The sequence below is a fragment of the Capricornis sumatraensis genome, chromosome 20, assembly GCF_032405125.1.
Source record: "Capricornis sumatraensis isolate serow.1 chromosome 20, serow.2, whole genome shotgun sequence".
NCBI lineage: Eukaryota > Metazoa > Chordata > Mammalia > Artiodactyla > Bovidae > Capricornis > Capricornis sumatraensis.
In genome coordinates, this window is record NC_091088.1 from 67249232 (window position 1) to 67310179 (window position 60948).

At 59.2% G+C, this 60948-nt stretch overlaps 5 protein-coding genes across 11 annotated transcripts; all 5 read right to left on the reverse strand.

The window, feature by feature from the left end:
• Window positions 1-10735: 10735 nt before the first annotated feature.
• Window positions 10736-21320, reverse strand: EPN1 (epsin 1). Of its 2 annotated transcripts, XM_068991776.1 has the most exons (11): window positions 21207-21320; window positions 18425-18744; window positions 15298-15547; window positions 14597-14721; window positions 14202-14276; window positions 13698-13781; window positions 12734-13037; window positions 12437-12547; window positions 12260-12346; window positions 11380-11637; window positions 10736-11304 (listed from the first exon to the last, which is right to left on the reverse strand). In XM_068991776.1, exons 2-11 carry the CDS (start codon window positions 18650-18652, stop codon window positions 11096-11098), a joined length of 1731 nt encoding a protein of 576 aa, XP_068847877.1. In that variant the 5' UTR covers window positions 18653-18744; window positions 21207-21320; the 3' UTR covers window positions 10736-11095. The 2 variants fall into 2 exon arrangements, with proteins under 2 accessions (XP_068847877.1, XP_068847878.1); XM_068991777.1 differs by lacking the exon at window positions 14202-14276.
• A 729-nt stretch (window positions 21321-22049) lies between these two features.
• U2AF2 (U2 small nuclear RNA auxiliary factor 2) lies at window positions 22050-35076 on the reverse strand. Of its 4 annotated transcripts, none has more exons than XM_068991881.1 (12): window positions 34907-35076; window positions 31281-31416; window positions 30741-30785; window positions 30388-30491; window positions 30139-30290; window positions 28935-29051; window positions 28662-28800; window positions 25819-25898; window positions 25594-25716; window positions 25346-25432; window positions 24971-25219; window positions 22050-22748 (listed from the first exon to the last, which is right to left on the reverse strand). In XM_068991881.1, exons 1-12 carry the CDS (start codon window positions 34953-34955, stop codon window positions 22614-22616), a joined length of 1416 nt encoding a protein of 471 aa, XP_068847982.1. In that variant the 5' UTR covers window positions 34956-35076; the 3' UTR covers window positions 22050-22613. The 4 variants fall into 4 exon arrangements, with proteins under 4 accessions (XP_068847982.1, XP_068847981.1, XP_068847980.1 ...); XM_068991880.1 differs by having other exon boundaries at window positions 25334-25432; XM_068991879.1 differs by lacking the exon at window positions 34907-35076 and adding an exon at window positions 34523-34621.
• A 1545-nt stretch (window positions 35077-36621) lies between these two features.
• CCDC106 (coiled-coil domain containing 106) lies at window positions 36622-40244 on the reverse strand. 3 transcript variants are annotated; one of them, XM_068992834.1, is made up of 6 exons: window positions 40154-40244; window positions 39421-39561; window positions 39198-39305; window positions 38933-39109; window positions 37732-37944; window positions 36622-37374 (listed from the first exon to the last, which is right to left on the reverse strand). In XM_068992834.1, the coding sequence occupies exons 2-6, from the start codon at window positions 39440-39442 to the stop codon at window positions 37058-37060; spliced, it is 837 nt and encodes a 278-aa protein (XP_068848935.1). In that variant the 5' UTR covers window positions 39443-39561; window positions 40154-40244; the 3' UTR covers window positions 36622-37057. The 3 variants fall into 3 exon arrangements, with proteins under 3 accessions (XP_068848935.1, XP_068848934.1, XP_068848936.1); XM_068992833.1 differs by having other exon boundaries at window positions 40049-40230; XM_068992835.1 differs by lacking the exon at window positions 40154-40244 and having other exon boundaries at window positions 39421-39602.
• A 1141-nt stretch (window positions 40245-41385) lies between these two features.
• On the reverse strand, window positions 41386-43426 carry ZNF581 (zinc finger protein 581; the record flags this gene model as incomplete). The annotated part of the gene is made up of 2 exons (XM_068993172.1): window positions 41386-42699; window positions 43297-43426. Coding segments are annotated over 2 exons (753 nt in total), but the record flags the coding sequence as incomplete, so codon positions are not given.
• Window positions 43427-43784: 358 nt separating this feature from the next.
• Window positions 43785-45678, reverse strand: ZNF580 (zinc finger protein 580). The gene is made up of 2 exons (XM_068993386.1): window positions 45615-45678; window positions 43785-44315 (listed from the first exon to the last, which is right to left on the reverse strand). Exon 2 carries the CDS (start codon window positions 44301-44303, stop codon window positions 43785-43787), a length of 519 nt encoding a protein of 172 aa, XP_068849487.1. The 5' UTR covers window positions 44304-44315; window positions 45615-45678.
• Window positions 45679-60948: the final 15270 nt, after the last annotated feature.

Here is a 60948-nt window from a genome sequence, read left to right on the forward strand (position 1 = left end):
TGTGGGATCATTGTAAGGCGTCCCTGAATTCCAGTAACTTATTTAATAATCAACCAGCATTCATGTACAGTGTTTGTTTTTCTCTTTCTGACTCACTTCACTCTGTATGACAGACTCTAGGTCTGTCCACGTCTCTACAAATGACCCAATGTTTTCCTTTCTTATGGCTGAGTATCAGCAGCACTAAGCGTGGGTGGCCGCGACTCGGCGCACTAAGCGCGGCCGAGAGGAGTTACCCCACGTCCGAGGCCAAGGGTGGCGGCCAGGAGGAGCCACCCCACGCTGGAGGCCAGGGGCGGTGCCCGAGGCCAGGGCCAGCGGCCAGGAGGAGCAACCCAAGGAGCGGTGGCTGCTCAGGCGCCGGAGGACGTAGAGGAGCTATCCCACGTTGAAGGTCAGGAAGGGCAGTGGTAAGGAGATACCCCTTGTCCAAGGTAAGGTGTAGCGGCTGTGCTTTGCTGGAGCAGCCGTGAAGAGATATCCCACGCCTAGGGTAAGAGAAACCCAAGTAAGATGGTAGGTGTTGCAAGAGGGCATCAGAGAGCAGACACACTGAAACCATACTCACAGAAAACTAGTCAATCTAATCACACTAGGACCACAGCCTTGTCTAACTCAATGAAACCAAGCCATGCCCGCAGGGCAACCCAAGATGGACAGGTCATGGTAAAGAGGTCTGACAGAATGTGGTCCACTGGAGAAGGGAATGGCAAACCACTTCAGTATTCTTGCCTTGAGAACCCCATGAACAGTAGGAAAAGGCAAAGTGATAGGATACTGAAAGAGGAACTCCCCCGGTCAGTAGGTGCCCAATATGATACTGGAGATCAGTGGAGAAATAACTCCAGAAAGAATGAAGGGATGAAGCCAAAGCAAAAACAATACCCAGCTGTGGATGTGACTGGTGATAGAAGCAAGGTCCGATGCTGTAAAGAGCAGTATTGCATAGGAACCTGGAATGTCAGGTCCATGAATCAAGGCAAATTGGAAGTGGTCAAACAAGAGATGGCGAGAGTGAACGTCGACATTCTAGGAATCAGCGAACTAAAATGGACTGGAATGGGTGAATTTAACTCAGATGACCATTATATCTACTACTGCAGGCGGGAATCCCTCAGAAGAAATGGAGTAGCCATCATGGTCAACAAAAGAGTCCGAAATGTAGTACTTGGATGCAATCTCAAAAACGACAGAATGATCTCTGTTCATCTCCAAGGCAAACCATTCAATATCACAGTTATCCAAGTCTATGCCCCAACCAGTAACGCTGAAGAAGCTGAAGTTGAATGGTTTTATGAAGACCTACAAGACCTTTTAGAACTAATGCCCAAAAAAGATGTCCTTTTCATTATAGGGGCTGGAATGCAAAAGTAGGAAGTCAAGAAACACCTGGAATAACAGGCAAATTTGGCCTTGCAATGCGGAATGAAGCAGGGCAAAGACTAATAGTTTTGCCAAGAAAATGCACTGGTCATAGCAAACACCCTCTTCCAACAACACAAGAGAAGACTCTACACATGGACATCACCAGATGGTCAACACCGAAATCAGATTGATTATATTCTTTCCAGCCAACGATGGAGAAGCTCTATACAGTCAACAAAAACAAGACCAGGAGCTGACTGTGGCTCAGATCATGAACTCCTTATTACCAAATTCAGACTCGAATTGAAAGTAAGGAAAACCGCTAGACCATTCAGGTATGATCTAAATCAAATCCCTTATGATTATACAGTGGAAGTGAGAAATAGATTTAAGGGCCTAGATCTGATAAATAGAGTGCCTGATGAACTATGGAATGAGGTTCATGACATTGTACAGGAGACAGGGATCAAGACCATCCCCATGGAAAAGAAATGCAAAAAAGCAAAATGGCTGTCTGGGGAGGCCTTACAAATAGCTGTGAAAAGAAGAGAAGCAAAAAACAAAGGAGAAAAGGAAAGATATAAGCATCTGCATGCAGAGTTCCAAAGAACAGCAAGAAGAGATAAGAAAGCCTTCCTTAGCGATCAATGCAAAGAAATAGAGGAAAACAACAGAATGGGAAACACTAGAGATCTCTTCAAGAAAATTAGAGATACCAAGGGAACATTTCATGCAAAGATGGGCTCGATAAAGGACAGAAATGGTCTGGACCTAACAGGAGCAGAAGATATTAAGAAGAGGTGGCAAGAATACACAGAAGAACTGTACAAAAAAGATCTTCATGACCCAGATAATCATGATGGTGTGATCACTCACCTAGAGCCAGACATCCTGGAATGTGAAGTCAAGTGGGCCTTGGAAAGCATCGCTACCAACAAAGGTAGTGGTGGTGATGGAATTCCAGTTGAGCTGTTTCAAATCCTGAAAGATGATGCTGTGAAAGTGCTGCACTCAATATGCCAGCAAATTTGGAAAACTCAGCAGTGGCCGGACTGGAAAAGGTCAGTTTTCATTCCAATTCCAAAGAAAGGCAATGCCAAAGAATGCTCAAACTATCGCACAATTGCCCTCATCTCATATGCTAGTAAAGTCATGCTCAAAATTCTGCAAGCCAGGCTTCAGCAATACATGAACCGTGAACTTCCTGATGTTCAAGCTGGATTTAGAAAAGGCAGAGGAACCAGAGATCAAAAAGCAAGAGAGTCCCAGAAAAACATCTATTTCTGCATTATTGACTATGCCAAAGCCTTTGACTGTGTGGATCACAATCAACTGTGGAAAATTCTGAAAGAGATGGGAATACCAGACCACCTAACCTGCCTCTTGAGAAATCTGTATGCAGGTCAGGAAGCAGCAGTTAGAACTGGACATGGAACAACACACTGGTTCCAAATAGGAAAAGGAGGACGTCAAGGCTGTATATTGTCACCCTGCTTATTTAATTCTATGCAGAGTACATCATGAGAAACGCTGGACTGGAAGAAACACAAGCTGGAATAAGATTGCTGGGAGAAATATCAATAACCTTAGATATGCAGAGGACACCACCCTTATGGCAGAAAGTGAAGAGGAGCTAAAGAGCCTCTTGATGAAAGTAAAAGTGGAGAGTGAAAAAAGTTGGCCTAAAGCTCAACATTCAGAAAACGAAGATCATGGCATCCTGTCCCATCACTTCATGGAAAATAGATGGGGAAACAGTGGAAACAGTGTCAGACTTTATTTTGGGGGGCTCCAAAATCACTGCAGATGGTGACTGCAGCCATGTAATTAAAAGACGCTTACGCCTTAGAAGAAAAGTTATGACCAACCTAGATAGTATATTCAAAAGCAGAGACATTACTTTGCCAACTAAGGTCTGTCTAGTCAAGGCTATGGTTTTTCCTGTGGTCATGTATGGATGTGAGAGTTGGACTGTGAAGAAGGCTGAGTGCCGAAGAATTGATGCTTTTGAAGTGTGGTGTTGGAGAAGACTCTTGAGAGTCCCTTGGACTGCAAGGAGATCCAACCAGTCCATTCTGAAGGAGATCAGCCCTGGGATTTCTTTGGAAGGAATAATGCTAAAGCTGATGCTCCAGTACTTTGGCCACCTCATGCAAAGAATTGACTCATTGGCAAAGACTCTGATGCTGGGAGGGATTGGGGGCAGGAGGAGAAGGGGATGACAGAGGATGAGATGGCTGGATGGCATCACTGACTCGATAGACACGAGTCTGAGTGAACTCCGGGAGTTGGTGATGGACAGGGAGGCCTGGCATGCTGCGATTCATGGGGTCGCAAAGAGTCGGACACGACTGAGCGACTGAACTAATATTCCATTATATGTGCACCACCTCGCTTTCATCCACTCATCTGTCGATTGACATTTAGGTTGCTTTGTTATTACAAATGGTGCTGCTATGAACACTGGGGTACATGTATTAAAATAATACTTTGTGTTGTTTAAAGTGATGAAAGGAGGCATTTTAGGTGATAAACTTTAACATGTCATGAAATAGCGCCACCCACCCCCCATTCAAAACACTGCAAAATACAGCTGAAGGAAAAGGAGACTTTTATAGGATAAAGAAGCAGCCTGTAGGATGAAAAACATTTGATGGTCTGGGACCACATGGTGGAACTTGTTTGGTGTGAGGAGAAACCAGGAAATGCGTACAGTGCTCAGGGGTTGGCTGACTGGACACACTGCATTTCTGGTCCAGGGAAACACAAGGATGAGATTTATCTAAGTTTTGCTTTGCTAACATGTCACCCTGGGTAGGAGAAGCGCCATCATAGACCTGGACAATTATTTCAACATTAACAAAAATAAAACTGCTGCCAGGATAAATTGTTCACCTTTCCTTGTGGTAAACGCCCTATGTCCTCACTAAAATCTCACTTATTCCAGAAAAAAATTCTGATGGGATTCAGGAGGAGAGGTGGGATGTAAGGAGGGAGGAGGGACCATCTCCCATAAAAGCCCCCCCAGGGGTCTCACTCCATAGCTGAGCAGTCAGTGGAGGCCACAGGAGAACCTAGTGGCCTGGAAGTGGGTCCAGTTTATGGAATGTCTTCTTCACATCTCAAATTTCTCCAGAAGGCAGATTTGACGGAGCAGGGTCCACAGCATGGAGGCATTTGTTAATTCAGCAAGTGTCGCGTGAGGTCAGCCTGGTGCCCGGCAGTGCGTGTGCACTTAGGGACATATGTGCCCCAGAGCAGAGGGATGAGTTTGAGTCTCTACACAGGCAGCACAGCGGTGTCTCCACTTTCTTCAGTCACCAGAGCTTGACCGGCTGCATTGCTGCTCAGTCGCTCAGTCGTGTCTGACTCTGTGACCCACTCTTTGTGAGCCCACCAGCTCCTCTTTTCATGGGATTCTCCAGGCAAGAATACTGCGTATTTGAACATATGTTATTTTGAATATGACATGCCTGCATATATGGTTTGGGGAGAAGGCATTTATCCTCTTTGGGGTGATCTGGGCTTCCTGGATCGGTGGTTTGGTGTTGACATTGTTTTGGGGGGAAATTCTCAGTCGTCATTGCTTCGAATATTTCTTTTCTCTCTCTCTCTCGCCTCCTGATAGTCCCATGGTGCATGTGTCCACTCTTGGCACTTCTCCCACAGCCCTTGGACACTCCATTTTGTGTTAAGTCTCTGTCCTGGCCTTGCAGTTTCCAGATTTATATTGATAGATCCTCAAGCTCAGACACTCTTTCCACATCTACTAACATTTCCTCCAACCTACTAACAAGCCCATCAAAGGCATCCTTCATTTCTAAGACAGTGCTTTGGTCTCCGGCATTTCTTCCTAGTTCTTCCTTAGAATTCACCTCCTGCTCTCATTGCCCAGCTGTTGCCGCACGTCTGCTTTATCCACTAGAGCCCTCTGCACAGTGATCATAGTAGATTCACCTTCCAGGTCTGACCATCCCAACCTTCCTGCCGTGTCTGCGTCTGATGCTTGCTCTGTGTCTTCAAACTGTTCTTTGCCTTGTAGTATGCCTAGGAATGTTTTCTTGACATCTGGACATAGTGTACTGGGTTAAAGGAACTGTTAAACCTTTAGCGATGTGGTGGTGAGGTGTGGGGAGAGGGTACCGTCCACCTCCTACGGTGAGGTCTGTCAGTCCGTGAGCCTGAATGTGTTACAGGACACTGTGAACCTGTTTCTCCATGTTTTTCTCCCCCTTGGATGGGACAGCATGGCTAGAGTGGCTGGATGCTCGGGATTTCCCTTCCCAGCTCAGTCAGGCTCTGAGAAGACCCCAGCTGCTTAGGCTCCCGTTAAGTCTCCCCTGAAGGCAGACCCTATAAGAAGAACCGCACACTCTGGCAAGTTTGAAAATGGTTTCCTCCTCCATTCCCCACGGGAAGCACAAAGGCAGTTCCCCCGTCGGTTGTGTTGCGGCATTTCTCCTCCTGGCAGCCCTTGTTCGCAAGGCGTCTCCATTACGAGCCTCTGCTCCAGAACCTTGAGCCCCGCTAGCCACTGTCTGACTCTCCGGTCATGGAGGCAGTGGCGCCCGTTTTCTCTCCTCTCTTCTCGATGCAAGAATTGTCTTCCTCTTCAGTCTTGTTAGGATGGAGTGATGACTTGAATGAGCTCCTTGAGTGAGGACCTAGAAAGCTGAAGTCCTTGAAGTCCTGAAGACTCATTTTTAAAAGTTATTTAGTGTCCAGTAAGTCTGGTGAAATAGGAGCTTGCTATAACTCACTTGCACACTGTTAAAATTAGACCGTCTTATTAGCTCAACAATATTTTTCCATTTTCTCTTTCATTGCCTTAAGTTAGTAAGTCCTTATCACAGGTAGGAAGACCATGAACTCTAAGGGGTGTGGAGTACATCCTTGCATCTGGGTCCTGTAACACATTCATATACTCAGTACATGTTATTTAACACCTATTATTGGTCAGCCGTGTTACTGAACAGGATAGACCTGGTTCCTAAGTGCCTGGGCCTTACCTGAAGGTGAAGGATCAGGATATACAAGTGAATAGAAATAAATACAAAACAGTGAAAAGTGTAAGTGGCGCCATGTATATATTCTCCAGGTTGAGCTCCTCCTGTGGAGTATGACAGTCTCTCCCTTCTCAGGAGAGGAAAAGGTCAATTCCTGTCCAGTGTTGGTTCTAGGTGAAGACTGCTGATGTCAGCACCAGCTCAGCCCCTTTCCGCTCCAGGCCACTCTGACGTCCCCTCCATGTTTTCACAGAGATGCCCTGAGAACACTAGGGGAGGCGGCTGTGAAAGCCATCTTTCTGTTCCAGGTGGTGGTTGAGGCTCTGGGTAATGCCTTCCTCTTCTTCCACCGCATCCCTCTAGTCTTGCGTGACCGGAAAAGGAGGCACAGATGCGATTCTCACACACACGACCCTGGCCAACCTCCCGGTTCTCTCCCCTGGCATTCCTCACACTGCCATTGCAGCTCTTGTGTCATGGAAGCCCATCGGGTCTCGGGTGTGAGTTTGTGTATTACATACAGAGGGTGGCTCGCAGCACCGCCCTGTGCTCCACCTGCATCCTGAGCACCTATCAGTCCTTCACTCTCACCCCCTGGAGAGCAGAGTGGGTGATGCTCAGAGGAAGGGCCCCCAGGGTCACTGGCCCTTCCTGGTGGGTCTGCTGGATGCTCAGTCCCTTAATGAGTATCTCTGTTCCTGTGACAGTCGCTGGTCCACAGGACACAGGAAGTGATGCCCACAATCAAAGGAAGTGGTTCTGTTCATCAAGTCCCAGTGCAGCCACTGTCCTCCTGTGGTCCGTCTCTGATGCCGTTTCTTACCCTCATGGTCTGGTCCAGCGGCTCCACGGTGCTTCTCCTGCTCAGACACTGCCAGAGGGTGCAGTATAGCCACACCCCCGCCGGGCACCACAGACGCCCCCCGGAGACCAGAGCCACGCACACCACCGATGCTAGTGGTCACCTTCGTCGACTTTTACATATTGAATTCCATGTTCAATTTTTACACCACTGTCCTTCTGGAGTCTTGTCTGTGGTTGATGCAGCCGCTCTTATTCTGGCTTTGTTTCCCCACTTTCGGCGCCTTCCTCTTGACCCTTAGGGACTCTTAATCTCCTCAGTTCTGCTCATGAGTTGCTGAAATCACTGTTGAAAGGTTTGTTGCTGTGGTGACTGGCTCTTTAAGACCCCATGGGCTGCAGCATGCCAGCTTCCCTTGTCCTTCACTGTCTCCCAGAGTTTGCTCAAACTGATGTCCATTGAGTCGGTGACACCATCCAACCACCTCATCCTGTCGTCCCCTTCTCCTCTTGCCCTCATTCTTTCCCAGCATCGGGGTCTTTTCTAATGAGTCAGGTCTTCACATCACATGGCCAAAATATTAGAGCTTCAGCATCAGTCCTTTCAGTGAATATTCAGGACTGATCTCCTTTAGGACTGACTGGTTTGATCTCCTTGCTGTCGAAGATTAAACGTATATAAGTCAGTTTCTGTACCATCCACGATTGCTGTATTTAGTCATCTACCACTTACCCAGTTTTATATTCGTTACTAAACAAACCTAACATCACACTTATGACTTTAACCATCCTCAAGTGTACAATGCAGTGGCAATCAACACACTTGCAACGCGGGCAGCCGCCACCACTACCTAGACGCTTGGCATCATTAGGACAATCACTGGCTCTTCTCTCTACTCAGCCCAGACTGTCCTCCGTTCTGCTCTCTCCGGACTTGCCTGTTCAGGGCCCTTCATATACACGGTTACAGTGCTGTTCGTCCTGCACGTGCCTTGTCCCCCTAAGCACAATGTTCTCAAGGTCATGCCACCTTGTGGCAGATACCGAGCTTCCACATTTTATGGCTGAAACCTAGTCCACTCTACACACACACGTTTCGTCGAACTCCTCAGTCACTGATGGACACCTGTGCTGTCTTGTCTGTGAATCGTGAACATGGGTGCGCAGGTGTCTGTCGCATCCCTGGTTTCAGCTTAGTTTCATGTGCACCTGGGAAACACGGCTGGTCCTGGCTGTGTGTGTAACCTTTGGAGAAACCGCCAAACGCTTCCACAGCCACTGCTGGAATTCCTAGTCCCACCAGCAGTGCACAAGCGTCGTTTCTCCACATCTCCTCCAGTATTTGCCATTGCCCATTTCTTGACTGTATCCACCCTAGCAGCTGTGAGGTGCCATCTGTGGTTTTCATCAGCTCTTCCCCAAGAGCTAACGATGCCGAGCACCTTTTCAAGTATTTGCTGGCTATTTGTATGTCTTTGGAGGAATGTCATCTTTCCAGTCCTTGCACATTTTTGTATGGGGTTGGTTTTGTTGTCCATCTGGGGAGTATCTCATGCATTCTGAGTGTTGAACCCTTCCCAGTGTCAGATTGGCAAGTGTCTAACGGTCTGCAGTGTCAGGTTGCTGCTCTCCATGGGGGGACAGCTCCTTAGAGCCCCGCAAGTTGGTCTGCGGCTGCAGGCGGGGCTCTGTGTGGCATGCTACAGGTAAAGGGGGTCTGACTGGAGTTCCAACTACATCCATCCGTTTCTAGCACCTAGCTTAATTCACATTTTTAAACAACCATTTTTTCATCTTTATAATGACTGAACTTGTGTGTGCTCAGTCGTGTCCAACCCTCTGTGACTCTCTGGACCGTAGCCCACCAGGCTCCTGTGTCCATGGGCTTCTCCAGACAAGAACACTGGAGTGAGTTGCCATTCCCTTCTCCAGGGGATCCTCCCCACCCAGGGATCAGACCCTGGGCCGCTGCATCACAGGCAGATTCTTTGCCTGAGCTACAGGGCCCTCTGTAGGGTCCCGCCACCATACAAACTAACACTAACCGTTCCTAGCCGGAGTGCTATCTCCAAAATTCCCCAGGGGAGGGGCTGCGGAGAAACTGGATCTCTGGGGGAGGCTGGACAAAGGCTGAGCAAGACAGGAGTGGGGCGGGCGGGGGGCGGGGACAGGGCATCCTCTCTACAGTTTCCTGAGCTGGCAAGCGTCCGTTAAAACTGTATTTTAAGGAACACATTAAGCAGTACTCACAGAAACTCTTAAGTGATCAAACAGAAGTAAAATCAAGTGAAGGAAAGAATTAGCCCAGGGAGCCTCTGGTGCAGCAGTAAAGAATCTGCCCACGAATGCAGGCGACACAAGAAATGCAGGTTCGATCCCTGTGTCAGGAAGATACCCTGGAGGAAGGCATGGCAACCCACTCCAGTATCCTTGCCTGGATAAGAATCCCATGGACAGACAAGCCTGGTGGGCTACAGCCTGTGGGGTCGCAAAGCGTCAGACGTGACTGGACAACTGAGCAGAGGAGAATAAAGCAAGAAGACACGCTCAGTGGGGAACCTAAGACGGCAAAAGAAACGGTGAAAAGCCTCTGAATACCTACCTTCATCCTACCATCGGGGTTTGGGGGGCCAAGGGGCTCCGTGCGTGGGGTCCAGGGCCTGTATAGGGGGGTGGCTAGGGACCATAGGGGGTGCAGGCGAGGGCAGATGAGTATGGTAGATGCTGAGGATGTAGGGGCCTTGGGGACAGGAAGCGCGTCCTGCCAGTCCACACTCGCCAGAACCCCTCCCCACTCCCTGCAGAACACCTCTGGCCAACCTCAACCGGCTGGAGCAAGTTCCCTGGGTCTCCACCCTCTCTGGGAGAGCGGGGTGGCCCCTATTCCATCCATCCTGACACCGGGCGTGCAGAGACAGCTCTGGGTCGAGGACCCGCCAGTCCCCTAGACGTCAGAGGGGGATCCAGTGAGGCAGCCTGGGCGTCCATGCAGGCCACCTTGCACCCTGGAGGTCTGCCCTGCCCTCACCCGGAGCGGGGGAACCTCCTGGGAAAGTACGTGGGCCAGCTGATCTCAGGCCACCTGGCCCATGGGTCCCCCAAGGGCCCCGAGCCAGAGCCAGTTGAGAGAATAGCTGCAGGAGCACCCCACAGTGGGACCTGGCCCCTTGAGTGTGGCGAGATCCCCACGAAGCCCGGCCACCCAGGCGCTCTTTCTGGGGACCCCGGGGGCCTGCAAATCCCCCAGCCCAGGGCCCTGCGCCCCAGGCAGCGGGTGTGCGCATCCCAAGTCCTCACCAACAACCCACAAGCCCAGCCCCTCTCTCGACACCGTCCACGCCCCACCTGTCGGCTCTCCAGACGGCCAGGGGGCCGCAGCCCCACCAGCCACAGAGCCCCCTCCCACCCCCGACACACAATCCCCCACAGCACCCGGGGTCAGTGAAATCGAGGCTCCCTCTGCCCCCAAGAGGCAGACGGACTGCAAGCCCCAGGCCCGCGGGGGAAGGGGCCACAGGACCCATGAGTGGGACCGGGGGAGCTCCATGCCCATGAGAATTGCCATTTATTCCCGAAGTTGCCAAAATCATCACCGAGGATTCACCGAGGGGTGCGTGAGGGGAGGCGGCGGCTCAAACACTGATTGAGGGACAGTCAGGAGCTGGGGGAGGGGAACTGGCGGGAGGCCCCCGCTGCCCCTCCCCCTTCTAATGCCGTAGGAAGGGTCCTCCTCCGGCCAGCACCCTCCCCAGCCGCGTCCAGTTTCTCTCAGGGAGGCGGGCGGGGGACACAGGAAGAGGCTGTAGTGTGAGTGGGCCCCAGGAGGGGGAAGGGCGCTGGGGGGGCAGGGTCCCCCGATTCACATGCACTCACAACACTGGTCTCCCAGGAAGCAGAATGGGGGAGGCCCCTCCCGCCCTGGATTATAGGAGGAAGGGGTTAGTGTTGGGGGCCGGGGGTCCCGGGGGCATCATAGGGGGCAGGCCAGGGCCCCCGCCGAGGGGAGAGATGTACGTGGGCGGCGCTCCCGCGACCGGGGGCACAGGGCTGATCCGGAGCTGGTTCAGGGTGAGCGTCGCGGGGGGCGCAGGCTGGAAGGGGTTGGTGATGGAAGGGCCGGTGGCCGGTGCTCCTGCAGGGAGGAGGGCGCGGCCGTCAGGGGTCTGCCCGAGCACCCGCGCCCACCCGCCCCCGCAGCCACACTCACCACTTGGCAAGAAAGGGTTGGAAGCCTTGGCCCCGGGCGCCGCGGGGCCCGGCCGGCTCACCAGCGAGTCCAGGTCCACCAGCGCGGCGTTGGGGCCCAGAAAAGACTCGGGTGTCTTGCGCGTGGGCGGCGTGGGGGTCGGGGCGGCCACGGGCGGGGGGCTCCCCACAGCCTCAGCCAGAGAGCCCCCGACCCCGCTCATGTCGAAGGCGCCAGGGCTGCGGGCGGGCACCTCTCCAGCGAGCAGCTCCAGCTCCCCTGAAGGGGCCGCAAAGGGGCTCAGGGGAGACCCCGAGACGCAGGGCCCAGGAGAAGGGCCCCGAGCCCCGGCGGACAGGGTCCAGGCACCAGGCTTCCACCTCAGGGGCATGGAGGGGGCAGGCCCAGCAGCGGGGACAACTTCCAGGAGGCTGGGACCGCTGGGGTGGGGGCAGGTGGAGCGAGTACCCTTCGTAGGGCCTGGTTTTGCTTTTTTAAAGATATCAGAACCCAGCTATGTTGGGAAAAAGGCACAGAAGCAGCTGCAGAGAGGCTGGAGGACGAGACCCCGGCCTGCTGCCTCCAAGAAGTGAGCGTTGCTTAGACATGGACAGAGCACACGGGACTCCCAGCAGTGGGGTGCATAGGCCAGGCCAGCGGCAGCATGCCCACCCTGCGCGGGAACCCCAGCAGGCAGGTGAGGACGGGGGCGCAGCCTGCAGAAGGGCCCTGGGGACATGGGACGCCCTGCCACGGTCACAGGCCCAGCAGCACCCAGGGAGCTGCAGAGGGGACGCCCCGCACCACCTTTGCAGCTCTTCCCTCCAAACCTGCCATCACGGCAAAGGACACCGGCGGGTGAGTGCCACGGGCGCCCAGCGCAGGCGGGGTGGGGGCTCACCTGTGCTGCTCCCAGAGGCCGGCAGGGCCGTGCGCAGGCGGTCGAAGTCAGAGAACTCGTCAGCCTCCGTGTCAAAACCCCCAGCCACTGTGCGGGGGTCAAGATGGCACTCAGCTTCCCCAGGACCCAGGAGACTGGGCCCCCCAGGGGTCTGCCCCCCCGGCCCCCCTCCAGTACCTGCAGTGCCATTGGTGCTGGGCTTGGCAGGGGACCCCCCCCAGGGGTCTGAGAAGGCCGGAGTTGGGGCCCACGGGTCAGAGGCCAGGGGTCCGCTAACTGGGGCCCCACCTGGGGCAGGAAGGAGGCATGTGAAGTGCTGGCACTCCCCTCTACCCCTTAAGCCCGGCGTCCCTGCAGCCACAGGCCTGGCCCCTCCCACCTAGCCCCCATTCCCCAATCCCAGAGACCACCTCCAGCCCCACAACTACCAGTCCCCCACCCCCAGGGCTGCACACTGGGGGCAGGGATTCTCACCATCGGAGCCCCCCCACGGGTCGGGTGCTGGTCCTTCTCCAGCCGCAGGGGCCTGGGTTCCCCCCCAAGGGTCAGCTGGGGGCCCTGCAGGGGCAGCAGGCCTCCAGGGGTCCCCAGAGGCCGGGGTAGGGGCTGGACCCCCCCAAGGATCAGCGGCCTGAGGGACAGGCGGTCCCCCCCAAGGGTCCGAAGCAGGGGCGGCCGTGGGGAGGGCAGCAGCCATGGGCACAGGCGCCCCCCAGGGATCCGTGGCAGGAGCAGCCGCCGGGGCCGTGAAGACGCCAGCAAGATCCATGAGTGATGACTGCAGTAAAAAAGAGAGGGAGGGGCGAGGGGACCTCAGACCAAGAGGGCACCCGGGGGGAGGGCAGAAAAAAGTACCCAGGAGGAGGAGGGGACCCCAGACTTCGAGAGGGGACCTTGGGGATAGAGAGGGGATCCAGGGGTAGAGATAAGTGCCCAGAACAGGAAGAGGGGTGGAGACGACCCCAGACCAGACCCAAAGAGAAAGGACACCCCCAGAACGGGGCGGGGGGGGGGGGGAGGGAGGCGGCCCACCAGGAGGCTGAGCTTCCGCGGACTGACCGCCGCCGCCGCCGCCTGCTGCTCTGACAGGCTCTGCTCTGCCTGCCGCCTCCCCGCCCCACAAGGCCCCACCATCGCTCTCCTCACAGCCGTCAGCAGGCCCCACACGGACACACCGTTCCCCACCAACCCAGACCGCCAACCAGCCCTGCAGGACTGAGAACCAAGGCCAAAGCCACCCCAGGCCCCCTTGCCCCGCGCCAGTTCATGGGCTCCGGGCAGCACAGCAGTGCACACACCGATCCCAGGCTATCCCTGGGCTGAGCCAGGTCCCCCTGGATGCAGAGGGGCCCCTAGCCATGCCCCCCACACCCAGGAGCAGGGAGCTGTGTGCACACTGAGGTCACCTTTGGCCAAGGCTGGCCCGGGGCCACCTCACCTCCTCCTGGCCCGCGGTCTCCCTCTTGCTCTCCTCTATGGCCATCTGCAGCCGCAGGTCGTCCCCACGGCGGATCCGCTCCTCCTGATCCAGCCGGAGCAGCAGGCGGGAGGGGTCAGACTCTGGGTGACTGGACTTTCACGGCGCCCCCTCCCCCAAATGCATGGCCCCAGAACCCCCCGCCCACCCAGACAAGGCGACTGAAAATTACAATGGGATGTGGACAAAGGTGAGATGTGAAGGCACATGGGGGCGGGGCGGGGTCGGAGTGAGGGTGCTGTACGGGGACAGCCGCGGGCAGGCGCGTGAGGCGGGGGTCTCCTCCCGTGGGGTGGGGGTGCTGGCGGCAGCGAGCAGTGCGCCCTCAGCCCCGAGCAGCTACACACGGGGCGGGGGGGAGGGCACGGTCTGACACGGGTCCCATAGGAGCTGGAGTGGGAGTGTGGGGGAGGGGACCTAGGGAGGGTCTTAGGGGAGCCTGGTGGTCGGGGAAGCTGCTCTGACCTTATCGTGCTCCTCGCGGCTCAAACTAAGGGCCAGCTGGAGCTGGGCGTCATCCTCGGGGCCGCAGGACGGGGGCTGGGGGAGAGAGAGCGTGAGGGGGCAGGGCCGGGGAGGGAGAGAGAGGGGGCGGAGCCGGGGAAGGCGTGTGAAGGGCGGAGCCAGGTGGTGGGCGGGGCCGGGGAGGCGGGGAGAGACCGTGATCACGCGCACACACACAAGGAGGGAGACAGTCAGGGCCCGACCTGGTGAAGAACGGCAGACAAGCTGGGGTGGGGCCGATCCTCCAGAGGAGGGGGGCAGAGAGGGAGAGCTGGAGGGGCGGAGGCGAGGCGTGGAGATGGAAACAGAGCGGACTCAGACCCGCGGCCTGCGACCCCACCGAGCCGTGCCGGTACCTGGTCGGCCTCCTCCTTGCTCATGGCCAGCGCCAGCTGCAGCTGCAGCTCCTCCTCCCCGCTGCTCTGCGGCCAGGCCTGCTCCGCCTCGGGCGGGGGCCCGGAGCCCACGGCTGCGGAGGAAGCTGCGAGAACACAGCCGCTGAGACCCCGAGAAGATGGGACCCAACAGGGGGCCGAGTCTGAGACGCCCCCGTGCCCCAGTGGGATGCAGGCTCCGTGGCTGAGGAAGAGAGGCAGCCCCACCTGGGGGAACGACCCGGGCACAGAGGGACGGCCCTAAAGGCCTGGGCAGAAGTCAGCTGGTGAGGGCCAGGGCCCCGTGGACCTCTGAGCCAGAGGCCTAAGCTCCTGCTCTTGGTTGAGGGGTGAATGGCCTCCTCCCCCGTCTCCAGGGCTGGAAAGCTCCCCATGGCTCCCACTGGGGAGCCAGGGATCTCGGTCTCCAGGGCTGGGCCTGGGGCTGGATGCTAGGAGGGGACAGCCTGCACAGCTGGCCCCTACCCCGCTCTAGGCACCAGGGGTGAGTGAGCAAAGGCTGGAGAGAAAACGAGGACGAAGACCAGAGGGAGCAGCAGCCTTCCCCTGCAGCGCCCGCCCCCAACACTGCACCGCTCCACCCTGACCACGGTCAGCAGAGAAGCCCCTGCCCACCTGCTGGCGTACTGCCGTGACCCCAGCCCGCAGTGACCCCCGCTCACCCGTGGCAGTCTGCGCCAGCTTCTCCTTGGTTTTGAGCGCGTGGGCACGCTCCTCCCGCAGCCGGTCCTCGTCGCGCAACAGGGCCACCAGCTGCCTGGCCTTCTCACGCACGTTCACGCCCTGGTCCTTGCCATCGCGGTCCACGTACTGGAAGTCCTTCAGGGTCTGCACGGCGTACATGTTCTCCTTGCACTGCTGTGACACGCGCTCCGAGCCCGTCTTGATGAGGTACTCCATCAGCGTCATGGCCTGCGGGGGCATTGTTTCGTCACCCAGGGCCCAGCAGCACCAGAAGAGCCCCCCGGGCATCAGGAGCCCAGCCCCAAGAACAGTGTGCCAGCTCGCTCACAGAAGCATCGAAGCAGGCAAACCCAGAGCCCGGACTTGGGGGACAAAGATGCTCTGAACAAGGTGGGTGATGACGCATGACACGGAGCCCCAGGGGAACAAGGACAAACTACGGGGCGCGCAACCTCCGTGTGTCTCAAGGCACAGCGGGGGGAGAGGCAGGCCTGGCCCACAGCCCACGCAGGTGTCCCTGAGCAGCACAGACCTGCTGTTTCAAAAAAACGAAGACAAAGGCCATGCTGCTGGACCTGGAAGGTCACACTCGGGTGCCCAGCGCACACCAGGAGCATAGCAAGTGTCGTCTGAGGCAGGGACTCCACACCCGCCCGGCACGACTGGAGGATCACGGCCTCAGATGGAGGGAGAAACAGCCTTTGGGATCTTCTCATTTTATGACATTGGGACACACTTCCTTCCCAACAAGTCAGATGGGAATACCCCGCAGCCCACAGCCTGGGCGAGGCCTCTGAGAGCGAACGAGGGCTGGGCCCGTCCAGGCCCTGCGGGAGGCCTGGGCACAGTCCTCAGGCACAGGGCACACGCAGTCTGCAGGTGACGCTTGGGCCTCCCAGACCCACTGCACCGCCCTGGGCTGCCACGTCAGCAGAGGGGCCACCCCGGGGCCATGCTGGAATTCAACCGGGTCACATCTCCACTGCCTTCCCAGGAGCCCAGCTAAGGTCTGGCACGGCTCCCGGAGGTGTGTCGATATGGTTACCAGGTTGCTGGAGATTAGTCTTTAACTGACCCAGAGGTGTTTACACCTCACCCAGCATGGGGACCACAGGCTCCTGACCCCCCGGGGTTCAGCGGCTTCCCGGGGTCACACCCACACGTGACAGCAGTCCCCGAGGGAAAGAGGGATGCCAACACCACGCTCCAGGGGCCCGCACACCAGGCCAACCACCGCAGCCCCGTCCAGAAGCAGCCCTGGCACCAGCCTCAGGACGCTCATCTCAGGGCTCCGAGCACTCTGGAACTGCAGTGTGCGAGCAGAGGGACACCCTAACCCCTAGGGGAGCGACACGTGTGAGCGCCGTGCGGCCGCCACACCTCACCCTCCCCACAGGAAGTGGGCATCGGTGACCACAGCCCCGGGAGTCCCCGTCACCACCTCAGGCGCCGTGTCCCTGGGAGACGAGCTACCTGTCCCCGCCCCGGGCACACAGAGGAGCCAGCAGACTGCCTCAGGGGTCCCAGCTATGGGTATGTGACAACAGGGCTCAGCAGGTTGCCGCGCGGGGGCCAGGATCCCATCCTGAGCGCAGCCCCGCGCAGGCCACACGCCCACAGCGCTTCCCTCACACCAGGCGCAGCCGGAGCCCCAGCTCGTGGGCTCTGCTGCAAACCTGCGTGCCTCCGCCGGGCACGGGGGTAGCCCTGGAGCAAGTGCCTCCACCACCCTCACCCGCAGCCTGGTCACCTGGCCCCGTCCCTCCCCAACAAGTGACTCAGGCGATCAGTGACCTAAGTGGGGCGTGGCAGGGAGCCAGCAGCCCTGCAGCCTCCCCAGGCCTGGCGGCCGGTGCGGGCTCTGGGCCACGAGACCAGAGCCTCCCCGTCCTGCCCACCCCACACAGAGCAGACCCTTGACCGCCCAAGTTCACGGACGGGACTCCTCAACGCTCCTGGGCCCAGGAGTCCACTCTCCAGAGGTAGGCCCCAGCCCAGCCCTGGCCACTCCTGGACCCGCCTTGGGACACCAGGCCCCAGGCCCCAGAGAAGCAGTGAAACGGGAGAGGGCTGTGTGCAACCGAGTTCCCTTCCCCCAAAGCCTGGGGTCTGTCCGTCTCTCTGTGCACTGGATAGGGGTGCACGTGCACAGCACGGGGTCGGGGCACGAGCATGGACCCAGAAATCCCGGTTCTGGAAAACAGCAAGCTTCCGCTCATCACTGCACAGCGATCCCCGCCTTGTGTGTAAGAGCAGATGGTGCAAGCCACTCAAAAGGCACCGTCAGGTAGCCAGTTATGTCCCATCATCAGCCCAAACTTAAACACTTCGGAATGTGGGGCTTTTTTAAGTAACAAACCTTTGTTCTTTTAATGGGGAATGATCCCTAAAACCCAGACTTGTTTTCCTTTTTAAAAGCAGAGAATGACTCACAGTAAAGCTCTCTCTCTCAAGCAGCTCTGAGTTCTGGAAATCAGACGTGGCTGTACGAGCGCCACTGCAGCAAAGATACGGAGCCGTCCCACGGCCCCTACTCTCCCTGGGGCTACTACCCACCGCCTGGAGCCCCCTGCACAGGGGACCCCGGGGACGGCAGGAAGTGCAGAGGGGGCTGGGCTTGCGGCACCCGAGGGTGGACGCGGAGCATCCACATAGGCCTTGAGGGCGGACCGGCCTAGAATCTGCCCCTTCTTCAAAGTCCACAAGGCTTGGGGCTCTCCTGATGGCACAGGGGATAAGAATCCAGCTGCCAACGCAGGAGACACGTTCCACCCCTGGCCCAGGAGGCATGAGGTCCAAACCACAAGCCGCCGAGCAACTAAGCCCGCGCGCCACAAGCAGGAGCCTAATGTCCCAGAGCCTGTGCTCCGCGACAAAAGCAGCCGCTGCGGCAACCGCAGCCCAGCACTGCCGTAACAATGGCCCTGACTCCACAAGGAGAGAAAACCACAAGGGTGAAAATTCTTAAACTCGTTACGTTTGTTGCCTTCACTGAGAAGACATAGAATTCCAGCTCCTCCCGGAAACCAGGAAAAGTGGGCCTGCTCCGGGTGTCCCCCCAGTCAGTCGCCCCGCTTGCCCGGCAGGCCCCACGCACACACCAACCTTGTAGACGTGCCGCCAGTTCTTGCCGTGGTCATTGAGCCGCTTCCAGATCATGCTCATGATCTCGGAGAAGGCAACCACGTTGTAGGTGAGGTCGGCGATCTCAGACATGAGCGAGCTGGACGGGCCCCAGGGGTCGTTGCTCGTGGCCTCCCGCACCTTGATCTCGGCCTCCGAGTAGTTGTGGACGATGTTCTTCACCTGGCGCCGCAGTGAGGAGGTCGACATGGCGGCAGGAGGTGGGGGTGGGCCCCGGGGCGAGCAGAGCCGGGCAACGGGACGGGGGAGGCGGCGTGGCAGTGACGGGTGGGTCACCGCATCTGGAGGGTGGAGAGAGGACCTTCAGAACCAGGCGTGGGGCCTGCAGCCGCCTGGCCCTCGAGGTGCAGGACGGGGTTCCTGCCGCAGCCGGCGAGGCGCCGCCTGAGTCACCCCACTGTCTCTCAGTTCCTCAAACATGCCCAGCACCTTCCTGCTCCGGTGGCAGAGCGTGCAGGGGGCCACGGGCCCTTGGGGCACACCCCAGCCAACACTTCCTAGCCCGCACCTCCAGAACCTCAGTTTCCTGCTCTGTAAGATGGGTCCTCGATCCAGAGTCTAGACACGGGAAGGGAAGCCAGGGGTTGGGATGCGTGCACTGTCCCCGCGGGTGGGTCCTGAGACAGCCACCCCGCTCCTCCTCCCGTCCTCCGCTGGGCTCCACAGCAACCTCCAACCCAACCCACCCCCACACCAGGGCTTGTCCTCGTGATTTCCTAAGCGTGTCTGACTTGCGCTGAGGCCGCCCCCAGAGCCCGTGGGGGCAGCAACCACGTAGCTCTGGACGGCCGAGGCTTTTCCCGGCAGAAGAGCTAGCCCGGAAGAGCCACTCAGTAAATGGAGCAGGAAGGAAGGGAAGCGGGGGTTGGGGGAAGGGGGCAGTGGGCAGGAGAGACCTCCAGAGCAGGTGGGGGCAGAAACGAGGGCACACAGGGAGGAGGCTGAGAAAGGGAGATGGCCGGGAGGGGGTCCGCCGGGGGGAGATAAGGAAGAGTGCAGCCCCCTGGCTGGGCCCCGGCGGCGTGCCTGACACTCGGGGAGCACGGGACACACATGATCTCATCTAACACCGACACCGGGTTCTAACAGGAGGAGACGGGTCACAGAGCTAAAGCACCCAGCCAAGGTCACACTAGGCAGGCGGCGCAGGCTCCGTCCCAGGCCACCTCAGGCTCCAAAACAGGTCCTTTAACTTAACCTGTGCTGAGGGGAGGGCGACAGAGAAGAAACAGAAGAGGGGGACAGGGATCTGCGAAGCCCTCTGCAGCCTCGCCCAGGGCCACGCCTGCGCCTCTGCTCCGCTGCACACTCGCTGACGCCTCACAGGGAGGAAGCCAGGCCCGGGCCTCCCCCGGGGCAGCCGGGTTCCAGAGCAGGCTCTGACCATCGCCCACAGCCTCTCCTTTGGAGGCCTCCTACCACCTGAGTCCCTGCCCCGAACGCAGGGGAGCCAGGCACTCGGAGACGGCTGTGAATGGCTGGAGAGGTGGCCAGGGCTAGAGACAGGCCCAGCCAGACACACGAACACACGATGCTTGTGTGCAACACAGAGCAGGGGCCTTTGAGAGGAAGGGAGAGAAAGAGGAGAGAGGCACAGAGAAACCTGGGCAGAGACACAGTGACAGATAAAGAAACGAGACCAGAGTGAGGCAGGGAGGCAAAGAGAGAAGACAGAGGCCCAGAGACAAACAGAGGCTAAGCTGAGGCTGAGAAATCAGACAAGGAAACGGGAAAGAACAACGAAACTTGTGTCCAAATTCCGGCCTCCCTGGGATTCAGTTTGCTCAACTGTGAAATAAAGCAAAGGATTTCCAGCTGCCAGGTTTGTTGATTAAATACAATGGGAACATAAAGTACTCGACTCCCCGACCCACAGATAATAAGAGCTCAATAACACTGGCTAATTTTCATTATCAGAAAAAAAACATTTTCGAAAGAAGATGGGCTATCTTAACACAGTGTGTTTATATTAAAGGACGTTAGAAGAAAAACAACACAGCAAAGCTAAGACTTCATGGGTACGGCTAAGAAGGAAAAGGTTTTTCACAATTGGCTGACCCAAACAAAATTACTAGACCAAATAAAACACAAATGATACGACAAAATTCTCCAAGAGTTACTCAGATATCAAACGATATCAAACCTTAACCGTGTGGGAAAGAAAATCTACAGGTACTAATGGGAACCAGAGCTCCCAGCAGCTTAGGTTAGGCTAGAGGCGAGAGGCAGCGTCACCTCCGTTATTAGGCACGGCTGCCCTACTATTTTAAAGACTAGGGAACTGTCTGGTCAGCTTATAAATATTACAGGCTGGCACAAAGTGGGCCTCTGACTGCAGAGTCGGGCTCTTCACCCCTCACTCATGAACCCGGGAGGACGACAGACCCGCCGAGAGGGACTCGGGGCTGGAGGACACGAGCACCAGGACAAACATGACACGGGAGGACGGCGGGGAGAGAGGCACAGACCGGAGACACTGGCATTAGTTTTGACCCTCCGACGCCCACACGTGACAGAAAAGCACAAGACCGGGAAAGACACACGGGGACGAGCGCTCTGTGGAAACGCCGAGACACACACGGACACGAGCACCGGCGAGGCCCGGGGGGCCCGCGGGAGGCAGACGCGGGAGAGGCGGAGAGCCGCGGGCGGTCCAGGCCGGTGGGCGCAGACACACGAAGGCCCCGGAGCTGCCAGAGCGCGCCTGCCCGCCCCCCGCTCCCCGCCCCACGCCCGCGCTCACCTCGGGCCGCTCACGCCGCGCTCCGGGGGCTCATGGCAGGCAGCCCCCTGCCCCCGCTCGGCCTCGGTGTCACGGGGAGCGTGCCGGGCCTCGGGCGGCGGACGCGGAGCCGCGCTCGGGCACACGCGCGGACGCACGGAGGGCCGCACGTCGACGGTCCCCGCCGCCCCGCCGCCCGGGAGGGGCGCGGAGAGCCGGGCGGGGGAGGGGAGCCGCCGAGCGGACGGGAAGCAACCGAAGAAGGCGACGGACCGGAAGCGGAAGTGACCCCGCGACCCACCCGGCCGTCGTCTGCGCAATCGCCACTTCCTAGCCCCCGCCCTCCCACGTGTCGTCATTTCCGGCGCGCGGGACCCGTGGCCTTTTGCCTCATTTCCGCTCGCCGCCGCGAGCCGACAGAGGATGGGTACGCAGGAAGAGTCTGGTCGGGAGCGCATCGTCTCTAGACCACCCCCGCGCGCAAGCTCCGGGCCCCCGGGCCACGCGCCACCGCCGGCGGTGCCTTGGGCGACCTGAGCTCTTGGGCCCACCAGGCCAGCCGGCTGCCCGCCCACCGCCCTCCCCGCTGTCTACTAGGCCAGTTCACTGCCCCCTGCTCCCCGGGGCCACGCCCCGGCCCGTCCCAGCGCGGCAGGCCACGCAGGCGAATGTCACCTCGGCTGCGCCAAGGGCAGGGGCACCCAAGCCGGGGATGACAGCCTGTCGACCTCCCAGAGCCAAGCCTCAGCCTGGGGCCCAAAGAACCCGAGACCTGGAGAGCAAAGGGTTCACACACACGGGACACGTTAACAGCTCCATAAAGTAAAATACAACAAAATGTTTAATGAGCAAATTCGTCTTAGCAAATATGAAACTGCCACAGAGAGGAGGAGAGGGACAGGGGCCACGGGGTGGGGGGCAAGTCTGGGAGACTAGAGAGAATCGACTACGTAAGAAACCAGGACGACACCGGGGCGAGGACCAGAGGCCAGGAGGACGGGAGCTGTGGTCCTGAGAGGGAAGGGGCAGGGTACCGGGCCGGACAACAAAATTCAAAAGAGTTTGGCCATAAAATATAAACACACTGTTTCTACGGTGGGGAAGGGTAAGAGAAAGGGGGTATCCGGGAGAAGACTGCTTCAGGGAGGGGCTGTCGGGGTCCAACCCCTCCCTGCGGTCACCCCCCTCCCCGCCCTTCCCTCTGTGTCTGTGGGTGCGTGTGTCTGTGTGGGTCTGTGTGCGCACTTCCCCAGTCCCCGCCCCGCCCCAACCCCAGCCCACCCCCACCCTTAATTGCTGCCATTCCAGTTGCTGCCGGCTGTCATTCGGCTGTCACTCCTCTGCCCATCGTCTTCAGAGGGGGAAAACGGGGGAGCAGGAGGGGGAGAAGCCCCCAGCCAGCTCCACCCCTGCCCTCCCCCGCCGCCTCTACCAGAAGTCCCGGCGGTGGTAAGAGTCGGGGTCACAGTATTTTGTGACGACCACTCTGTTGGCGAACTTGCGACCCGTCAGGCCCTGCATGGCTTTCTGGCAGTCAAACACAGAGGTAAACTCCACGAAGATCTGTAGGAACAAGACACGGCTTGTGAAGAAAGACCCAGGCCTCTTAGCTTCCTTCTCAGCAACCAGCAGCACCCACCCAAACCCAGAACTCCACGGGAGGAAGAGGGCTGGAGAGCGGCCTCACTGCAGGTGCAGGGATTCACCCAACACCTTCCAGCGCCCCAGGATCAAAGAAACACAGAACGCAAGGGCATGGAGAGCGGAGGCAAGCTCGAGTGAAGAGCCCAAAGGGCAGGCCACGGGCAGGCTCAAGGAGAGCAGTCTACCTGCACCAGGCTCCCCTGGGTGCTCCCCAGTCCCCCGCGGCCATGGGGTCTCCCCGAGACCAAGGATGAAATAAGGACGCCTCAGCAATTAGTATTCACACCCAGGCTGATTCCAAAGAAAAAACTTGAACCTTGATCTACTCGAGATTATCATCTTGCTTGAACCAGCAGCTGACAGAAGTGGAGGGCGGGGTGGACATAACCAGCCTAATTCAGAACAAGGGGAAACAGAGAATTCTAGAAAATACACCCTAATGCTTCGACCAGCAAAAACGGCTTACTGAAAAAAGAGAAGTCTGAAAGCAACCTGCAGGATTCTTATTTTGATCAAACCAACTTAAAAAAGACATCTTTGAGACAGTAAGGGAACTCAAGCATGCCTAGGTGGACAGATACGAAGGGTAGTTTTGCTAGTGTACGAATGGTATCATGTAGGTTTTTAAAAATAAAGACGTTTTAGTCCTCTGTTTATAGTAGTTCTCAGCTAAGCTGGATGTGTCCCCGGGGGGCACCGGGCAGTCCCGAGGTGCTCTTCACCGTCACGCCGGGTACGGGACACAATCAGCTCCTGGTTGTTGGAGGCAGGATGGGGCCCAGGTGGCAGCACAGACCCCAGACCCGAGACAGCAGTGGCTCAGACGGACAGGAAGCGCTCCAGCGACACGAGACACACTTTGTTTCAGCAAAGAAACACAAAGGAGGAGATGGGAAGCCGAGGGCGGAAATTAAGACTGACAGCACCCTGGCATCCTGACACTGGCCAACGGGGCGCTCTGACCCAACTTAAGTATTATTCCATACGGTCACTATCACCCTGACGGTTTCCCTACTCCTACGTATGTTTGAAAAGAATGATAATACAGTCTGGACACAAATCTCACAGGCAGATCCCAGAGACCAGGCAAGGTCTTTGCATCCATTTCCCCACCATCACCTCATGGAGGCCCCTCCCGGGTGGGCCGCCCCTCTGCCCTGGGGCCAGTACATCTAGCGACCCCAGACCCCACACTTGGAAAGCAAGTCCATCCAGCCCCCTGTGCCCACAGCACCTCGCTGGGACCCCAGCCCCCAGCATTGCCCCTTCCCCTCTGACCTGCTCATCTCCCTGCTTCTCAGCTTCCATTCATTCTCCCCTGTCATCCCAAGTCTGATCACGTGACGACCCCCGCCCCCAACATGCGCAGAGCAGACACAAGGTCCAGGTGCTGACACACCTTCTCCCTGTCCTCCTGCCAGACAACGGTAGACAGTTCGTCTGCAGAGCCCCGAAGACCACCCTGCTGTCACCCTGACTGCGGAACGTCCCAGCTCCGCAGAGCTGCACGGCCACCCTCACCTCCAACCAAGACCTCACCGAGGTCTCCTGTGCCCACTCCGGCTAACCCCACGCCCTCAGTGCCGCCCGCCCAGGACCCTCTGTGGGCCTCACGCCCTGCCAACCTTTCTGCTAAAACGGAGGGCCCTGCCCTACCCCCAGCCCACCTCAGGTCTAACGGTGTCCCGTGGACGCGCAAGTGAGTGGCTGGGGGGGTCACGAGGCACACACGCTCCCCAGGGTGCGGTGAGGTGCAGACACCCGGAACGGGGGCAGGGCCAGCACACCTCGGCGGGCCAAAAATCAGAGCCTGGAAACCAGGGAGCGAACCGGAAGGAAGAGCTGGGGGTGGCCAGGCGAGCGCAGCAGAGCCGGCCTGGGGACGGGGGCTGCAGCTGGGGGGCGGCTTTTAGCACTGCCGCCCCCAGGAGAGCCGACCACGTGCACAGCGGCACACAGGAGCAGGCTTTGTGGCAAAGTTGCTTCACTGCAGAAACAAGTGCTCAGCCACAGCACTGCATCGCTGCCTCACACAATGCCAGGGTCAGAGCAGCACGTGTGGGGGAGGCGGGGTCGGCGTGTGTGTATGTCTGTGTGTGCGGACGCGCGAGCGCACGTGGGTTATACGCGCAGGGACGCACCTTCCCGCAGCCGGGCACCTCCACGCCATCCACGGGCCGTGGGATCTCGATGGACTTGACGAGCCCATACTTGCCGCACTCATCTCGCACATCCTCCACGATCTCCTCATACTCCTCGTCGTCCAGCAGCTCCTCAGGCAGCACCATGTTCATCAGGCACAGCACCTCTGTCGGGTGCCCGCCCATCTGCACCTGCGAGCTCATCAGGCCGGGCACTTGCAAGGTCACAGGGGTCTGGTTGATGGTGCTCTGTGGAGGGGTGGAGGCGGGGGTCACGGGGTGCCCAACCCTGGTGTGGGGGGACCCGCCAGCACCCAGCCCCTCCCCGCCCCCAGTGCCCCGAGCCAATGGAAGATGACGTGCCAGGGGGCTCACCAGCGTGGCATTCTTGGCGCCCACACTCGCCCTCTGGACCAGCAGCTTCTTATCTCCCAGCTGCATCCCATTCAGCCCCGCGATGGCCTGTGGTGGGGCGGGGGAGGGGCCGGGGCAGGGAGAGGTGGTCGGGGTCAGAGCAGGCTGCGTGGCAGACAGGGCGCGGCAAAGGGGGAAGAGCTGCGAGCCCCGCGCCCCACCCTGAGGGGAGACCCCAGCAGGGCCGGGCGCGCTGGGGCCGGGCTCACCTGATCCGTGACGTTGATGTCCACGTACTCACAGAAGGCGTAGCCCTTGGAGAGTCCGGTGGCGCTGTCCTTGACCAGGTTGAAGGCCTTGAGCGGCCCAAACGACGTCAGCAGCTCTTTCACCTGTGTGGGCCGGGGCACAGTCAGGTTTCAGGGTGGGGCAGGGGGTGGGGGCCGGGGGTCGGGCCAGGGTGCCATCAGTTTTCGGGGCGGCCAGGGGCCTACCTGGTCGTCATTCAGGTAGTTGGGTAAGCCCCCGATGAACAGCTTGTGCGCAGAGTCCGGGACCACGGTGGACACGACTCCTGGGGGGAGGGGAGTGGAGCAGACAGGTTGCGATTCCTGGCACGGTCATGACGGGGACCTGGGGGCTGTCTCCAGGGGGGCCCGCCTGGCTGCCAGCCCCCTCCTCACGACACCCGACACCAGCGGGCACAGCCGCACGATGGGCCAGGTCAGCAACCACACTCGCCCCAAGCTTGGGGAGCTCTCAGACCCCAGGGAGGGTCGCAAGCCATGGCCTCCCCTCCCCCTCTGGCCCCAGCTCAGAGCTCCTGCCCCCCACCCCCTAACCAGGGCTCCCCAGGGGCCCAGACTCCCCGGGCCTGCCCACCCCCGTGCCTCTGGGCCAGGTCCCGTGGGACCTCGGGCCCAGCGTTCTGTGTACGTGCGGCTGGGCTGTGCCCACCCCTCAGCACTGAGCTACGTCCGGTGGGGGCCCCTCAGCAGAGCAGGCCTCAGGACTGCCAGGCACCCACTGGCCACACCCCCTGCTGAGCGCCCCCGCCCCCCAGCCCCCCGGGCTCCACAGCGCTGTCCTCCACCCCCCGGACCCCACACCGTGGCCTGCTCCTGACTGCTCTCAGGGCCCACTGCAGCCGGCCACCTGGCCTGGCCCACCTCTTCGACCCAGCGCTGGGCAGCCCGGAGGACCAGAGGGGCAGCGTTCCGCCCGGAGCGAGGCTCTTGGTGGGGGAAGCAGGGGCGAATTAGAACAGGAGGCCGCCGAACTCCAGGCGGCCCAGCACCGGGGAGGGCAGGCTGCGTCCCAGCCACCACCACCCTGCCGTGCTGAGGCTGCCAGGAGGGCCCACGCCAGATCGAGCGATGCAGACAGAGGCTCTGGGCTGGTGTGGGTGCCCAGAGCCCCCATGGGCTCTGAAGCCTCCCTAGGCCCCGCGGCATCGCCGCCGCCTCAGCAGGAGCCCTAGCTGCCCAGCCACTGGCCTGGCCTGCAGATGCCTCCGGACCACACAGGTGCACGGCCTCAGGCCGCGCGCCCCTTCCATCCAGGGTCCTGAACTGTTTCTTCTCCAACCAAAAGCATCTGTTGAATTTTATTAAATGCGTCTCCCTGGGGCTTTCCAGGTGGCTCAGTGGTCAAGAATCTACTTGCAATGCAGGAGACCTGGGTTTGATCCCTGGGTCATGAATATCCTCTGAAGAAGTGAATGGCAACTCACACCAGTATTCTTGCCTGGAGAATCCCATAGACGAAGAAGCCTGGTGGGCTACAGTCCACAGGGTCGCAGAGAGTCAGACATGACTAAGGGACTATCACTCTCACCCCTTCAATAATCTGTGGACTCGACTTCTTCATTGGAGTAGAAAGGAAAATCAAAATATTGTGTTTACGATTTGCCTGGTGGTCCAGTAGATAAGAATCCACCCACCAACTCAGGAGACAAGGGTTCCATCCCTGGCCCGGGGAAGATCCCACTTGCCTCGGGGCAACTAAGCCCACAGAACACAACTGAAGCCCAAGCGCCCTCAAGCCCCACACGAGAAGCCACTGCCACAAGAAGCGTCGCAACTAAGGAGAGTCCTCAAGCAGCAACAAAGACTCGCACGGCGAAAATTAAGTTAAAAAAAAAACCTCGTCATTACAGAGAAACTTCTCTGGTTTGAGAATGCTTCACCCACATGCAGAATCTGGCTTCCTACCCTCTCGACAGCCCAGGAAGCACACTCCCCAGTCACTGTGGCTGGAGCCCCAGCCCCTCCATGGAGGCTGGAGATAAATACTAGGAGAGGAGACCGGCCACAGTGAGAGCCAGGCTCCCACAAGGGAAGGATGACAGGCAGGCCTGCGTGCAGGGGTGAGGCACCAGCTCTAACCCTGTACTACAAGACAGTCACGACACCACCGCACCCACAGGGAACCCCCGGATGGCGCCTGGCACGGCAGGCTTGGGCCAGCCTGCATCAACAGGATGGTTAGGACGCATTTGGGTCACCAGGAGGCACGGAAGCACATCCTGTGGCCTGATCCCCCAGACACACGTGCACAGAAAACACGGCAAATCAGCAGTAGGTCAGGGCCTCCCACAAGCTCCAGAGACTGCTGGCCTCCCCCACACTCTCAGCAGGGACCAGAGAGGAGCCAGGTGGTCCCCAAGGGCTGCCCTCGTTGGGCCCCACACCCCTGGCTTCACAAGCACAAGGACTGCTTCCAAAACGCGCCCTTCGGTGTGAACCTCAGCTAGGACAGCCCGTGTTTTCAACCCCTGGGGGCGGTGATGCCCCCAACACAGGCCCACCCCTCGGCACAGCCTGCAGGTCCGGTGCAGCCATGTGCTGCTCCTGCCCGGCCTGAGGGCTTTCCAGAAGGGCCTTTTACACCAGGAGTGTGACAGGGCCCCCGACGCCAGCATCTGTGAGCATTCGGGCCAGAGTGACAGAGGAGCTTCACCAGAGACAATGTGGCTGCAAAGCACAGCAACTCTCCGGCCCATCAGAGAGCAGCCTCTGGCCACCCAGGTCTGCTTCGCTGTCCGCCTACCCAGACGGCACTGACCACGGCGGGGAGACCTGCTTCAAGCCAGGGGTCAGCGGAAGCCCCAAGACAGGAGAGAAGGGGACAGCCACCCATCAGGCCCGTGGAGGAGCTCAATGGACACGTGGGCATCCACATGGGCATCCACATGGGCTCTGGCACGCTCGCACTGGCCTGGAGGCCCAGAGCATCCCACTTCTCCCAAGACCCTAGGGCTGCCCCAGCCCCCGACAGGCTGAGAGGCCCCGGACTGGCCCTGTGCACCCCTCAGTCCCCTCCAGAGCCCACTCACCAGGCACGTAGACAGAGGGATTCTCCGACATGCCCGGCAGGGGCTGGTAGTCATGAGGCCTGCGGATCTTCAGCGACTGGCCCTGGAAGATGATGCCGTCGAAGGCCATGGCCTGGGTGGTCTCGTCCACTGAGCGGAACTAAAGAAAGGACAGGAAAGAAGGTGGTAAGGGGCAAGGCGAGTGGCTGGTCAGAGCCCACCCAAGGGTGCCAAGACCGCAGCTGGGTGGCGAGCAGACTGCAGGGGGCCTGGTGGGAAACAAGGCCTGCTCACCTCTAAGAAGGCAAAGTTCTTGTCCTGGTTAATCTGCACGGCCAAGACAGGGTTGCCAGGGGCCTGCGTCAGCCCCCCCAGGCGCATCTGAGCGTTGAAGAAATCCATCATGGCCTCCTGCAGAGGAGAGAGGAGACAGGGGGGGGCGGGGAGGGGAGGTGGAGAGAGGAGGGGAAGGGTGAGAGAGGGAGACACAGAGGGGTGGGGGGGGGGGGGGGACAGTGGAGTCCGGGTGGGGCAGAGATCAGTAGTTGGGACAAACGCAGGAGAAAGATGAAAGAAACAAGGGCGGGGGGCAGCACAGGAGACAGCCAGGGGCCCCAACCGGGGAAGAAGGGAGGTCGTCAGAAAGAAGCGGGAAACGAGGGAGAGGCGAGAAAACAGACGGAAAGTGTAGAAGAAACATCCAGTGGCGACAGCAGGAGAGAAATGGCATGAAGTGGAGCATCAACAGGCAGAACACACGGAGGGTTGGAGAGAGGAGGCGGGGAGGGGGCGCGGGGCGGGGAGGGGGGAGAGAAGAGTGATGTGGAGGGATCTGGTCCTGGAGTCGGGGGCTGGTTTATCAAATGCAGCAAAGTGCAGGTTGAGAAAGTCAGAATGGACCTTACTTGCCTTCGCCGATGGTAGCAAACTTTTTGTTGCTACGAGGGATCTCAGCCCCACAATATTTCACTTTAAAGAGAAATGGAAACAACTCTTTGATCTCGGGATTCTCGGGGGCGCCACGGGAAGGGGTAGGGAGAGGGGAGGGGACAGGAGCGGTGGGGAAGGCGGGGAGGTCAGGGCGATCAAAATCAGAGCAGCGACCATGGAGGGGTTGGGGAGAGGACGGGGAGGCGGCAGAGAACAAGAGGCGTGTCAGAGAGGCTGGGGGCGTGCGTCTGCGTGTGTGTGCGTGTGCATGTCTCCCTCTCTCTCTCCACACGGACTCGGACCACAGACTCGTGGGTACGTTATGTGTGTGCTTGATCCCTGGGCAGCTGGAGGAGGCTGGGGAGGGGAGACGGGAGAGGGAAGAGGAGGGAGGAGAGGGCCACCCAGCCCGGCCCCTGGCTGGCTCAACTCCATCGTCCGTCGGGGAGGGGGCCGGGGGGCCTTGCAGGCGCAGAGTCTGACCCGTGCAGGCTGGGGGAGGGAACGGAGGGAGGGAGGAACAGCGGGCACAGGAAGGCGGGGCAGCGGGGGCAGGGGAGGGCAGTACCTCAGTGATGCCAAAGGGGATGTTGCCCACGTAGAGGCGCCGGGCCTGTCTGGTCATCTGGCTCCCGACCACGGGCACCGGCGTTGGGGTCACAGCCAGACCGTCAGGGGTCATGGTGGGGAGGAGGGCAGTGGCTGGAATCTGACCCGCAGCTTCAAGAGGAACAGAAGGGGTCAGAGGACGCAGTGTCGGAGCAGGGTCTGCTGAAGGCCTCGCCCACCCCGCCCCCAGCCCAGGCGTGGAGCCCACCTTGCATGGCCTTGTACTGCATGGGGGTGATGTGCTCAAAGCCCGGCGGCGGCACGTCCCAGTATTTGCGGACCTTCTTCTTCTTCTCGTGGCGGGGGGAGCGACTGGGGGAGGCGGGAGGGGAGAGCGGGGCAGGGCGACCTCAGTCTGACCAAAGGCGGGCCTGCGGCCCCCCCCGCCCCGGCTCCCCTCGGCCCCCGGCTCGGCTCTCAAGGAGAGAGAGGACGCGATCAGGGCCGACCCGTTCTGGGCAGAGGACTCTTCCCGGTGCTCCAGCGAGCGGATGAGGACAGGGCGGGGTGCGCGGGGGAGGCGGGGGAGGGCGTGGGGGAAGGGGCAGAAGAGAAGCTCACATCAATCCACCGTGCTCCTCTTTAGCGCCTCTGGTCAAAGGTTTGCTGGGGGTGGGAGGGAAAGGTGTGGGGAGGGGTGACTGGGGACCCTCGTCTCCCCCGCACACCGCACCCCCCCGAGGGCACTGAGCCCCAGGGCTGGGGCAGGGCATCGCCCCCTAGCCCCCCCAGCCACGAGGAAGGGAAGAAGGGCCAGACAGACAAGCTTCCAGCTAGAGAGGCTGAGGTGGGAGGAGGCGGGGCGCCACCCACCCGCCCTTCCACTGGGGCAGAGAGAACAGGGGGCAGCCTGGGAAGGGAAGAGGCGTCCGAGCAGAGAGCAGAGAGCTGTCCCGCGAGACGCCGCCCCGCCCCAGGGAGGCAGAGCGCAGCCCGGGAAGCCGACAGAGAACCCAGACCAGACGGGGGAAGGGGGGCCCTGACCCCAGACTCGCCCCCGGAAGCCCCCACAGAGAGAAGGCGGCCAGACAGGACAGCAGAGCCCCCAGCCCCGAGTGGAGAGGGGCCGGCGGCCCAGACGCAGCCCCGCCGCCCTGGTACCTGCGGCGCCGCCTGTCCCGGGAGGCGCTGCGCTGGTCCCGGTTGCGGCGGTCGCGGCTCCGGCTGCGGCGCTTGCGGTCCCGGCTCCGGGAGCGGCTGTGGCTGCGCTTGCGGTGCCGATTCTCCTTGTCGCGCTCTGCAGGGACAGGGCCGTGAGCTGGGCGGGGGCAGCCCGGCCCGCCCGCCCCCGAGGCCGCGCCCCAGCCCGGGAGGCCACCCCCACGGGGAAGGGCTCGCGGAGGGCGGGGCGGCAGGCTTCCTGTCCACGCACGCGGAGCCCGAGGGCCCTGGGGGCCGGGCGGGAGCAGTTACCTGAGGGGACAGGGCCTGGCAGGGCCCCGGGGTGTAAGGTACCTGAGTCTGCTCAGGAGGAGCTGGGGGGCCAGAGAAGTCAGAGGAGGCTGGCTCCTGGTCCCCCTCCAGGGCTGAGGGGCCTGACCCAGGGTCGTCCCTGAGAGGGGCAGGGCTAGACGCTGGGGAATCAAGAGACCCAGTGATGTTTTCCTGAAGGGACCCGGCGACCCCTCAGGAGACTCCTCCTCAACCAGCCGGCCCCGCGCCCCACCTCGGGCCCGCGTCAGGCCGGGCGGGGCCGGGCAGCCCCGGGGGGGGGGGGGGGCACCCACCCGTCCGCCCCGCCCCCAAGCGGACCGCCCTCCTGGAGGCCCCGCCCACCACCCCAGCGTCAAGGACGCAGGAGCTGGGTGGGCCCTTCGTCCAGACCGCCCCACGGCCGCTACAGCCGGGGCCTTCGACCTCCCCTCCTTTGCCCAGCAGCCCGCCACCCTCCGAGGCGCGAGGCTTCTGCCCCACTCGGTCTGTAGTCCAGTCCCTCGGTTCAAAGAGGCCACTGGTTCCTCCACTATGCTCAACCAGCCCTCAGACTCCAGTTCATTTTACAAGGAGGCGGGGGCAGTAAGGACAGGCTGTCAAAGCCTCGGGCGTACTGCTTCAACTCTCAAGCTCTTCCGAAGCAACTACCCGCGAACTTTTATAAATGAGTTTCAACACTAAAACTACATATGCACCCAGAAAAGAAAAAAACCTCGTTGCAAACATCCAGATCCTGTCTAAAACCAGACTCTGCTGCTTTTACTCCCCGGGTTACTGTGGGGAAGCACTTGCTGGGAGCGGGAATCTCGCTCACAAGAGACGAGAAAATTGAGGCTTAGGGAGGTCATGTGACTTGCCCTGGCCAAAAAGCCTGGAAACAGGTGAAGCCTGAATATGAACCCTGAAAGGTCAAGGGCAGCTAGGCAGGGGTAATACCTCTAAACACGAAACAGGCAGACCCATTAGGACCTGGCTGGAACCACTAGTGATGGTGAAATTGCCTCCTCAAAGATGAAAAGACTAAACGTGAAAAATATATCCAACAGTGGCACCAGGAGGAACGGGCAAGCAGTGTGAGGAGCATCCTGGTCCTGGGAAGGGGATGGACAACGGTTCTGGGCCTCTGGCTCCCCACTGCTAAGACGGGGAGACACCCTTCCCTGCAGCTGAGGCTCAGAAACAGACAGGCAGAGAGAGGTGGTCACACTGGTAAGCACTGGTGCCCGCCGGGTGTCGTGGACACAAACACGGAACCCAGGTCGCAAGGGCTGAGGCCTGGAGGAGGCAGGACCGCCAAGACAGACTCAGGGGCAGAGCAGCACGTGGGCAAAGCTGCCCCATAAAGCAAGGGAAACCCCTGCCCCACCCCAGAAAAAAAAAAAAAAAACAATGATCCAGTACACATCAGAACAGGAAGGGAGCTCTGGCTGCTCTAAATGCCACGGCCACGTCGTTATGGAACAACTCACCAACCCCAGGGACATGCCCAGGCTGAGGGCCTGGCCTCCCAGGGCAGAGGGGACACCCAGGCAGAGACCAGAGCGCGGGTGTCAGGGCCCCAGGGCAGCTCCATCAGCTCTGGCTGTCCGCAGCCCCGCAGACTCAGGGGCCGTTTCAGCTTCCTGCACAAAACCGTGCAACAGCAACCAAACCTCAAAACCTGTTTTCTCCTGTTATTTAAATGAGGCTCTTGGGCACCCCCAGGTGTACGGCTTGGGTACATCTGCTGGAAACGCGCGTCCACATTTCCGAGTGAGCCCGCACATTACGAACGATTTCACCGTTGAAAAGGTTCACTTATTGGGTACTTAAAAGAGGCCAAGCCACATGCCACACACTGTCGGCATGTTGCTCCGCTGAATCTCAGCTCTGCCTCTCATCAGCTGAAATCTGGAAAGCTTTTATTCTTGAGCCATTCTTGAGCCTGTTTCCCCCTCTGCGAAGGGTACGAAATCACTTCAGCCTCGCGGAGCTGTTACAAGAACCCACTTAGGAAAACTGCAGAAGAGCTTAGCAATGTGCGTGACACATTGTGGTGGGTGCTGTAAACTTAACTATTATTACTATCATCTGTTAGCGACCAAAAAAAAAAAAAAAAACAGCCAGCGACCTACATGAGAAAAACATAGGCCCACAAATACTCAGGCACTCATCAGGTGCTAGAACCCGCCTCTGCTCCCCTCCAAACCCCGTGCTGTTAAGCAGTGTATCACGTATGGAACAGACAACCTGTGGGTAGGTACGCTTCCCCAGGCACAGTCTACTGATCCAGCCACCCCCTCCCCAACTTCAGGCTGGGCCGAAAGGTGAATCCCAGCGCCCCTCACTCAGCGTTCCAGACACAAGCAGAGTAAGCCTCAAGCCCGCCACCTTCCCTCGGCCCAAATTTGTTTGTTCACTCTCAAACCGGATTAAGGCAAGGAAATCTGCTAACTGTCCTACAACTCTCCCAGCGCTAACATTCTTGGAGTCCCCAAACTAATCACAGCCCCGTGCTTGGACTCGCCGTCTCCCGAGGGGGACGCGCCTCCCACCCTCTGAAGTGAAGCGAGCCCCTCCTCGCTCAGTGCCCAAGAATCCGCTCCATGCTGAGATTTAGGAGGCTGGCGCGATCATGCAGGCCGTGGGGAGCGGTGACAGAAAAACACTCCGCACTGCGACCGCCGGGGGAGCCAGGGCCCCAAGAAGGGGTGCAGGGGTGCGGGAGGGGCACAGAGCACGGACAATGCGGCCTCTTCCACCGCCGCCAACCCTAGCAGCCCGCGGGGTCCCGGCGGCCGGTGAGCAGGAAGAGGGGCAAAGGCGCCGGGGTGAGAGGTGCTCCCCACGCGGCACTGCCAGCGCCCACGTGAAGGGGGACCCACAACCGCCATTTTGGAACAAAGGGGGCGTGGAGAACCAGGCCTAACCAGCCGGAAGCGGAAGTGCCAGGGCGTCGGGCGAAAAGGAGTTGCTGGACTCATCTATACAATCTCCTTTCCAGATTAAAAAACGCATAAATCCGTGAGGTGACACCAGGCGAGCCCGCTGCGCCAGCGCCGCCTCCAACGCGACCACTCTAGGCGCGGAGCGGAGCGCTGCGCGCATGCGTCCGGGTCGGCGCCCGCCGCCCCCTCCCCGCCGCGCGTGGCACGCCGGGCGGTCACGTGAGCGAGGCGCGCGCCGCGGGACGGGGGGGGTGGGTGCGCCGCGCGGCCCTAAGAAGAGGGGGAAGCGACGGGAAAAATGGCGGGGGACACGGAGGGAAGCCAAGAACCGCCCCGCCCGCTGCCCCTCTCCCCCGGCACTCTCACCTTGCTTATTCTCGTTGAGCTGCCGCTCGAACTCGTCGAAGTCCGACATGCTGAGGCGGCCGCGTAGGGCGCTGTGCAGCTTTCGCTTCGCCTTGCCGCGCGCCCGCTCCGGCCGCTTCGGCTACTTCCGCCGCTAGCTTCGGCTACTTCCGGCCGCCGCCGGCGCTCCGCCGCCTCCTACCTAATCAAGGCCTGGCTGCCCGCCCCGCCCCGCCCCGGCTCCGCCCCTCACCGCCTGCGCGCCCGCGAGGTGCCCCTCCCCCCAGGGTCTGGCGCCGAAACGCGTCGGCTATTTCCGGACCGTAGAGGAAAGCGTCCGGAGCGGTGACTACGGCTGCTTCCGAAAACACCCGAAGTGAGGGTTTCGCGGACTCTCCCAAGTTTTCGTAACTTTTCGGATATTAGCTCTTCCACGTTCGGATGTTTTCGGAGTTCCTTGCGTTCCTCTGTACCCAGCCCCCTCTAAGAATCCGGCTTCTTCTGAAAATTCAAACCGTCCCTTTGACTGCTTGCGCTGATTCTCCCCGCTCTTCTCCGCCGGCCCAGTCCAAGCGAATCGGCTACTTCCGACAGTCCTAACCGTCCCGGAGTCGGCACTTTCCGAAGGTTTCCGGCGCTCGCCTTCGGACCCAGTCAGAGATCTAGCTGTTTCCAAACTTCGGTTCCTTCCGGAGATTCCAGTGGCACCCTCCTCCCCTCCCGGAGAACTTCGGCTCCTTCCGCCACCACTTCGGGAAGACCCCCACTCACGGGTGACAGCTTCGGCTTTTTCCGTCAGTGCTTCGGCTCCTTCCGGCTCCGGGAACCGAAAAGGGAGGGAGGACAGAGGCGAGGTGGGTCAGGGGAGAGGAAACGGAGAAGGGCAGCGTCCCAGCTTTCGGCACCTGACTCTCCGGGTGGGGAAAGGGGAGGAAAAGAAGGGCCGCTCCTGCGGAGAGCCTAAAAAGGCTGCGCGAGACAAAAGCAGCCAGCGGGGTAAAGGGTGCGCGCGGCCGCTGCGGAGGTTGCCAGCGCGGCTTTGTGCGCCTGCGCAGGGTGAAAGAGGCTGGGGGGGGGCGAGATGGCCTTCTGCGCCTGCGTTAGACGTCGGTCTGAGGCGAGGTTTCTCAGCTGCTCCAGAAAGGCCCCCCCACCCCCGCTTCCAGAGCCCTCAGCGCGCGTGCGCGAGTCTTCCCTTTCTCCCGGGGAGGGCGCTGAATTCCCAACGGTTAAGCTAGGCCGCCTCTTTACTAGTTGCCGTGGCGACCGCACAAGCGCGCTCGCCCCGCCGCGCAGGCACCGCAGAGGACACTTCCGGGAGACGGATAATCTCGCGATACCGCCTCCTGGCGGACGCCTCGGCTCGGAGGTTCCCGGCTGCCCCGGCAGGCCACCTCCGCCGGAGGTCGTGGAGTCCCTCCTCCTGCCGCCGCGCCTCTGGTCCCAGTAGCCCAGCGGGTGGTGCTCACGCACTTTCCCCGGAGTGCTGCCCCGCCCCCGAGTTCCCCAGGGCACAACTGCCTCCCCTCCCTCCCCTGCCTTTGCGGGAGCTAATTACACCCTGTCTCTCCCAGTTCCCCGGCTCCCGCCCGACGGTCCACGCTCCGGAATCCTCCAGAGCCCCCGTCCCCGCGGCAACGGCCACCCCCTGCCCAGGAAAAGGCCGGGGCCTAGTTTATTCCAAATTTTATCATTTTAATTTAAATTATCTTAATAGCTCTGTCTCGTGTGGACTCGGGCGGTCTCGGAAGGCGGGTGGGAAGCTCGCTGCGGGGCTGGGGTGCGGACGGGATATGTACAGTGGCCTCGCCCCGCAGGGTCCCGCAGTCTTCCCCAGGAGGGAGGGCCCAGCGAGGGCAGGACGGTGCCGCTCAGATGCGGGGGTGCCAGTGGTCAGGGAAGACAGAACCGGACCCTGGATGGTGGTCCTCTTGGAAGCAGGACTAAGGGAGAACAGCCCCCAACCCAGGGAAGGCGGAGGGCAGGGTAGACGCTAGGGCTGTGAGCGGCCCAGGGGACAGACCTATATACAGGGGGCCTGGGGAGGGGGTGGCGGTCCGAGCGGAAATGAGCCGCCCTCGTGGGGGCCCACCGCCCGTGCACACGCCGGCCCCGCGCGCCGGGCAAGGAAGCAGGGGCCCGAGGGCGGGCGCCGGGCCGGGTGGGGTGGGATCACCGCTTGAAGCGGTACGTGATGGGAAGCAGCAGCTTGCTCTTCTTGAGGGCCTGCACCTTCTTGAGGGTCTCCTCGTCCAGGGCCAGGAAGCAGCGGCGCGAGTACTCGAGCAGGCGCTCCTTGGAGGGGTCGAACTCGCCCACCTCGGCCAGCTTCTCCGGGGCTACGATGAGCAGCTCCGCGATGGGCGTGGTCAGCGCCACCGTGTTGCGGTCCACTCGGTGGTGCTCGAAGGCCCGAGACATGCTCTTCAGCTTCTGGAAGGTGCCCAGGATCTTCTTGTAGCGGCAGAGCACCCCGTCCGCGTCCTTCACTGCGAGCCGAGGGCAGGGGAGAGAGTTGGGGGTACAGAGACGGGCAGGGGGGCGGGAGGAGGCAGAAAGTGGAACCAGAAAGACCAGGAGGCTAGCTGTGAGTTACAGAAGGTGGGAGAAGGGGAGACAGGCAGGCCCGGGGAGGGCCGGAGTGCGGGGAAGGGCTGCGTTCCTCCCAGTCGTCCTGGGCCATTGCTGCCTCCCCCGGGGCCTGAGGCCCTAACTCCAGGACTATAAACCAGGACCACCCACGGAGGCCCAGACAGTCAACCAGGTCTGATCTGGTCTGTTTGCCGATGCAGGGGCGAGGAGAAGGGAGCCCATACAGGCCCCCAGCCCCCGCGTCCCCCACTCACCCCGCTGCCTCTCCCGGGCCTTGGGCTTCCCGAAGCGCCGCCGGCCTGGGCCTCCTTTCTGCTTCTGCCTCTTCCTCTCCATGGTGCTGCCTTCTTCAGATGCTCCGCTGACCGAGGAGGCAGCTGACTCGGGGTCTGAGGCCTCACCCCCTGTCCCCCCTCGGCCGTCCCCCTCGGCCCGCCGGGGCCCAGGCTTCCCCCGGCAGTGGTCGTCTGGAGAGGGGCGGGAAGACACGCACGCACGTGAACTGCGGGAACAGGACATCGAGGTGGCGGGCGGCAGGTCACAGAGTCCCCGGGAAAGGGGGTCTCCCAGGAGGAAGTGCAGCACAGACGCCCAGCTGAACACAGTACACTAGGCCAGGATTTGGGGGTCCTGGGTGGGGCGTGGCCTGAGGATGCTCAGACTTGGTGCAAGAGGTCTGGGAGAGGGGCCCAGCGGACCAGGCCAGTACCACGGGGACCTCAGGAAAGAGTGATTTTGTGGGGTTCTCACGGAGGAGTTTTCTGGGGACCCAGTAAGGCCTCCAGAAGAGCAGGGGCAGGCAAGGCCTCGCTGGGGGTGTGGGGTTCAGACCCCAAGAGAAATAGTCTCTAGGTCTAGTCCCCTGGGAAGGGCATGCCCCCGCCCTCACCAGACCGGGAAGCTGCCCAGGTTCTGATGCAGGCCCTCCCTCTAACTGCGGGTTCGGAGCCCGGTGCTGGTCTTACCACAAAGAAAGTCCAGGGGCCCCTGCCCCTGACCATCCTGCGTGGGTTTCCCCAGCATGGGGGGCAGATGGTGGTAGACCCCAGCAACCCAGGCCAGAGGTGGCACCAGAGCACAGGGGTCCCCAGTGAGGTAGGTGTTGACAAAAGCTGCAGGGCCCTCGCCCTAACTCTCAGATGACTTTCCAGAGAGAAAGTGGAAGCTTTCGAGGCAGCCAGCCAGGGGTTGACCACCACAGAGGTCAAGGAGAGGCTGGATCCTCCAGGCCACTGCTAAAGATTGGGGACAGGAAAGCCCCCGTGGGGAGGGGTTGGGGCAGTGCTCAGGACCCAGACAAGCAGGCCGCAGTCCCGCCCATCAGCAGGACTCAAGCAGGAAGGAGGCTGGGCTTGGAGCCCACGGAGAGCCACCAAAGGAGGAGTGTGAATGCAAGGGCACCGTGTCCCTGAGGAAGGTGGAGCTGAGTGCCCTGGGGAGGGGGGACGCCCTCACCTGCGTCCAGGCGGGCAGAGGAAATGAACTTGTCGAGCTGGCACCGCAGGAAGTCCCGCTCCTCCTCCAGGTCCTCAATGCGCTTCTGCAGCCAGGAGTTCCTCTCCAGGGCCAGGTGCAGCTGGGCCCGGACGCCGTTCATCAGGGCCGCTGTCGGGGAAGCAGCCTCCGCCGGCTCTAGGGGTGGTCGGCCCTGGTCACACCCCAGGTCTCAAGGACCCTGGCTGCACCCCCACGGGACTCAGTCCCCCTCCATTCCACTCACCCTCGAAGTTCCCCCGAGAGGGGCTCAGGCTGTAAAAGATTTGCGGGTCCAGGTGGGGCGTCTCATTGAAGGGGATGGAAATCTCCAAGGCCTCGCTGTCCTTCTTCACTGGAGGAGAGAGGCTAGGCTCACCCAAGGGAGGTCCCGGGGCCTCGGACCAGACCCCAGCCAGGGAGGAAAGGGCAGGGACCTGGGTGGGTGGAGCAGGGCCCCGGTTCCTCACCTGGCCTCCTTCGGCTGTTCATGGCGCGGCCTTCTGCAGACCCCGGCAGCTGAGCGCCTCAGGGCCACTGGACAAAAAGGGCAGCCACAGATGGAGGAACACAGACGGGCTTCTGGGGAGCATTCCGGGGGACCTGGGGCTCTGGACGTGGGGAAAGCTGTTTGAAGGCCGGGACTCGTGGGTCTGACGGAGGCGGGGCAGACTGAGGACACCTGGGGTTACAAACTCCTAGGCTCTAGGGAGTGGGGAGCTGGAGGAAGGAGGACCCGTGGGGTCGAGGGAGCAGGGTTCTGGTCGAAGTAGGCCGACAGGGTCTCGACACAGGTTACCGGCCTGGGAGAGTGCCCCAACTTCCAGGTGCAGGGTGGGGACCCCAGCCACGGGCGGGCCTCCCCACCCACGGGTAACGTCCGGGCGAGCACCGGACGGTGCTGGGGGGCTGGGCGTGCGCGGCGCGGGAGAAGGTCACGCGTGGGGATGCGCCGCCCCCGCCCTTTGTCCCGCGGGCGGGAGGGCGGGCCGCAGCGAGTGGTCTCCGCGGAGGATGCGCCTGGCCGCAGGTGCGGACGCGGCCACCACCCCCTCCAGTGCCCGGGGCCGAGCTGGCCGGGGATCCCCGCTCACCCACCCGCGCGCGGAATCCGGCCCGGGGACCGGCGGCGGCGGCGCCCATGCCCGGCGCTGGGGAGCGTCTGCAAAGAGTGACGGGGAGCGAAAGGAAGCGACCACCCACCCGCGGGCGGGGCGGAGGCGGCGGTGAGTCTCGGAGACGGGCGACGAGGAGGGCCGGCAGCCGGGGCCGCCCGGTGCGTAGGTGGCGTGCCTCCTCCAGGAGTCCCGGGTGCCCGGTGAGCCGGCCGTTTGCGGCGGAGACCCGGCCCGCACTTGCGCGATGGCCCCTTGCAGCACTCCCCCGCCCTCGGCGAAGCCTGGTCAGGGAACGTCACGAAATTCCCAATTCCTGGAGAGCTGGCGGTGCCCGGGGTCACCCGGGTGGGTGAGGAGGCGCCGGGTCGGGTTTGGGAGAGGCAGGGAGACGTAGGGAACAGCCAGGAAAGCTGAGGATCCCCTTAAGAGAGATGCTGAGAACTGGCCGGAGTGGACCCCCGCGACCCGCTCCTGCATCTCCCCTGGGCTGAGCACGCAGGACCCCAGGCTTCCCGGGGCCCTCGGACTAGTGAGTTACCCCTCCCCGAAAACAAAGGCCTAAAAACCAGTCCCTGCCCCCGTGTTATTAAGAGCTGGCTTTGCAACTTTCGGACCTAGATTCCAATCCTGGCCGCTCCTTCGCAGCCTCGGTTTTCTCACCTGTAAAGTGGGGCGATCATAATCCCTTTTAGGTCTGTTGTGGGGATGCGACGCACGCAGAACGCTCAGCCCAGCGCCTGGCCAGGGCCAGAACTGAAGCTCTGGACGCTATGAGTGTTATCTGGAGTCAGATTATGGGACGCTCCCTCTCTAGGGAGTAGAGACAGCTGGTTTTCTCCTCCACCCAACAAGAGGTCGGAAGAGATGAGGCCCGGCACAGTGCCTGACACAACTCCGACACGCAAAGAAAACTCGGTGAGAGGGCAGGTGTTTATTCGGCTTCTGCCCCAGTGCCACCTGCCTCTCCTCCCTCTCCCCAGTAGCTTCCGTGCTCCAGAATTCCTACCAGCTCTTAAGAGAGCAGTGCTTTCTAACCCTACAGCTGGAGAGTGGAACCATCCTGGCCACACGCCCCTCCTACTCACTTCACTACCGGTGTCAAAACGTGCAGGGGGAGGCACCTGCCCTAGTTCGGTGTCTTTCAAACTACATATTCATGCGCAGAAAATTTTATATGGTAGAATGAAATCTGTAATCAGCAGTCTAAAAAATGAAATAGATGGAAAAAACATGAGAGGCCTGCACGCAGAAGTAGCTATTGTTAAACCTTTGTTTTCCATGTATTTTGTGTATCTTGTATACCGGGTTGCCGTATAAAATGTGTTTCTTACAATGGATCGTGGTTTTTAGAAAGTTAAGATTAAAAACATTCTGCCTCAATGACACAGGTGGTCAGCAGCCAAGCTCAGATGAGCCCCAGAACAGGCCAACCTGCCCATTCCCCAGCCAGGTAGGCCAGGCACTTGCGAAGTCTCCCTGCTAGGCAGTGGGCAAAGACAATCTCCCAGACCGACCTCGGGTGTTCAAAGCGGAACACGTGTTCACTGAGTGAGTGTCCAGTCTCCACCTCTGGCTGGGGAGTGGGAGGCAAGTCTGGGGTCCCTTCCCGCAGCATCGCAGGTTGGGGGGGAGGGGGCGGGTCTCGGGAAGATAGTGCAGATTCCTGATGGCCCCCAGGCACAGTTTTCAGGCCCAAGATCGGTAACACATGGCACTCTTGCCCCCACCTGGCCCAACCCCGGCAGTCAGGGCTCAGTCGTGGAATCGCTGGTGTCTCTGAGGTTAGAGGGTTCCATTCAGGAAACGTGGGGTCTTGTTCCCATCTTATCTCCCAAACACCAGGAGATGACTGCAGGACTTCTTAAGGCCGCGGTCGGCCTCCCTGCGGCGCTGGGTCTGTTTGTGTCCAGGGCCCCCTGGTGCTCGCCAGCTGTCTGAGGACGACAGGTGTCCCTGCCTACCCCCGCCCCCAAAACCCCGCGGTACCTGGGGGCCCCCGCAGCCTGGCTCAGGGGTGCTTCCACCGCGTATGCTTGTGCAGTGTGTTCTGCTCCATGAACCGGCGCGGGCAGTGCGGGCACTGGTAGGGGCGCTCCCCGGAGTGGACCCGGCTGTGCTGGGCCAACTCGCCCGCCTCTCGGAATCGGCGAGGGCAGAGCGGGCAGCCGTGGGGCCGCCCGCCGCCTGCCCGGTGAATGGAGTGGTGGCGCGCCAGATGGCTGGCTCGCTTGAATGCCTTCCCGCAAGTGTCGCACTCGAAGGGCTTCACCTCCGAGTGGGTGATGCTGTGTCGCTGCAGGTAGGACATGTACTCGAAGACCCGGGAGCACACGGGGCAGCTGTAGCATTTTTTCTGGGCCGACGCCCCATCGGGCCCGGACTCCCTCTGCGACTCCTCGTCCACCAGCACGGTGTACGGGACGCCCTGGGTGTCTATGAGCAGGTAGTGGTTGGGCCTGGAAGAAGAGGGCGAGGTCTGGGGACATCCTGTGGAGCAGGAAGGTCCGGGCTCTGGGGACCCGCCTGTCCGAGGGGGAGGGGCCTGCATGGCCTCAGCGGAGGGAAACGCCGGGGGCCGGGGGCCGGGGGCCGGGGGCCGGCAGCACCAGCATCCGGAGTGGTGGCTGAGGCCTGAGGAGTGGGAGACAGGACGAGGAGGTCACGCGGAGGCGGTACTCTCGGCCCCACGAGCTCCGTCCTTCCCGCTCTGCGTGCCCTACTCCGGCCCGCTGCATATTCTGCAGCGCCACCCTGACTCTGTGACCCTCTGAGGCTCCCAGGCGCCCCCTCCTCGAGACACCTCTCCCTTCCTTCCCACCGCCGACCGCAGGCGCGGGATCTCTTTGTGGCTGTCTGCCCCCTGTGTGCCCTCCTCAGCTCACAAGTCGCCCGCAGGCCCCACCCATCAGGCCTCCAGGCCGCTGACCCTGCCCTGGGGGTCAGTGCCAGCTCCAGGCGCCCCCTCGGCCTGTGCCCAGGCCCTCAGGTGGGAGGCCGTGCCGGGAGCCCAGTGTTCTCCCCCGCCCCCGTACCCCTGTGCGTTCCGTCCAGGGCACGCCCACCCGCCCCCACTCCCGGCGGCCTGCCCGCGCTCCGCAGGCCTCCGCCCCAGCCCCGGCCCGGCCTCTCCGCGCGCCCCGCCCCGCCCTGCGCTCGGGGCCCCGCGCGCCCGGCCCCGCCCCGCCCCGCGGCCCGCTCCAGCTCCCGCCCGCCTCCCGGCCCCCGTACCCGGTGCAGCAGCTTCTCGGGTCCGGGTGGCTGCTGATCGGCCCAGGGCTCCCTGCGTGGGTGCAGACGGAGGCGGGCCGGGGCGCTCGGGACGTCCCCCGGGAGCTGGCGGCGCCGACGAGGGGCGGAGAGGACCGGGGAACGGAGGAAAGGGTCCAGGGCAGAGCGGTGGGGGCGGGGCGCCCGGGCCGCCGGGAAACGGCCCCGGCCGGAAACGCGTGCCGGGACGGTGGTTCCCAAGTGCTCACGGTCTGGCTTCACCACCCGCGCCCGCCCCAGCCCCGCGCCCCGCAAATAAGAGCCCTGAAGTGAAGTGCGGAATGTTTATTGAGAGAGGGTGAGGGTGGCGGGTGCGAGGGGAGACGCAGGAGCGAACCGGGCCGCGGCCGCAGCCTTTGACCCTCCCGTGCAGACGGCTGGCGCGCACCACGCGGGAGCGGCACCCGCGGCGCCGGGCGCGGGGAGGGGAGCCGGGGCCGCCCGCCGGCTCAGTGCAGCCGCACGTGCTGCGCCAGCTCCGCGGCGTCCTGGAAGCGGCGCGGGCAGAGCGGGCAGGCGTGCGGCGGCCCGGCACGGGCGCGGTGCGTGGCGCGGTGCCTCGACAGGTGGCTGGAGCGCTTGAAGGCCTTGCCGCAGGCGCCGCACGTGAAGGGCTTGAGGTCCGAGTGCGACACACGGTGGCTCTGCAGCCGCAGGGGGCTGGCAAAGACGCGGGCGCACTCGGGGCAGCTATAGCCCTTGCGCGGCCCGGGCTCTCCAGGCGGCGCCTCGCGCGGGGTCGGGCCGCGCGGCTCCTCCTCCAGCGGTGCCGTGTACGTGTAGGGGACCCCGTTGGCGTCGATGAGCAGGTGGCGGCCCAGCCGCGGGGGCCGGGGCCCCGCCGCCGAGGACGCAGTGGAGGCAGGGCCCTCCGCCGGGGGGAAAGGGGGCGCCTTGGGGGGCGGCGGGTCCATGGCCTCGGGAGAGGAGGCCCGAGGGTGGGGGGCCCGCGGTGGCAACAGCAGCATCCGGAGCGGCAGCTGGGAGCGGCGGAGGGGAGACAGGTCAACACGGCCGCTGCCCGGGGACAGTGTCCCCGCCGTCTCAGCGCTCGCGGCCCTCTGTCCCACTGACTTCCTCCCTGACGGGAAAAGGGGCTGCTTCCAGGCCGAGTCGCTCGGCCGCACCAGGCAGCCTCGACGGCTTCTCCGGCTAAGCTCAGCAGCTCAGAGACCCCACCCGCCTTTCCTGGCGAGTCCTCCTCTCCTCACCCAGGGGACCCGAGGGCATCAACCCGCCTCTTCCCTTCTCCTCCTCGCCTTCCTCCTGCTTCTCGCCTCCCTCACTCCTCGACAGCCAATCAAATCCCAAGCCTATTTTGTCCTTTTCATCTTCATGGCTTCTTCCAAGTCTCGCCAGGATTCTTGCCTCCAGAATTTCTCTAACGGGTCGCTTCCTCGGCCGCAATTTAGGATGCATCCTCTCCCCACACCCCCACCCCCAGGACCACCGCAGAGGCCTCTCTTTGGCCTCCAGACCTCTTAGACCTCCATGCCCACTAGTTCCCTGGAAAGCCTCCCAAACCTGGATACGTCTGTGGCTGCTCTTAATTTCCTCCCAAGGTGTGTCCCCAGAGTCCCACTGATCCAGTTCCCCACTTTCCCACTCGGAGCTCCTCTAACCTGTTCCTACACTTGGCCCCTTAAGGATTCAACATACTCTCCCATCACCCAGGGGCTTCCCTGGTGGCTCAGACAGTAAAAAAAATCCGCCTGCAACGTGGGGGACCTCGGTTCGATTCCTTGGGTGGGAAGATGCCCTGGAGGAGGGAACGGCTACCCACTCCAGGATTCTGGCCTGGAGGCTGCTATGGACGGCGGAGCCTGGCGGGCTGCAGTCCCTGAGGTCGCAGAGAGTCGGAGACGACTCAGCGGCTTTCACTCCATCTAACCTCCGAATTTCAGGTGCGCATCGCTAGGACACCTCAACTGCCAGCTTTCCATGCAAGCGTCGGCTTGTGAACTTTCACACCTGCTACATGCCCACCTCCCCCGCGCCCGCGGGTCCTTCTCTGGCCCGGCCCCTACTCATAGGCCGCTGACGGCGTTCCGACCCTCTCCACAGCTGCCGGGGCCTCGGAGGCCCCCTCCGAAGCGCCTACCTCCCGCGGGACGCAGCACCCTCATTTCCCCACCCCTCCCCGCGCTGTGCCCGGCTCAGCTTCCCGCGCTCCCCCAGGACCCGCGCTGCCCCTGCCCCTCAGTCCCCGCCGTGGCCGGCCCCACCCCGACCCAGATTACCGCCCGGCGCGGCTCCTCCCTCCATCCCTACCCCTGTACCCGGTGCAGCGGCCTCTCGGGTCCGGAGGAGCGGGCCGAGGTCCCGTGCGGCCCGGGCTTCCCCTCGCGAGGGCCGGCGGCGCCGGGAACGCGGGCGCGGGGGGCGCGGGGGCGCGAGGGGCGGCGGCGTCCCTGGGAAACGGCGCCGGCCGGAAGCGCGCGCCGCAGCGAAGGTTCCGCAGCTCTTGAGCTTCTGGGGGTCGGGAGCGGGGAGGGGGCCAGGGCGCGGGAATCGCAGCGACCGCCCGCGCCGGGAGCTGCTCGGGACCTGGGACCGAGGTCGCAGGGTAAACGAAGGCGGGCGGGACTGCGTCCGCCCGAAGTCCCGCCCGAGCGGGGTCGCCCAGGCCGTCGCCTCGCCCCGGCCATCCCGCCTGCGTCCGCTGCCCGGCGACGCCGAGGGCGGGAGGACCGACGTTTCTGCCCGCGGGGTTGATGCAGGTCCCAGGTCCAGAGGCCAGCCTGGGCGCCAACGTCTCCCCGCCGGGATCCTCCGGCCCGCAAAGTGGGGAAACCGAGGCCCAGAGAAGCCCAAAGCCTGCCAGATGGGCAGATGGGGAGGGTGGGCTTCTCAAATGTGGGGAGCCGAGGGCCAGAGCCCCCAGATGGGGAGACGGGGAGGGGTGGGCTTCTCATGGGGGGTAAGGCAGGGCAAGGGGACAGAGGACCGGAGAGAACCAAAGTCCCCAGATGGGGTGATGAGGTTTGGGGGGTGCCGAGGACCAGAGGGTGGCAGGGCAGCCAGGCCGGCCCGGGACCTAGAGCGGGGGTCGGCGCCGGGCCGCCAGGTGGCCGCAGCGCTGCAAGGCGGGCACAGGCGGAGCATGCGAGGTGTTGGAACCCGGCGGGCAGCGCCGGGAGCCGCGCGCAAGGCCCCACTCCGCGCGCCCGCAGCTCGTCCTCCAGCTGCGCGGTGATCCCGGAGCGAACGCCACGCGCCGCCGGCACCAGAGCGGCGTGGGCCCGGCGCGGCAGCTGGGGACACAGAGCAGAGAGAACCGGCGTTAAGGTCCTGACCCGACCACGGACCTGGGTTGGGCCAGAGCTCCCTCTAAGAGAACTGCCAACAAGAACTTTCTGCGATGATGGAAAAATCCTCTGACCTGCGCTCTGTGCAGGGGAACTGCCGCATATCTGAAAGGTGGCTCGTGATTCAGGACCTGACTTTTAAACGTTTCTCTTTCTCTTCTTTAAATAGACAGGTGGCTAGTGGCTGCCCACCTTGCGATACAGCTCCTGAACCACACTCAGCCAGTTGCAAACTGGAGACCCGCGGGCCACAGATGATTCAGTTATATTGGCCTGGATCGCAAGATATGTTTTATTGGGCAATAATCTAAATGCCTGCCGACCTGAGGAGTTCCTCTCTCAGTATCCTATCATTTTGCGTTTTCATACTATTCATGGGGTTCTCAAGAAAAGAATACTGAAGTGGTTTGCCATTCCTTTCTGAAGAGATGGCAATACCAGACCACATGACCTGCCTCTTGAGACACCTATATGCAGGTCAGGAAGCAACAGTTAGAACTGGACATGGAACAACAGACTGGTTCCAAATAGGAAAAGGAGGACGTCAAGGCTGTATATTGTCACCCTGCTTATTTAACTTATATGCAGAGTACAACATGAGGAACGCTGGGCTGGAAGAAGCACAAGCTGGAATCAAGACTGCCGGGAGAAATATCAATAACCTCAGATATGCAGATGACACCACCCTTATGGCAGAAAGTGAAGAGGAACTAAAAAGCCTCTTCATGAAAGTGAAAGAGGAGAGTGAAAAAGCTGGCTTAAAGCTCAACAGTCAGAAAACGAAGATCATGGCATCTGGTCCCATCACTTCATGGAAAATAGATGGGGAAACAGTGGAAACAGTGTCAGACTTTATTTTCTTGGGCTCCAAAATCACTGCAGATGGTGATTGCAGCCATGAAATTAAAAGACACTTACTCCTTGGAAGGAAAGTTATGACCAACCTAGATAGCATATTCAAAAGCAGAGACATTACTTTGCTGACTAAGGTCCGTCTAGTCGAGGCTATGGTTTTTCCTGTGGTCATGTATGGATGTGAGAGTTGGACTGTGAAAAAAGCTGAGTGCGGAGGAATTGATGCATTTGAACTGTGGTGTTGGAGAAGACTCTTGAGAGTCCCTTGGACTGCAAGGAGATCCAACCAGTCCATTCTGAAGATCAGCCCTGGGATTTCTTTGGAAGGAATGATGCTAAAGCTGAAACTCCAGTACTTTGGCCACGTCATGTGAAGAGTTGACTCATTGGAAACGACTCTGAAGCTGGGAGGGATTGGGGGCAGGAGGAGAAGGGGACAACAGAGGATGAGATGGCTGGATGGCATCACTGACTCTATGGAAGAGAGTCTGAGTGAACTCCGGGAGCTGGTGATGGACAGGGAGGCTTGGCATGCTGCGATTCATGGGGTCGCAAAGAGTCGGACACGACTGAGTGACTGAACTGAACTGAACTAGAGATTGTCATACTGAGTGGTCAGAAAAGCAGAAACATTGTATGACATCCCTTATATGCAGAATCTTAAATGATACAGATGGACTTATGTACAAGACAGAAGCAGACTCACAGGGAGTTCCCTGGTGGTCCAGGGACTAAGACTCCACAATCCCAGTGCAGAGGACATGCCACAATTAAAACGATGCAACCAAAAAAAATAAATAAACAGACTCACCGACTTAAAAGAAGGCTCTTATGGTTCTGGAGGTGGGAGAGGATAGGAAGGGAAAGGTAGTGAGTTTAGCATGGACATGTTCACACTGCTATATTTCAAATGGATAACCAACAAAGACCTACTGTATAGTATCACTATATCTTACGTGATTTGAAGAGTAACTTTGGTGTTCGTCTTTTTTATTCAATAAAAGTTTTATTAGAAAAACAAAGATCCTCCAGAACTGTACAGCCATGAAGGGCAACCACTGGCCACATGTGGCTCTCAAACACTTGGCACACGTCCAGGCTGACCTGAGGCGGGCTGGCATGCAGACACCCCTCATATTCTGAAGACTGAGAACAAAGAGAGTACAGTACACCGTGAATGATGCCTGTGGAGTCCACCGAGACAGGATCAGTTCAGTTCACTTCAGTCGCTCAGTCGTGTCCAACTCTCTGTGACCCCATGAATCGCAGCACGCCAGGCCTCCCTGTCCATCACCATCTCTCCGAGTTCACTCAGACTCATGTCCATCGAGTCCGTGATGCCATCCAGCCATCTCATCCTGGGTCATCCCCTTCTCCTCCTGCCCCCAATCCCTCCCAGCATCAGAGTCGTTTCCAATGAGTCAACTCTTCACATGAGGTGCCCCAAGTACTGGAGCTTCCGCTTTAGCATCATTCCTTCCAAAGAAATCCCAGGGCTGATCTCCTTCAGAATGGACTGGTTGGATCTCCTTGCAGTCCAAGGGACTCTCAAGAGTCTTCTCCAACACCACACTTCAAAAGCATCAATTCTTCGGCACTCAGCCTTCTTCACAGTCCAACTCTCACATCCATACATGACCACAGGAAAAACCATAGCCTCAACTAGACGGACCTTAGTCAGCAAAGTAATGTCTCTGCTTTTGAATATACTATCTAGGTTGGTCATAACTTTTCTTCCAAGGAGTAAGCGTCTTTTAATTTCATGGCTGCAATCACCATCTGCGGTGATTTTGGAGCCCCAAAAAATAAAGTCTGACACTGTCTCCCCATCTATTTCCCATGAAGTGATGGGACCGGATGCATGATCTTCATTTTCTGAATGTTGAGCTTTAAGCCAACTTTTTCACTCTCCTCTTTCACTTTCATCAAGAGGCTTTTTAGTTCCTCTTCACTTTCTGCCATAAGGGTGGTGTCATCTGCCTATCTGAGGTTACTGATATTTCTCCCAGCCATCTTGATTCCAGCTTGTGTTTCTTACAGTCCAGCGTTTCTCATGATGTACTCTGCATATAAGTTAAAGAAGCACTGAGAAAGGATACGCTGGGTAAACTGACTGGGTTAACTATTAAATGAGTCCTTAAAATTATTTCAGCTGTTCCTTTTCACTTTTTAAAGTGTAGCTCCCTACTGTACATCGTTGGTCCTACAAATTCTTCCTCCTCTAATTTCATGGCACGTGGTAGGGAAACTGGATGGAAACTGGTGGATTGAGAGAGTGTGCCCAGCTTAAGGGGCCAACACCTCTCTGTCTACACAAGGCATCTCAGCTTTGGCGCTGCTGACCTCTGGGGACTGGACCATTCTTTGCTGCAGAGTTGTCCTGCACACTGTGGGAGATTGACCAGCATCCGTGGCCTCCACCCTTCAGAGGCCAGAAGCACCGTCACCCCCACCCCCACCCAAACCTCTCACCGGGCTGTGACAACAGGTCTTGCCAAATGTACCTCCCCTCCTGGGAGGGGAGAAAACAACACAGATCCTGGGCTACACAGACACCCCCGTGAATCTCTCCCTCAGATCTCTTTCTTAAGTTTCAGATCCAGAAAACTAGCTTTGTAGGTGAGAACCACACCCATCTCTGGAAATAGTAACAATGACCAACATTTATTGGGCCTTTCCTAAGGTGCCCTTGGACTGCAAGGAGATCCAACCAGTCCATCCTAAAGGAAATCAACCCTGAATATTCACGGAAAGGACTGATGCTGAAGCTGAAGCTCCAAAACTTTGGCCACCTAATGAGAAGAACTGACTCCCTGGAAAAACACACTGATACTGGGAAAGACTGAGGGCAGGAGAAGGGGACGACAGAGGACGAGATGGTTGGATGGCATCACCGACTCAATGGACATGAGTCTGAGCAAATTCCGGGAGATGGTGATGGACAGGGAGGCCTGGCATGCTGCGGTCCATGGGGTTGCAAAGGGTTGGACACGACTGAGCGACTGAACTGCATGGTGCCAGCGGCTGTGATCGTTAGATGCACCGAGTCATCAGAGCGGACCCAGATGGGAAGTGTCTCGAGGACCCCAACCTTTAGACGAGCAAACAGAAGCTCAGAGAGGTCACGTGATGGGCCAGAAGCCATGCACCCTCAGGTGGGGGAGCCAGGATGGCACTGCCTCCTACCTGACCGGAGTCAGGGGTCATGGCCACTGTCTGGGGACACCTCGGGCTTGTGCTCAGCCCACTGCTGCCATGGTAACAGCCTCCCCTCCCACCACTCTGCCTCCTCTGGCGCCCTCTCCCTATGGCAACACTGTGGCAATTTTGTAAACCGGCTAAAACATGTCACTCCCTGACCCCAAACCCTTCTTGCTGCACTTTAAACCCCAGTAGCGCCCCGGCCCTGTGTGGACTGGCCCCCAGCACCAAGGTGCCCCCTTGCCAACCTCTCCCACCTCCTGGGCCTTGTGTTGCTGTTCCTCCCAAGCCCTTACAAGGATGCATCCTTTCTGACCAGGTGGGAACTCAAGCAACCCTTTATCACTGGAGCGCTGCAGGTGATATCAGAGGTTAGGGAGGGGAGGGGAGACCCCCCCACCTGCCCCACGGGCCATCTCCTCTGCATCTCGATTTACGGTCCCTGAGGGTCTTGTTCCTTATCGGATTTGCTACTTTCCTGCCTGCCTTTCCTGCTCTGTCCTGGGCAAGTCTATGCTCAGAATCTAGCAAAGGTCTGGGGAGCTGGGAGTGGCAGAATTCAATACTGGTTAAATGATGGAATGAACGGAATTAAGTCACCCTGCCGGAAGGTAAAGCTCATCTCCCCCACCCAAACAAAATGCCCTGCTTCTCTCCTGGGACAGGGTCACAGTGACGCCCTCAGTTCAGTTGCTCAGTCGTGTCCGACTCTTTGTGACCCCACGAATCGCAGCACGCCAGGCCTCCCTGTCCATCACCAACTCCCGGAGTTCACTCAGACTCCCGTCCATCGAGTCCGTGATGCCATCGAGCCATCTCATCCTGGGTCATCCCCTTCTCCTCCTGCCCCCAATCCCTCCCAGCATCAGTCTTTTCCAAAGAGTCAACTCTTCACATGAGGTAGCCAAAGTACTGGAGTTTCAGCTTTAGCATCATTCCTTCCAAAGAAATCCCAGGGCTAATCTTCACAATGGACTGGTTGGATCTCCTTGCAGTACAAGGGACTCTCAAGAGTCTTCTCCAACACCACAGTTCAAATGCATCAATTCTTCGGCACTCAGCCTTCTTCACAGTCCAACTCTCACATCCATACATGACCACAGGAAAAACCATAGCCCTGACTAGACGGATCTTAGTCGGCAAAGTAATGTCTCTGCTTTTGAATATGCTATCTAGGTTGGTCATAACTTTTCTTCCAAGGAGTAAGTGTCTTTTAATTTCATGGCTGCAATCACCATCTGCAGTGATTTTGGAGCCCAGAAAAATAAAGTCTGACACTGTTTCTACTGTTTCCCCATCTATTTTCCATGAAGTGATGGGACCAGATGCCATGATCTTCGTTTTCTGAATGTTGAGCTTTAAGCCAGCTTTTTCACTCTCCACTTTCACTTTCATCAAGAGGCTCTTTAGCTCCTCTTCACTTTCTGCCAGAAGGGTGGTGTCATCTGCATATCTGAGGTTATTGATATTTCTCCCAGCAATCTTGATTCCAGCTTGTGTTTCTTCCAGTCCAGCGTTTCTCATGATGTACTCTGCATAGAAGTTAAATAAGCAAGGTGACAATATACAGCCTTGACGTCCTCCTTTTCCTATTTGGAACCAGTCTGTTGTTCCATGTCCAGTTCTAACTGTTGCTTCCTGACCTGCATACAGGTGTCTCAAGAGGCAGGTCAGGTGGTCTAGTATTCCCATCTCTTTCAGAATTTTCCAGTTTATTGTGATCCACACAGTCAAAGGCTTTGGCATAGTCAATGAAGCAGAAATAGATGTTTTTCTGGAACTCTCTTGCTTTTTCCATGATCCAGCGGATGTTGGCAATTTGATCTCTGGTTCCTCTGCCTTTTCTAAAACCAGCTTGAACATCAGGGAGTTCACGGTTCACGTATTGCTGAAGCCTGGCTTGTATAATATTGAGCATGACTTTACTAGCATGTGAGATGAGTGCAATTGGGCGGTAGTTTGAGCATTCTTTGGCATTGCCTTTCTTTAGGATTGAACTGAAAACTGACCTTTTCCAGTCCTGTGGCCACTGCTGAGTTTTCCAAACTTGCTGGCATATTGGGTGCAGCACTTTCACAGCATCATCTTTCAGGATTTGAAACAGCTCAACTGGAATGCCATCACCTCCACTAGCTTTGTTCGTAGTGATGCTTTCTAAGGCCCACTTGACTTCACATTCCAGGATGTCTGGCTCTAGATTAGTGATCACACCATCATGATTATCATGACACCCTTCATCCACCCAAAGGTCCCCATCCCACCCCCCCCATCTCACTCCCCAAAGCTGGGCAGGAACAGAGTGCTCCCTCCCTCCTCCTGATGGCTGTATGCTCCCCTCCACCCCCCAAGCCCCAGCTCTGGCTCCTTCCTCCCACCTGGGCCCTTGCACCAGCCTTCTCCCTGGTACCCTGGCCCCCAGAACTTCTGCCACCCTGGCGCGATACTCATCTCACAGCTGCCTCACATGCATGAGACCTTCTCACAGCCCCTGTGACCCTCAGGACCAAGTCCCCAGGTTCCTCCACCTGGGATCTGAGGCCCTTCTTGAGGTGGCCCAGCCACAAGTGGCATCACCCAACCCTGACCCGACTGGGGAACCTACTCCTAGGGCAGCACTCCAGCCTACAATCCACACGCACAAAGCAAAGGTTTCCACCTTGGTTGGGTTCCAGCCCTACCACTGCAATTTAAAAAGGACTCAAACTAAATAACGTTTATTTTCACCTGCCTCGGCAGGCACCATGAGTTACTAGAAAGAAGCGATGAAGGTAACACCCTGGCAGTCCAGTGCTTAGGACTCCTGGCTTTCACTGCCAAGGGCACAGGTTCCATCCCTGGTTGAGAACTAATACTAAGATCCACCAAGCCGCTACTAAGACTCCGCGAGTTGTTTTGCTCGGTCGAAGATAAAAATAAAAGTTATGGAACAGTGTGTGCTACCTTCATATTACGTGAGTTTGCAGCTCACCTCATAAAGACGCTTCATTCTGTCCCATCTCACAGATCAAGAAACTGAGTCCAGGATGGGTGGTGATCGATCCCAGGCTATGAAGAGAGGCTGTGGGAGACTCAGGGGTCCAACAAGAGGCTCCTGCTTCTCCCCGATGGCCAGGATAGCTGGGGTCACAAGGAATTTCAGGAGGAGGAAACTGGCCCAGCGAGGCAGCCTCAGGTCACAGGACAAGTAAGCAGGAGGCCCAGGGCCCGCACTCTGCCTTCTGTACCAGAAACGGGAGGCATTACGGAACCCCTGCGGCCTCTCCACCGTCCAGGAAATCCCTTCCAGCCGAGCGGTCCTGGACGTTCTGGGCCAGCCGCCGGGCCTCCTGGGAACACAAGGGCACAGCGGGCCGGTGTGTGAAGCGACGCCTCCGAATCCTCGTTGGCGTGCTTGAAGACCTCCGGGCGGGAGGTGCTGTGGCTCCGGCGATGCGGGGAGCTCCCGGGAAGGCACGGGGACAGGAGGAGCGCCTGGGCTCCGGCCACGCACGGCCAACACCATCCCCGGAAGTGAGGGGGTGACGGGCCTTTCGAGGCGGGCAGAGGCCCCGGGGCGGGGTCCACCCTAGGGAAGGAGGGCCCATGGCCCCCGGAGAGGCTCGGTGTCGAGGAGCCCTCTGAGAGCCTGCGGGGCGGACACACGCGGGACCCTCTAAATTCGCCCTTTCCGCGGAACCCACCAGCTCCGAGTCGTCCCGCCCCGCGCGCCTGCGTCCGAGAGGGCGCCCCAGCGGACGCACCGCGCCGCTCGGGCCTCTCCGGCCGCACGGAGCTCGGGCTCTGCCTCCCGGCGCCGGCTGGCGGTGCGGGAGCCTCTTGGGTCCGAGCGCGGCGGGAAGCAGCCCGAGGGGCGGCCCCAGAACGTCTGTCCGCGGCGCGGTGGAGATGGACTCTAAGAGCCCTAAGCCCTCTTCCGGTTCCCGCCGCCATTGCGGCCGGGCGGGGTCCGAGGCATTCGTCCCGGCGAGAAACAAACACCCGCGGACCACGGTTCCGGGTGCCTGCGCGCCTGACTTCTGCCATCCGAGGGTTGAAAAAAATAAAATACCCAGCCAGTATAGTCACTATTTGGAGACGCGGTAGATGCGGAGGAAGGGAAGACAAAAGAGATAGCTTTTGTCCGAAAAGTTGTGACTTGCCTTTGCTGCTAAGTCACTTCAGTCGTGTTCGACTCTGTGCGACCCCATAGACGGCAGTCCACCAGGCTCCCCGGTCCCTGGGATTCTCCAGACAAGAACACTGGAGTGGGTTGCCATTTCCTTCTCCAATGCAAGAAAGTGAAAAGTGAAAGTAACGTGGCTCAGTCGTGTCCGACTCTTAGCGACCCCATGGACTGCAGCCTACCAGGCTCCTCTGTCCATGGGATTTTCCAGGCAAGACTTTATGTCACTTTATCATTCTAGGCTGGAGAAGGAACCAGTCATTCTACAATAGGAAAAAGTGTTATGTTAGTCGCTTAGTCGTGTCCAACTTTTTGACCCCATGGACTCCAGCCCGCCAGGCTCCTCTGTCCATGGGGATTCTCCAGACAAGAAAACTGGAGTAGGTTGCCATTTCCCAATCCTGGAGCTCTTCCTGACCCAGGGATCTCCTGCACTGCAGGCAGATCCTTTGCTATCTGAGCCAAGGAGACCAGAAATCGCCCTGGGAGGTGAATGCATCTTTCATGATACTGTCTCCTGCTTCCCCTGCCACCCACGGACTCGCAGCACACCCGAAGGCTGAAGATCATAGTGTTAGAAAGAACCAGCACAGAAAAGGTGCTGCCTTGTCCTTGAGAGATGCCAGGGCCTAGCTCTGCAACTGACAGCCCTCGAGCTGGATGCTGGCGACCTGGGGCAGGATTCCCAGGACGTAGCCCCCTAAAGGCATGCCTGTGTGGCCTTCCCTCCGTATGCATCTACCACGGGCTTTCCTGATGGCTCAGCTGGTAAAGAATCCGCCTGCAATGCGGGAGACAAGTGTTCAATCCCTCGGTTGGGAAGATCCCTTGGCGAAGGGAACAGCTACCCACTCCAGTATTCTTGCCTGGAGAATCCCATGAACTACAGTCCATGGGGTCGCCAAGAGTCAGACAACACCTGAGAGACTTTCACTGTGTCTTTCCCTTTTTGTGCCCACATTAGCAGGAGACCCAATCTGCCCTGATACACCAGGGCGTGCTGACTGGCTCCCTGGTAAGGCTGACCTGCCGGGAGCAGCAGGAGCAGCGGCAGGAGGCTCGGTAGGTGAGACGGGGCGGGCAGAGACAGCGGGCTCCTTTGAAGGCCTTGCCACAAGTTTCACAAATGAAGCACCGGACGTCCAGATGGGCGAGGGCATGGGCCTTGAGACAGGCTGCGTTCCTGGAAGGCCGCGGGCAGCCGGGACGGCCGCACGCTGGGTGGGTCTGTGTGGGTGGGTGTTCTCTGTGCCCTTCCAGTCAGTTAGCAGGTATTGATAAGGACAGAGCGAAGGGGCAAAGCAGACGATTAAATACCCTTCGAGTATCTTTCTCTGCAGCTCCAAGGTCTCTTCCTTTCATGCAGGTCCTGCGACACCAATTAAGTGTTTTCATTGCCCCCCACCCCCGCCATCCCCACCGCGGCCGCCAATGAAGCCTCTCACTTCCAGAATCTGTATTCGGTCGACCCCATCACCTCCCCACCGTCTTTCCAAAGCCACCCCTCCCCCCCAAGACCTGCCTGGTTTCCGCCTCTTCTCTGTTCCCAAGAAGCTCGGCACAAACCATAGACAGAGGTTTCTGGTGGGCTACAGTCCATGGGGTCCCAGAGAGTCGGACATGACTCAGCAACTAAGCACAGCACATCACAAGCACAGCAGCAGCTGCCAAGTATCATGTCCCCTCAGTGGGTCAGCAGGTCCGGTCTTGGTGACCTGGCCTCGTGCTCCAGGGCCCTTACTCCCGGCGTGACCCTTCTGTTCGTCCGTTGTGAGGAACGGCCTCCCGAAAGCCCGATCCCGGAATGCAGGAGGCGAAAACATTAACCCCCAACCCGGGAGCCCTAAGTGGGGACACACGGGATCCGACCACCGAAGAGAGGGGCGGGGGGGGGGGGTGTTCACGTGAAAGCCTTCCGCCCGGAAACACACCCCCTCAAAGGAAGGGTTCCAAGGACCTTTAGTTCCGCTCGCTTGAAGCTGAGTTATTTCGTTCAACACATATCGGTTGTGTGTTGTTCAACACAAATGGCTCTTAGATACCAGCTTATGGGGGTAAAAGCGTGAGCCAACCAGACCTAGGTAGTCCCCGCCTTCCTCTACCTTAAGAGGCGGCACATATCTGCATTGGACACCTGCTGCAACAAGGGACTCTCCTAAGCCTCCTGGGGGCGACAGAGACCAAAATATTGACATCTTCCCAGGCACCCCTGCCGCCCCAGCACCTAGGAGAGGCAGGTAGGGATGACAATCAAGAAACAAATTCAACAACGACGAGTCAGCGTCACTAAAGAATCGGATATATGCCGAAAAGAGGACTTGAACAAGAAGGTGTCAGATTCAGTCCTAGCATTTTACAGATGACGGGACTGACGCGCAAGGAGTTTAAGTGAGAGGCTGATGAGCACGTGGGTTCCGGAGCCAGGGTTATCCTAAATCCGGGAGGTCTTTACACTTTCTCATCCCCAGACCTTCATTTTTGGGAACGTGTCCTATGGTCCCTGAGAGTTAGAGGGGTGCAGCTGAAAGACGGTTAGGGAAAGAGCTGCCCGAGTGTGACACAGCCCTCAAGGCTGGCTGTGGGTGCTGGCCAGGAAAAACCAGAAGGCTGGGCTTTCAAGCTCCCACCCAAGCAGAGCGCTGGGAATTCACAAACGGCCGCCTTCTTGCCTCAGTACCCACTGTCTTGAAAAAGTGGGCATTCCATGTTTCCTGGCAAAGATCAGATTGTAATGAGGAGCTTAGAAACAGCAGGATTCCAATTCTCGTTTCAAATCAATCAGACCTCAAGTTTCTCCAGGCAAACCTCCCCACCCCTCCGCTCTCCAGGCTGCTTGGCTTGTGGAATCTTAGTTGTCCAACACCAGCGACTGAACCCAGATCCTCTGCAGTGAAAGCACCAAGTCCTAACTACTGAACTGCCAGGGAACTCCCATCTCTAGGCAAACCTGAAAAGCATGTGGTGACTCAGTTTCCTCATCTGTCCTGCACTATTTGACATTCTTTGCTTTTCCTTTTAATCTTACTTTTTCTATATTCAGATGTAGATTATGATCGAATAAATTTTCAGATGTTGATGTATGGGGAAGTCATTCTGGCTGATACATGATCTGTCTTGAACTTTATGCTGACCAGAACAGCCTGTCCTATGGCCTGGCAAGCATACATTCTCTTTGTACATCTGCTATAACCAGTAAAGATTGTAAGTAAAATAAAAATGGAGTCACTGTGGCTTAGGCATCAAAAATGGAGCTGGAGGATTTCCCTGGTGGCACAGTCAATAGGAACCCACCTGCCAATGCAGGAGACACAGGTTCAACCCCTGGTCCAGAAAGAGCCTAAATGCCAGGGAGCAGTTAAGCCTGTGCGCCGAAACTAATGAGCTCATGCGCTGCAACTCCTGAAGCCGGAGCACCTAGAGCCGGTACCCCACAGGAAGAGAAGCCACGGCAGTGAGAGGTCCCGCACTTCAACAAAGAGTAGCCTCCACTTGCTGCAACTAGAGAAAGCCTGTGCTGCAAGAAGAACCCAGTGCAGCCAAAAAAATACATATTTTTTTGTTAATGGAGCTGGGTAGTCATTATAGACGTGGTTTCAGATGCACTGTTCCATTACTGAGAACTTGAATTTTCTGAACTGTATCAGACTCAAGGCCAGCACCTGCCATTCTCAAAACAGTATCTGCTAGCAGCTGCCACCTTACATCTTAACCTGGACTAATCCTGTTTCAAGTGCTCAATACCGACGCATGGCTGGTGGCCACCATATTGGAGAGACTAATCTACGGGAAGCCAACTAACAAACAGGTAGCTACAAAGTAGGGTCGCAAGTGCAATGATGAGGCACTCCGGGTGGTCAGAAGAGGCACAGGACCCAGCTGGGTGGGGGAGGGGTGCAGAATTAGAAAGTTTTCCTGGAGGAAACGTCTGAGCTCAGGTGTGGACAGAAGAGTTAGCCCGCCTTTGGGAATCGTGAATGCAGTTACAAGTGCAGTGAAGTGGGGGCAAAGGCCAGGACTGCAAACAGCCTAAAGAACCATTCTTCTTTCAGGGTGATGAAACATCCCTGGTGGCTCAGTTGTAAAGAACCTGCCTGTCAATGCAAGAAATGCAGGTTTGATCCCTGGGTTGGCAATATCTCCTGAAGAAGGGAATGACTTCTCCAGAAATCTTGCCTGGAGAATCCTATGGACAGAGGAGCCTGGCAATCTACAGTCCATGGAGTCACAAAGAGTTGGACACATTTAAGAACCACAGCTACCCACTTCAGTATTCTTGAGCTTTCCTGGTGATTCAGACAGTAAAGAAACTGCCTGCAACACAGGAGACCCGGGTTGGATCCCTGGGTTGGGAAGATCCCCTGGAGGAGGGGATGGAAACCCACTGCAGTATTCTTGCCTGAAGAATCCCCATAGACAGAGGTTTCTGGTGCGCTACAGTCTATGGGGTCACAAAGAGTCAGACGTGACTCAGCAACTAAGCACAGCACATCCAATCACAAGCACAGCAGCAGCTACAAGCATCATGTGCACAGCCAGGGACAATGCTAGCTGAGACATCAACAGGGACCAGATTGAAGAACTTGGAGTTTGTGTTGCAGGCATCGGGGTGAGCTGGGAGCTAATGAGGGAACTGTCATATGAGGGCTTTACAAGCATTCCAGTAAAACCGGTAGCCTGAAGGAGTGCCTCAGGCAGCCTGGGATCTGGAACTAGGCAGGAGTCAGAGGTTGCTTTCTGGAGGAATTAAGGCCTGATGAAATGGCCAGGATCCCCCAGGAAAGGTTATTCTGGGTAGTGAGAGGAGTCCAAGACCTGGCACCTGGAGCGATGAAAGCATGAGGGTTTCACTGGGGGTTATGACATGTTGTGTTTGAAAGATGCACAATCAAAGCGGTGAGAGGTCAGCGAGCTTGGCGGGAACTTCGTTATGAAGGCCTTCCAAAGCAGGGCAGAGGAGTTGAGATTTCTGTCGAGTCAAGAGGGAGTGTAGAAGGATTTTGAGCTGGGAAAGGATGAGAGTTTTAGAAAGGTCTCTCTGCCTGTGTTGTCGGGCTAGAGAGTGCAAGTTCAGAGAGTAGGGAGGAGGCTGGGGCCGAAATCCAGCTGAGAAAGAATGAGATTTGAGCTACAGAAGGGGTGGTGGGGACTGAGAGAGCTCTAGAGCGATAATGTGTGTGTGTGTGTGTGTGTGTGTGTGTGTGTGTGCGTGCGCGCGCGCTTAGTCGCTCAGTCGTGTCCGACTCTTAGTGACCCCATGGACTACAGAAGGGGTGGTGGGGACTGAGAGCTCTAGAGCGATAGTGAGTGTGTGTGTGTGTGGTGTGTGTGTGTGTGTGTGTGCGCGCGCGCGCGCTTAGTCGCTCAGTCGTGTCCGACACTTAGTGACCCCATGGACTGTAGCCCGCCAGGCTCCTCTTTTCCAGACAGGAGCACTGGATGGGGTTGCCATTCCGTTCTCCAGGGGATCTTCCCCACCCAGGGACAGAACTCCTGTATTGGCAGGCGGATTCTTTACCACTGAGCCACCAGGCAAGCGCCCTCCACCCCGCCACCCCCAACCACCCTAAAACCCCGAAGGAAATGGTCCTTTCGGCTGTCTTTAGTTCCCGCACTGGAAGCCAATTACCCTCTTAGCTACCCACCTCCCCGCCCACTATGGCCCCTCTAGTCCTCCTTCTAGCTCCTCTCTATGGTTCCCCCCCTCCCACCGCTCTAGCCAGACGCTTTCTCTCGTTTCCCTTCCACCCTGGACCCCTCTATCTGCCGCCAACCTCTCTATGGTCCTCCTTCTCCCTCCTTCATTTATCCGCTCCTCTTCTAAAGTTTAGAGTCTAAACTTCTCAGTATTGGCCATCAGCCTCGCGCACCCATCAGATCCGTCCTCTGAGCTCCCTTTCTGCTCAGGTCGAGCGGGAACGGTGGACAGTGGGGAAGTGCTTTTACGGGAGGCCCGGCAGGGAGCGACCCCGGACTTGCAAGGGGAGACCCCGGCTAGAAGCTGCGCGATTCAGGCCGTTTACAAAAATGCTCGGGCTGCAAGCTCGAAGCCCAGAAAAGAAGATTCCGCTTTGCGCTTAGGCTCTAATA

Coding starts and splice junctions, on each gene's coding strand:
- CCDC106 (XM_068992834.1), bottom strand. CDS start 39,442: ATGAACAGCCGAAGGAGGCCAG. Junction 39,110..39,197: donor CTCTCGGGGGAACTTCGAGG/GTGAGTGGAATG, acceptor GACCACCCCTAG/AGCCGGCGGAGGCTGCTTCC. Junction 37,375..37,731: donor GGCCCGGGAGAGGCAGCGGG/GTGAGTGGGGGA, acceptor CTCGGCTCGCAG/TGAAGGACGCGGACGGGGTG.
- EPN1 (XM_068991776.1), bottom strand. CDS start 18,652: ATGTCGACCTCCTCACTGCGGCGCCAGGTGAAGAACATCGTCCACAAC. Junction 15,548..18,424: donor ACTGGCGGCACGTCTACAAG/GTTGGTGTGTGC, acceptor ATGCCCCCGCAG/GCCATGACGCTGATGGAGTA. Junction 14,722..15,297: donor GCTGGCGCAGACTGCCACGG/GTGAGCGGGGGT, acceptor GTGTTCTCGCAG/CTTCCTCCGCAGCCGTGGGC.
- ZNF580 (XM_068993386.1), bottom strand. CDS start 44,303: ATGCTGCTGTTGCCACCGCGGGCCCCCCACCCTCGGGCCTCCTCTCCC.
- U2AF2 (XM_068991878.1), bottom strand. CDS start 34,610: ATGCGTTTTTTAATCTGGAAAGGAGATTGTATAGATGAGTCCAGCAAC. Junction 31,417..34,522: donor GGCACTTCCGCTTCCGGCTG/GTTAGGCCTGGT, acceptor CTGTCCCTGCAG/AGCGCGACAAGGAGAATCGG. Junction 30,291..30,387: donor GCAGTACAAGGCCATGCAAG/GTGGGCTCCACG, acceptor TTCCTCTTGAAG/CTGCGGGTCAGATTCCAGCC.